This window comes from Tamandua tetradactyla, chromosome 24, assembly GCF_023851605.1.
Source record: "Tamandua tetradactyla isolate mTamTet1 chromosome 24, mTamTet1.pri, whole genome shotgun sequence".
In the NCBI taxonomy this organism is placed as follows: Eukaryota; Metazoa; Chordata; class Mammalia; order Pilosa; family Myrmecophagidae; genus Tamandua; species Tamandua tetradactyla.
Window position 1 is genome coordinate 26,269,782 of NC_135350.1, and position 64,721 is coordinate 26,334,502.

Below are 64,721 nucleotides of genomic sequence, written 5' to 3' on the forward strand. Positions count from 1 at the left end.
ACAGAGGATCAACAAAGAAATAGAGAATCTGAATATTACTATAAATGAACTAGACTTAATAGACATTTATAGGACATTACATCCCACAACAGCAGGATACACCTTTTTCTCAAGTGCTCATGGATCATTCTCAAAGATAGACCATATGCTGGGTCACAAAGCAAGTCTTAACAAATTTAAAAAGATTGAAATCTTACACAACACTTTCTCGGACCATAAAGGAATGATGTTGGAAATCAATAACAGGCAGAGTGCCAGAAAATTCACAAATACGTGGAGGCTCAACAACACACTCCTAAACAACCACCGGGTCAAAGAAGAAATTGCAAGAGAAATTAGCAAATACCTCGAGGCGAATGAAAATGAAAACACAACATATCAAAACTTATGGGACGCAGCAAAGGCAGTGCTAAGAGGGAAATTTATTGCTCTAAATGCCTATATCAGAAAAGAAGAAAAGGCAAAAATTCAGGAATTAACTATCCATTTGGAAGAACTGGAGAAAGAACAGCAAGCTAACCCCAAAGCAAGCAAAAGGAAAGAAATAACAAAGATTAGAGCAGAAATAAATGAAATTGAAAATGTGAAAACAATAGAGAAAATCAATAAGGCCAGAAGTTGGTTCTATGAGAAAATCAATAAGATTAATGGGCCCTTAGCAAGATTGACAAAAAGAAGAAGAGAGAGGATGCAAATAAATAAGATCAGAAATGGAAGAGGAGACATAACTACTGACCTCACAGAAATAAAGGAGGTAATAACAGGATACTATGAACAACTTTACGCTAATAAATACAACAATTTAGAGGAAATGGACGGGTTCCTGGAAAGACATGAACAACCAACTTTGACTCAAGAAGACATAGATGACCTCAACAAACCAATCACAAGTAAAGAAATTGAATTAGTCATTCAAAAGCTTCCTAAAAAGAAAAGTCCAGGACCAGATGGCTTCACATGTGAATTCTACCAAACGTTCCAGAAAGAATTAGTACCAATTCTCTTCAAACTCTTCAAAAAAATCGAAGTGGAGGGAAAACTACCTAATTCATTCTATGAAGCCAACATCACCCTCATACCAAAACCAGGCAAAGATATTACAAAAAAAGAAAACTACAGACCAATCTCTCTAATGAATACAGATGCAAAAATCCTCAATAAAATTCTAGCAAATCGTATCCAACAACACATTAAAAGAATTATACATCCTGACCAAGTAGGATTCATCCCAGGTATGCAAGGATGGTTCAACATAAGAAAATCAATTAATGTAATACACCATATCAACAAATCAAAGCAGAAAAATCACATGATCATCTCAATTGATGCAGAGAAGGCATTCGACAAGATTCAACATCCTTTCCTGTTGAAAACACTTCAAAAGATAGGAATACAAGGGAACTTCCTTAAAATGATACAGGGAATATATGAAAAACCCACAGCTAATATCATCCTCAATGGGGAAAAATTGAAAACTTTCCCCCTAAGATCAGGAACAAGACAAGGATGTCCACTATCACCACTATTATTCAACATTGTGTTGGAGGTTCTAGCCAGAGCAATTACACAAGAAAAAGAAATACAAGGCATCAAAATTGGAAAGGAAGAAGTAAAACTATCACTGTTTGCAGACGATATGATACTATACGTCGAAAACCCGGAAAAATCCACAACTAAACTACTAGAGCTAATAAATGAGTACAGCAAAGTAGCAGGTTACAAGATCAACATTCAAAAATCTGTAGCATTTCTATACACTAGTAATGAACAAGCTGAGGGGGAAATCAAGAAACGAATCCCATTTACAATTGCAACTAAAAGAATAAAATACCTAGGAATAAATTTAACTAACGAGACAAAAAATCTATATAAAGAAAACTACAAAAAACTGCTAAAAGAAATCACAGAAGACCTAAATAGATGGAAGGGCATACCGTGTTTATGGATTGGAAGACTAAATATAGTTAAGATGTCAATCCTACCTAAATTGATTTACAGGTTCAATGCAATACCAATCAAAATCCCAACAACTTATTTTTCAGAAATAGAAAAACCAATAAGCAAATTTATCTGGAAGGGCAGGGTGCCCCGAATTGCTAAAAACATCTTGAGGAAAAAAAACGAAGCTGGAGGTCTCGCGCTGCCTGACTTTAAGGCATATTATGAAGCCACAGTGGTCAAAACAGCATGGTATTGGCATAAAGATAGATATATCGACCAATGGAATCGAATAGAGTGCTCAGATATAGACCCTCTCATCTATGGACATTTGATCTTTGATAAGGCAGTCAAGCCAACTCACCTGGGACAGAGCAGTCTCTTCAATAAATGGTGCCTAGAGAACTGGATATGCATATGCAAAAGAATGAAAGAAGACCCATCTCTCACACCCTATACAAAAGTTAACTCAAAATGGATCAAAGATGTAAACATTAGGTCTAAGACCATAAAACAGTTAGAGGAAAATGTTGGGAGATATCTTATGGATCTTACAACTGGAGGCGGTTTTATGGACCTTAAACCTAAAGCAAGAGCACTGAAGAAGGAAATAAATAAATGGGAACTCCTCAAAATTAAGCACTTTTGTGCATCAAAGAACTTCATCAAGAAAGTAGAAAGACAGCCTTCACAATGGGAGACAATATTTGGAAATGATATATCAGATAAAGGTCTAGTATCCAGAATTTATAAAGAGATTGTTCATCTCAACAACAAAAAGACAGCCAACCCAATTACAAAATGGGAAAAAGACTTGAACAGACACCTCTCAGAAGAGGAAATACGAATGGCCAAGAGGCACATGAAGAGATGCTCAATGTCCCTGGCCATTAGAGAAATGCAAATCAAAACCACAATGAGATATCATCTCACACCCACCAGAATGGCCATTATCAACAAAACAGAAAATGACAAGTGCTGGAGAGGATGCGGAGAAAGAGGCACACTTATCCACTGTTGGTGGGAATGTCAAAGGGTGCAACCACTGTGGAAGGCAGTTTGGCGGTTCCTCAAAAAGCTGAATATAGAATTGCCATACGACCCAGCAATACCATTGCTAGGTATCTACTCAAAGGACTTAAGGGCAAAGACACAAACGGACATTTGCACACCAATGTTTATAGCAGCGTTATTTACAATTGCAAAGAGATGGAAACAGCCAAAATCTCCATCAACAGAAGAGTGGCTAAACAAACTGTGGTATATACATACGATGGAATATTATGCAGCTTTAAGACAAGATAAACTTATGAACCATGTAATAACATGGATGGACCTAGAGAATATTATGCTGAGTGAATCCAGCCAAAAACTAAAGGACAAATACTGTATGGTCCCACTGATGTGAACGGACATTCGAGAATAAACTTGAAATATGTCATTGGTAACAGAGTTCAGCAGGAGTTAGAAACAGGGTAAGACAATGGGTAATTGAAGCTGAAGGGATACAGACTGTGCAACAGGACTAGATACAAAAACTCAAAAATGGACAGCACAATAATACCTAATTGTAAAGTAATCATGTTAAAACACTGAATGAAGCTGCATCTGAGCTATAGGTTTTTGTTTTGTTTTGTTTTGTTTTGTTTTGATTTTACTATTATTACTTTTATTTTTTTCTCTATATTAACATTCTATATCTTTTTCGGTTATGTTGCTAGTTCTTCTAAACCAATGCAAATGTACTAAGAAATGATGTTCATGCATCTATGTGATGATGTTAAGAATTGATGATTGCATGTGTAGAATGGTATGATCTCTAAATGTTGGGTTAATTTCTTTTTTTCCGTTAATTAAAAAAAAAAGAGAAGGTATAATTGGAGATGAAGGGATACAGACTGTACAACGGGACTGGATATAAAAACTCAGAAATGGACAGCACAATACTACCCAATTGTAATGCAATTATGTTAAAACACTGAATGAAGCTGCATGTGAGGTATAGGTTTTTTGTTTTTGTTTTTTTTGTTTTTTTTCTTTCTATTATTGTTTTAATTCTTATTCTGTTGTCTTTTTATTTCTTTTTCTAAATCGATGCAAATGTACTAAGAAATGATGAATATGCAACTATGTGATGTTATTAAGAATTACTGATAGTACATGTAGATTGGAATGATTTCTAATTGTTTTGTTAATTCTTTTTTTAATTAATAAAAAAAAAAGAAATAAAAGGCATTCAAATCAGAAAGGAAGAAATTAAACTTTCATTATTTGCAGATGACATGATACTACACTTGGAAAAACCTGAGAAATCTACAAGGATGTTACTTGAGCTAATAAACAAATTCTTCAAGGTGGCAGGTATAAAATCGATGTGCAAAAAACAGTAACGTTTCTCTACACAAGCAATGACAAGGAAAAATCCATTCAAAATAGCAATGTAAGAATCAAGTACTTAGTAATGAACTTAACTAGGTATGTAAAGAACTTTTGCATAGAGAACTACATAACACTGCTAAAAGAAGTCAAAGAAGATCTAAATAGGTGGAAAGAAATTCCCTCCTCATGGATAGGAAGGTTAAATATAGTTAAGATGTCAATTCTACCCAAAGTGATTTACAGATTCAATGCAGAATTCTACAAATTCCAACAACCTACTTTGAAGACTTGGAAAAGCTAGTTACCAAATTCATCTGGAAAGGAAAGAGACTCCAAATAGCTAAAGAACATCCTAAAAAAGAAGAACGAAGTGGGAAGATTAATACTTCCTGACTTTAAAACTTATTATAAAGCCACAGTGGCCAAAATAGCATGGTACTGGCAAAAAGATAGAAGTATTGACCGAAGGAATTGAATGGAGAGTGTAGAAATGGACCACCATAGATCCATTAAACTGATCTTCAACAAGAGCCCCAAATCCATTGAATGGGGACAAAATAGTCTTTTCAATAAATGGGCACTGGAGAACTGGATATCAATAGCCAAAAGAATGAAAGAGGACCCTTACCTTACACCCCATACAAAAATAACTCAAATTGGATCAAACACCTAAATATAAGAACCAGTACCATAAAGCTCCTAGAAGAAAATGTAGGAAAACATCTTCAAGACATAGTAATAGGAAGTAGCTTCCTAAACTTTACACCCAAAGCATAAAAAACAAAAAAGAAACTAGATAAATGGGAACTCTTCAAAATCAAATGCTTCTACACCTCAAAAGATTTTGTCAAAAAGGTGAAGAGGCAGCCAACTCAATGGGAGAAAATATTTGGAAATCACACATTGGACAAAGATTTGATATCCTGTATACATAAAGAAATCATACAACTCAACAACAAAAGAACAAACAACCCTATTATAAAATTGGCTAAAATTATGAATAGGCATTTTTGTGAAAAGCAAATACAGATAGCTCAAAAGCACATGAAGAAATGTTCATATTCATTAGCTATAAGGGAAATTCTGATCAAGACTACAATGAGCTACCACCTCACATCTATAAGAATGGCTGCTATTAAACAAACAGGAAACTATAAATGTTGGAGAGGATGTGCAGAAACTGGGACACTTATGCACCACTAGTGGTAATGTATAATAATACAGCTGCTATGGAAGACAGTTTAGTGGCTCCTTAGGAAACTAAATATCAAGTTGCCCTATGACCCAGCAATAGCACTACTCAGTATATACCTCGAAGAGCTGAAAGCAGTGACACCAACAGACATTTGCACACTGATCTTTGTAGCAGCATTATTCAGAATCACCAAAAGATGGAAATAATCCAAATGTCCTTCAACAGACAGGTGGATTAACAAAATGTGGTATATACATGCAAAGGAATACTATGCAACAGTAAGATGAAATGACGTCCTGAAGCATATAACAAGATGGATGAGGCTTGAGGACATAATGCTGACACAAAAGAATAGATACTTTACGACTCCATTTTTATGACCGTGGTAAAGGTAAAATGAGAGGCTAATAATACAGAGTATAGGGGTCTTAGAGATACATAGATGCTAGAGATGGGTGAATGGTCAGCTAATGTGGTTGAACTCCCATGTAAGGGGATAGATAGACGTGAAGGTGGTTCTCTAGCAGGTCTATAAGTATTATTACCATATTGATAATGAACAAGATTGAAAGGGGTTGTATAGACCTACATGTCCAACTGATTAACACTAGAAATATAAATTATTTTTTGTAAGAACTATTTCAAAGGTATGATTCATGTACAAAGAGTGGTTAAGCCCAGGGTACAGGGGTGTTCTAGTTTGCTAGCTGCTGGAATGGAATATACTAGAAATGGAACAGCTTTTTAAAAGAGGAATTTAATAAGTTACAAGTTTACACCTCTAAGGTCGTGAAAATATCCCAACTAAAGAAAGTCTATAGAAATGTCCAACCTGAGGCATCCAGGGAAATATACCTTGATTCAAGACGACTGATAAAGTTCAGGATTTTTCTTTCAGCAAGTGCACATGGCAGAGACAGTCATGGTTTCTCTCTCATCCGGAAAGGCACATGGCAAACATGGCATCATCTGCTACCTTCCTCTCCAGGCTTCTTGCTTCATGAAGGTCTCCCAGGGGCATTCTCCTTCATCTCCAAAGGTGGTTTGCTGGTGGACTCTTCTTCTGTCGTCCTTATCTTCTCTCTCAGAATCTCCAAAGGTCACTGGCTGGTGGACTCTATGGTCCTCTCGTCCTCATGGCCCTGCTCGGCTCAGCTGTGGCTTTCTCATCGTTATCCAAAGGCACTCTCTCCAAAAAATGTTTCCTCTTTTGTAGGATCCCAGTAAAGTATTCAAGACCCACCTGGAATGTGTGGGGAGCATCACCACCTAATCAAGTTTAATACCCACACTTGATTTAAGTCACATATCCATGGAGATAATGTAAGTTTCCAATATACAGTACTGGACAGGGATTAGAAGAAATGGCTGTCTTTATAAAATGGGATTAGGAATAAAACACAGCTTTTCTAGGGTACATAAATTCTTCCAAACCAGCACAAGGGAGGAAACTATTATTGCATGCTATAGGCTATGTTTAACAGGAAAACATCAGCAGTACCACAGCAGGAGTAGAAAATGGGGGGAGGGACAAGAGTTAAGGGGAGGTTTAGATACCCTATTTGGTGAGGGTGTGTTTATATTTTATCTTTCTCTTCAGAACAATGAAATTACCTAAAGTTGAGAGTGTTGATGGACTGTGGACTTTGGGCATTATACCTGATGCCTAGTGAATGCAGGTGACTAAAGGATTCACTGACCGAGAAGTAGATTCGCAAACGATGGTGTATCCATATGATTGAATATTGTGTTGCTACAAAAAGGAATAAAGTTGTGAGTCATGCAATGATGTGAATGAACTTGTGGGACATTTGATGAGGCCAAATAAGCCAGAAACAAAAGAATTATTATCATATGGCCTCCTTGAGAAAATGCTTATAAGAAAACAGGGGCCTAGAATGTAAGTTTTTATTCCAGACACATTTAGTCCAGTGTGATAATTATTATTTCTGGAATTTGAAAGGCTGTTTTATATATATAACTTGGTATTTAGAGATAAGAATGAAGCCAATTAGGTCAGGATTAATTAATTCAGAACACAGGGGTAAGAAGGACATTGTCTATATTTTAGAACCACACCTACTCTTTGAGACCAAAGGAAGAAAAAACTTTTGTACAGCACATAATCTAACTCAGCATGTCTGGATAGCTCATCTAAACAATTGGAAAAAAAGGGAGCTCAGAATAAGAATGAGGGCCTTTAATCCTGTATAGCTTAATGTAATGCCTGGATACATCCTAGAATATATTAGGCAGACATCAAAAAGTATTGACAAAGTCCTTTGAGGGATGGGAGAAAATATATGGAACTGCTAAACTTTACCATTAGGGAATCCCCTCATACTGTGCCTAACATTGGGGACAACCAAATCAATAGGCCAAGCCCTTGATCTTGAGGCTAACTCTTGTGAAACTTATGTAGGTAGTGGAGAAGCTTAGCCTACCTATAGGTATGCCTAAGAGTTACTTCTGGAAGACCTCTTTTGCTGCCCAGATGTGGCCTCACTCTCTTTAAGCCCAATTCTGCAAGTGAAATCATAACACTCCCCGCTACATGAAACATGACTTGCAGGGGTGAAAGTCTCCCTGGCAGTGTGAGAGATGACTCTGAGGGATGAGTCTGGCCCTGGCACCATGGGATCAAAAATTCCATCTTGACCAAAATAGGGAAAAGAAGTGTAACCAATAAAATATCAGTGGCTGAGAGAGTTCAAATAGAGTCAATAGCTTCTCTGGAGGTAACTCTTATGCAAGTTTCAGATAGACCTTGCTACCTATCATAACTTGCCAAACCCCAATCAAAACCTTAAAGAACACCTAGGGCAATATATAAGATTCTAACAATGTTCCATGCACTAGGGTAACTTCCCAGAAACCTATAACCTCCAGATAGGTCCCTGGACCAGATAAGTCCTTAAATTTAGAGGGGCCAGCCCCTCCAGAATATCAGCTAGTTCCATCTCCCTACCCCAGATTACTGACAGTCCTTCCAACATGAAAAAAATTAAAATAGCCATAGTCCAAATACCTTTAAGGAGTCGATAGAAAGATCAAAGGTGATGGTGAAGTTACACAGAGAAAGTAGGGTTGAACAAATGAATATGATTGTTGAATCATTAAATTGATATTTCTTTTAGTGCCCAGTATCTTAGAGCAGCTAGAAGTAAAAACCTAAAATTGTGGAATTGTAACCTATACCAAACTCTGAAATCTGTTCTACAACCAACTGTTTTGCTGTGCTTTGAAATAAATTGTTATTTTACATATATATGTTATTTTTCACAAAAAAAGAAAGTCGATGGTGATGATAAAAAAATATTTACTCCTTCTAGCCTATGTTCTGAAACAGCTGCAAGGAAAAATCTTAGATGATGGCATGGTAGCCCATGAAAAACTCTGGGATCTGTCCTCTTACTACTTGTTGAAGAGTGCTTTGAAAACGCGCTTTTTTCTTTCTTTGCCCTGCCTATATGTTATGTTACACAATAAAAAAGTTTAAATATATATATTTGCCCAAGGTTCTTTGTTCATGCTGTTGGATTCATATATTTCATTTCCAACTCATGTTTTAGACAATTCTTTAAAAAAAATCTTACTTTCTTTCAAGTCTTCCCTGAGTGAAAGTAGAAGTGGTTCCTTCAATTTTTCTCAACAAATATGTAAGCACTCACAGGGTGCCTGACTTGAAGTCACACGTCAAGAAAGCGCAAATGAAAATACACACTGGTGTCATCCTCCTCTGAACTCCACTTTGGACTCTCCTGGCACTGACCAATTCAGTCCTCAGAGGAGAGTACTCTGTCCTGTCTACATGTTCTCTGCTGACCCACTGCTAATCTTAAGGCCCCTAACAAGAAGGAACTGGATCCTATTCATTATAAGATTCCTGGGTATTTCTGTGCTAAGGTAAATAAGCACATATTCAACAATCCTTAAACACCTTTTGTATACATGGTGTTCTGGTTTGCTGACTGCCAGAATGCAATATACCAGGAATGGAATGGCTTTTAAAAGGGGAATTTAATAAATTGCTAGCTTTTAGTTCTAAGGTTGAGAAAATGTCCCAATTAAAACAAGTCTATAGAAATGTTCACTCTAAGACATCCAGGGAAAGATACCTTAGTTCAAGAAGGCTGCTGAAGTTCAGGGTTTCTCTCTCAAGTGAGAAGGCACATGGCAAACACTGTCAGAGTTTCTCTCTCATTTGGAAAGGCATGTGGCAAACACGGTGTCATCTGCTAGCTTTCTCTCCTGGCTTTCTTTCATGAAGCTCCCAGGAGGCTTTTTCCCTCTTCATCTCCAAAGGTCACTTGCTGGTAGACTCTCTGCTAAGAAATCTCTAGCTTTCTCCAAAATGTTTCCTCTTTTATAGGATTCCCATAAACTAATCAAAGCCCATCCAAATGGGTGGAGACATGTCATCATCTAATCTAGCTTAACAATTACTCTTGACTGAGTCACATCTCCAGGGAGATGATCTAACTGAAGTTTCAATAATACAATACTGAATAGGGATTAGAAGAAACAGCTGCCTTTACAAAATGGGATTAGGATCAAAACATGGCTTTTCTAGGGCACATACATCTTTTCAAACTGGCACACATGGCATTGTAGTAGATGCAATTGAGACGATAAATGAAAATAAGAAGGCCTCTGATCAGAAATTTCTAGTAGAGTTTGAGAGATTGATCTCTACACTAACACAGAAAGCAACAGAAGGGGGAATGGGTCCCAGTACCACAGGAGGGATGCCTGAGCTAAAGGGATGCAGGGAGAGAAGAGTGACTGTCTCATGGAGCAACCATAACTCCATGAGGGGGGCCTTGATCTGGGTCTCAGTTTGGGTTGGAGTTGATGGAGCCAGGAGATGGAAGAGGAGAAGAGACCTGGTGAGAGAGGGCTTGAGTGAAGAAGTGGCTTAAATTTAGAAAATAATAGAGATAAAGATTTTTTAAATCATGAATACTAGGGATGAGCCTAGTAATACCTCTCTACTTGGAAAATGCTTTCCAGCCTTGGTGTGACTCTGAATGAATACATCAAAAAGCACTACTCCCTCTGCCATAAACCAGTCATGAAATTCTTCCCTGGGCAATTCTAGAGAGATATATCATTTATGTTATAACATCATGTGAAAATTACATCTAATAAAACAATGACATGCATAATGGATTACAGGACTACCATGTATGGGAAAAGAAAACTCAAATTCCTGCACTCCCTGCACATATCAGTTACAATGAATCAAAGACAACAGAAATGACAAAGTGAAAAGTTTTATCTCTATTTACCAAGGTGAATTAAAGTCAAGTTCAAATGTCTGCTCCTCTAAAAAGCCTCCTTTCTAGAATTAGAGTAGAAATTTTATTCTCAGGAGAGTATCTCTCCTCCCATTCTCGTTTCCAAAGCACCACCTTATTCCAGATACACAGTACTTCCCAGACAGGGTGATGTGTACAAGACTAGGTTGCCTGTCTGTCCCAATTCCCCATCAATTGTAACATTCTTTCATGAATAATAATTATAGCCTACATTTATTGAGGCTTTCCTTATTTACAGTGCTTCATGAGTGCTTTATGGATTTTCTCATTTGTTCACCAAACTGCCATATGAGGTGGGTACAATTATTCTTGCTTGTTTTACAAATAAGGAAATTAAGGCAAAGAAAAGTTAAATAATGTCTTCATGCTCACACAACTAGTCAGAGGAAGGGTTTATGCAGACCTAATGACCATAACTGTCCCATACTGGCTCCTGGTCTAAGTAGAGGCCATCTCTTACTCAACTTTGCCATCCACATGGTACCTCGAACAGCCTGACACAAGGTGACACTCTGTCGACAACATTAATTGGTATTGAATGGGGCAGAAACTATCAGGGACAGTGAGCACCTTCTGTGAACTTTTAAAATGCCTCATTTTTCTGCTCTGAAGAGGAGGGTGCAAAATCAAACACATTCTTTTGGCCCCTATCTCTCTCTTTTTTACCTCATCTGTTCTGCTTCTTTACTCCTTCTTCTGAGCTACAACAAATAGATTGGAAGTTGGAGGTTATCACAGACAAAGAGAAAATAGAACTCTGTACTAATTCTGTGGGATTGGGGGGGTGATAAATATGAAATATAAATTCATATATATGAAATTTTCATATTTATAAATATGAAATGGCAAAAAAAGAAGGGGTTGATTAACATTTATGTGTAGGGAAATGTGTAACATTATGTGTAGGGAAGCCTAAGAAAATCAAAATATCTGAATCTGACATGCTGGCGAAGAAAATTGGATTTTCAATACTCTTCAGTCAGTGTCCTTTCCTGACTGATTTCATGTTGTCTGAAAAATGTAGGTGTGGCTTAAAGATCCCTGATCAAATGTGTAGAATTGGGTGTTACTCAAGCAAATGAAATATCTGGCAATATATCTACGTTGTGTCCTCAAACAGGCAAGAAGTCCACAGGAATTTACCAGTGTCTGAGCCTGCAGAAAAGACAGATGCAACATGAGCACAGCAGGAAAAGTAAGCAAAAAGAATTTTACTTTAGAAATATTTTTTCATTATAGATAAATAAATATTAATTTATTATATTTATTGTATAATAAATAAAGGAATATAGTTTTATTGGATAATGAATTTTCATACCTAATTGGAAACAATGCATACTGAAATACAATATACAATTGTGCTACAATACGCAATGTATCCTAGCCCTCAGTCCCATTTCCATTTATCTTTAACAGAATAGATATCATCTATGTTTGCTAAGTTTTCTCTTCTTCCATTAAATACATATGCACTAGTTAGAGTGATATTTTATCAAGTCTATCATGACTAATTTGAAAACTTAAATTAGAAATATTTTAATCATAAATTATCACATATTCAAAAACCATAATTTAAATGTGTTATGTGGTAGCGAAAGGTAACTAGGGACGCACTTTATTTCTTTGGACAGCCAATTTGTGACTTTGGGAAAACTAATCAGTGAATTTTAGCCTCAATATTTGCATCTGTAAATAAGGTCAGAATCCAATAGCTCCCACCTGGTAGCATCCCTGTAAGGGTTAAAGATCAAGTATGGAAAGCCCCTTGGACAGGACAAGGTAAGCCTGTCAATCACAGGCAACACTCAGAACCCACTGCCATCAGAGGACACTTTATAAGTACTCTTGTATTTATTGTGGCATTGGCCACAGCAAAAAGCCTAAAAATAGGAAGGATTTGAAAACTATGTAATACGTAATGGAAATGAATTTCAAAGCAAAAAATTTCAATGTAATTGTCTTTACCATATTGTCAGAGTATGTCTAATCTCTACTTTAAAAGCACAGTTATTGCACAAACTTTGTAGCCTTGAAAACAGGATTTAAGGATCTTTTCAAACATTGGAAATATATGTTTATCTCTTATTTTGAAGAACATCTAGGGTGAAGTTATAGAAATTCAAGCACAAGCACAATTCTCTTGATTTTAAATTACATATGTGTTCATGAGGGAGTGTGTGTTTGTATTTTTCATTCTCTAGCTTTAACATGTGCGTTTTTTATTCCAATGTATTCTGGAAGGAGTTGCTATGCATAAATTAAATAATAAAACAGATATTCAAAAGCAATGTTCCAAATGAGTATTATAAACAAGAAACACACAGAAGTGGTAGAAAGGCAAAAGTCAAAGAAAGAGGCAAGCAGGGCAACTATGAAACAAAGAATAGATTCCCTGGGCAGAAGGCAAATAGTACCTGTTCTCATAAATTAAGATTGTTTTGGCTTGGGCAAAAAACTGAGCAAGTAGGCAGTAGGTTTTCACATGAGTAGACAGTCTTTCTGCTAATGTCAATGAAATAATAGTGACAGGTGTCTTCATGTACAAGCCAAGAGGAGGAGGTCAAAAATCCTTTGCAGGACAGCATTAAAATTCATCAAGGATAAATCTCCTTTGAGAAACAAAGACATGCAAAAATGACCTAGAAAAATATATTTACTTCAGTGTCACCCAATTACTTTTTCTGCTTCTATTTCCTTGTTACTTATATATATATAAATAATTTTATTCTTTTGCCAACCAGGTGTTGCTCATATCTATACAGTAGTTGTTCATACTAGAGATGAGGTTAATATTAAACATACAAAAAAGAAAAGACCAGGTCCCTGACTTGAAAATTGAGGGAAAACAAGTATTATTCTGTGTTTGATTTTTCAGGTAATAAAATGCAAAGCAGCTGTGCTTTGGGAGCTAAAGAAACCCTTTTCCACTGAGGAGGTGGAGGTTGCACCCCCCAAGGCCTATGAAGTTCGCATTCAGGTAAAAATTTTTCTGCCCCTATTAAAATAGGCTTATGGAAATGAGAGAATATTAAAAAGTGGAAAAAACAAATATTCATTAAGCGAAGATTTTTATATAATTTGTGATAATCAGGACAATAGAATTACATTGGCTGTTACAGAAAAATATAAATGGCATATATTGTTAAATTTTTTTAATGACCAAAGTAATCCCAGTAAAATACAAAAAGAATTTATGTGCTTGTATAGAAATACAGTGCAAATTTATATATAATAAGATTTCAAAATCAGTCAGCCTTACATGGTAGACTATAAAATAGTTCCCTTGGGCTATTATGCAATTTCTACTTTGGAAAACATGCATTATTGTATATAAGTCTTACATATTACTGAAACAATAATTTAGTAGATTATTTCAAATTGTCTAATACAGGAAAGGAAAGTGCAGGATGATTTTAGATTGCATAATCACCGGGCAAACTGAATTTTTTTGGGGGGGATGAGTAGGTTTTAGCAAAAACTTTGAAAACTCTTTAGAAGCCCAATGGAGAGAATTCAGTAAAATAGGCCAATTTGGGGACATAATTCTCTCTGAATCTAATCCCTCTCCCTTTCCCTCACAGATGGTGGCCACAGGAATCTGTGGCACAGATGACTTTGTGATTTGTGGGTACTTTTTCACACCACTTCCTGTGGTCTTAGGCCACGAGGGAGCCGGCATCGTGGAGAGCATTGGTGAGGGGGTGACTGCAGTCAAACCAGGTACAGGATTCACTCAGGGGATGTGTCTGCATTCAGGCCTCCCAAGGTCAAGCAGCCTGGAGGAGGAAACTGAGGCAGTGAGACATGAAAGACCTGCACAGGTCCCCGCAGCAGCCAATGGTGGAACTGGAACTAGACAGGGGTGTCCTTGTTTCCTTTCTCCCTGCCTGACTTCCTTCATGTGTCCAGGCAGGTCCCTGGGACAGACCTCATGATTCTCCCCTTCAGCAGTGACTCATGGAGCCCCTCCTGGATATCAGGCACCAGGTTAGATCCCGGGACACTGGAAGACCAAGGAGACAGAGTGACTGCCGCCCTGGGGTTCACACTCTAAGAACTTCCATTTTAGAATTTTGAACACTGTCTTCTTTCGGGGCACAAAATAAAACTACACTTGGAAAAGGGAAAAATTCCTGAGTTGAGGAGAAAAGATATGTCTATGTCCCAAGACTCTGGGTTAGTAAATAGCAATTGTGATTCACTGAGTTAACAGGATGATGCTCTGCAGCTATGGCTGAATCAACATGATACCGTTTATGTCCGGCAGTGGAGACTGTTCACATTTTTCTCTTCCTATGTGGCCTCCCTTCTTGAACATGGCACAAATGAAACAGACCAGATGGAGGAGGCTTGGCAGAACAATGTCTACTTTATTACCTTTAACCAAACCCAAAAAAAGTCTGGTTATAAATTATCAACTAAATATTTTAATTTTAATATTTATTTTCTCTTCACTTTACTGTGTAATAACATAGATGAATTTAGAGGTAAGGGGTGAATATACTAGAAAATTCCCATGCTATCATTTCCATATAAATTGTACCACATGAAATGTAATAGTCCAGCTATTAGTTTGATCATGTAGAAAGAGTAGCATGGATGATTAAAGATTAAATTATGTTTAATTTTAACAAAATTATTCCATATTTAATATAATTATTCCAAAAAAAAATTCTCTTTAGTCAGTAGACCCTTAACAAATATTTTATTGACCGATGACCAGAAAAAATAAGTGGTCTGGATTGTGCTTGAAATTTTACTATAATCTTTTAAAGAACATAGAAATAATAAATTAGCATGCTTACTTTTCATTCATGCTCCCTCCACTCTAGGAGAAAAATAGACAATTCATAAATTAACTTAACCAGTAGAATCCATTTAAATCAGGATAAATTTTGATTTGCCAAAAGTCCCTACCTCAAGAATGCTTGAAGTATTAAGAGAAATTTCTCAAATTCCTCCTCTTTGAGCCATTATTATTAGCTTTCCTTGAAAATAATTAAAAATGATCAAAATAATAAACAAAAAATAAGCATTCGCTTCATAGTAAAGATAACACAGTCTTTCTTAAAGGCCAAGAGATTTTGTAAATCATGGGTATAAAAACATTCATATAGGGATGCAACGGTAGTTCAGTGGCAGAATTCTCACCTGCCCTGCAGGAGACCTGGTTCGATTCCCGGTCCATGTACTTCCCAAAAAACAAACAAACAAGTAAAACAAACAAACAAATTCAACAAATGGTGCTGCAATAATGGGATACTCACTTGTAAAAATAATAAAATGTGATCCCACCATATAGCATACAAAACAAACAAACACGCTCATATTATTGTAACACAAACTATTATATAATATCAGATCTTCATTATGATGCTCTGTTTGGCAATTAAATTATATATTAATATTTACTATGAGAATACTTAAGATTTAATTAACTAAGGATTGAATAAGACAAAGTTTATACAGCCCCAGAAGAAATCTAGATGCAATTAAAGGTAAGTATGCATAGTATAAATAACACAAATTTATGTTATTTTCCACATTCACACATTTTTGTTTGGGACTCTCAGGTCCATAAAAATCAGGCTGTGTCCCCCTCCCTGCCATAGGTCATCTTGTTAGAGCTATTTTTACCTATGTCTTTATTCTTCTTAATCATTAAACCACTTAATTTATATCATGTCTGTCTCTAAGGACCTAAAAGTACTTTATGTGGTTTTAAATTAATCTTAAGATCTGAGTAAGATGACTAAAAAATCTGTTTCCCCATATTCAGTTATGGAAATAAGTGCATAATAGATGTGAATTGTTGGAGTTCAATACCCCTACTTTCCAATTCACTAGGTGTGACTGCTGAAATATTGAAGAAAATCTTAGCTGATAATTTTTGTTAGGGCAGTGAGAGCTTAAGGAGCCCAAGTGCTTTGGGAAAAGGTAGGGGCAGGGGTTAGTCTATAGGGGGAGACACATTGTCTAAGTGCTGACTAGCTGCATAGTTCAGGCAACTTTTCCAAAATGGAAAGGGAGGGATCACTTGGAAAGACGGCACTCTCATCAACTTCTGTTTGTCTTATGTCCTTCTCTAATGTTGTCTTGTACATCCTATGGTCCTTGTTAAACAGCTAGAGCATCTGACAGCTGGGTCAGGAAGGGTTAGGACTAATTACAAATTAATGTGGTTTGTAAAATGTAGTCTATTTCCCTAACTTTCTGTTTTTCCTAAGAAAAGAATAAATCTTTATTCAAATGCAAAAAAAAGAAATCAGGCTGATAAACAATAGTTACAGGCAATCACCAAAGACATTGAGGTGACTGCATGTATTTCTTGGGAGACTTTTCCAAGACATACACCTTTAATATATACACTTAAGCTTTAAGTTCTTGGTCTATTAATTCTTGGGCAGAAATTCAAAATGAATTTTGTTTTATTCTCTTCCAGGTGATAAAGTCATCCCACTGTTTAATTCCCAATGTGGAAAATGTGCCATTTGTAAACACCCAGAAGCCAACTTATGCTTGACAGAGAAGTATGTTTCTGACACTTTGCATGTAGAGTCAATGAGTTTGCACATCAGTTAAGCTCCCATCTCATACCCTTCTGTTTCTCTCTCTCTGTTACAATGACCAGACTGACCAGCCATCAGGAGACCATGCAGGATGGCATTACCAGGTTCACCTGCAAAGGGAAGCCCATCTACCACTTCATCCACACCAGTACCTTCTCTGAGTACACAGTGGTGGATGAGATCTCAGTGGTCAAGATTGATGCAGCAGCACCGCTTGAGAAAGTCTGCCTCATTGGCTGCAGATTTTCTACTGGTTATGGGTCTGCAGTCAAAGTGGCCAAAGTGAGAATGATAAGAGATGATAATACCAGTTATATTCAGACTGTCAGGAACAAAGAGGGAAAAATTTCCTTCCTAGACTCCCAGGAACTATCCCCATAAATTAAGTAATAACTTTCCACCTGCTACCATAATAGCATTGATATACATCATAGAATTTAGGGAAATGATTATAGGATAATATGATAAAGGAAATAAGCCTATAAAAATTCACCTGCTTATCACAAATTAACAAGGTGTTGATACTTATTTTAAAGAGTAAGATTTAGTTATCATTAGTTATTCTTCAATCATTGAATTTTGGGGATTTATTATATTTTAGAGCTGGGAGTTCATTTAATCACTTATTCTACACATACAGGGATCAGCTAAAGGAGGTTCTGTTAGGTTCTGAGGCAGTCAAGTTAAAGGAAATGTCTTTGGGGAACTTCTAATACATGGATCCCCTGGCCCCAGAATTAGAAGCAACAGTAGTTTCAAAGCCCTACTTGATATCCTCCAAACCAATGTCTTCAACACAATCATTCTGTGGCATTTTCCAGGATTGCTGGGAGGAAATTAATGAATCTTCAGTAGTGCATTTATACAGGATTTATACAGGATTTTACTCCTACATTTCATGCCTCTGCAATGAATACACATATACACTCTAATATACACACCCATTTCAGAAGTGATAGACTTTAAGATGAAAAATTTTAAAACCTTCTCCTCCAAAAAGGTTTCAGAACTACAATCTAAGAGTATCACTTCATTTTATTGATAATAAAATCAGAGGTCCAGAGACATAAATTAAAGCTGTATGTCCAAAGTTCACAACTAGTTTTCAAGAAAGCTAAGATTAAAATATATTTCTGAAAACTCCTCTGGTATCTTAAATCATAGTCCTTAATTTCCATCACTTTGAAATTACAACCACAAACCTTGTATATTTCTAAATAAGGTAGATAGTGGTGTAGTATCCCTATAGAATTTAGTAACATTTGACGAACTAATGAGTGAATAAACCCTCCTCAGAGGATCTTACAAAGAAATTACTTGGGACAGAGGAATATTTTACCCACACTAAGGCAGATCTTGGAAGATTAGATTTATGAAACAGTCCATAGCCAATTGCAGTATTTTAGAGAGCATGTCTTCTTCAGATTTCTGTGACTCCAGCACTAAATCCTTCCTCCAAGTACATCATCTAGGTACAAATGTGCCTACACACAAAGCAGGGGCTGAGGTCAATCATAATAATGAATATTATGTATTTTTAAAAGGTAGACCAACTTTTCATTGCATGTTTGCTCATTAGCATACTTTTTAAGCCTGGGGAAAAAACCCTAAAATCACATAGATCTCAAGTGGTATTATCTTAAATTACCTGTTGAAGATCCCCGGTTTTTAGATTTACTTCAAGCTAAGAATAAATCCACTATATTTAACAGTTCATTTCTGTTCACATTTTAATAGAACTGCCTACTGAAAGTTAATGAGCCAAAAAGTTTAGTTTTAAGGAACTGACTGGATTTCTTCAGTCTCCTAGAATATCCTTTTCACTCATTATTTCAATTGCCTATCTGTACATATGGTAAAATGAAGCTGAATATCACTGGATTTGAGCTACTGAGAGCCTCCCCAAGATTGGAACTGGTCATTCAGAGCTCAAAGATCATCCATTCCATTGATTCCAAACTGGGCTGCCTACCTGCAAAGATATGAATTTAACTAGTATGTATTATGGCATGCATATTTGGGATTTGTAAAGTTCCCTAGGTGAGACTACTTTGCAGCAAAGTTCAGGAATTCAGGTTTAGTTCAGCCTACTCAACTTAAACTTGAAGCACCAGAAAAAAAAAAAAAGACATTTTCACAGCAGGTTGGATGAAAGAGTACAAGTAATTCCTGATAAAGGTCAATAGTTGGCACAGCACAGACTGTGGCTACCAATCATTACTTTATCCATTTTTGTCGTTTCTGAAAACGCAGGTCACCCCGGGTTCCACCTGTGCTGTTTGGTCTTGGAGGAGTCGGGTTGTCTGCCATCACTGCCTGTAAGGCAGCTGGAGCAGCCAGGATCATTGGGGTGGATATCAACAAGGGCAAATTTGCAAAAGCCAAAGAGCTGGGGGCCACTGAATGCATCAGCCCTCACGACTTCCAGAAACCCATCCATGAGGTGCTGAAGGAAATAAGCAGGGGTGGTGTGGACTTTTCCTTCGAAGTCATTGGTCGGTTGGATACCATGGTATGTACGCTGACATGCTCTGATTCATGCTTCTTTAAAAGAGGGTATGTTTTTAAACAAAAGAATATAAATATAATGTATAAGTGCTACTTTTATCATTTTAAATTGAAGTGCTATATTTCTTGTTTCTCACTTACCTTTACTTTATTCATTATTATAAGGAATTTCTCATTCCATCAGCTAACCAAACATGTCTCAAGTCATAGTTTCCCTTTAGAGTTTGTTTTATATTAAGCCACTATAAACATATTTTATCAAATTTAGTAAAAATTTCAAAATATAACTACTACAAATTCTCTTTTCAAACTGGGAAATTTTAATTTTTCCACATTCTTAAAAAAATGTTTTAATTATTTTTATGTTTAATGAATTCAGATTTGTTTTAGGCCAAAAATCATTTTATTAATACAAATTTGCCCTAAAGAATGTTACTGCCTTAATGCATTACTAGATATCCCCACAGCAAGCAGAACAGTACCTGGCACTCAATAGATATCCAATATCTATGAGTTGAGCTGAAGCATAAAAAGGATGACAGATTTTACTACAAAAAAAATTTAAGACATAAGTATCTCATAGCATTGCATGCATTAAAATAGCATTAAAACAGCATACATATCTTACAAGATAAAATACGATTGCATACCATTACATGCATGATAAACACTGAGCATAGGTCTGCCTAGCTAAGGGTAAGCACTCAATAAATATTAGTTAGTGTTACTATAGTCAAATACTATTTCTAATCTTAAAGTGCTTACAACACCTTTGGAATATTCATGATATGCCTTTCAAATAAATATAAATATGATCGATTGTGATGGGTAACATATCTCCAGCCATTATCTTCCTAACCAGAACTCTCTTGAACCCACATGAGAAAGTCCCCAGAGATCAATCAATTCCCATTGTTGAGATTCCCCAGTAAATTCAGGCAGTGTTAGTCCAATGGAGCAGCACCCTGAGAGTAATAATCTTTGCAGCCTTGATCTGGGACAATATGTTCCAAGAAAATCCAACATTTTGCCAGATGACAGTTTTTCTCCTTAGGTTCTTTTATAATGTTTTTCTCCTATTTTTCCATGGACAGCATTGTTAGTCTATTTCATAATACCAAATATCTGCCAGCCACTGTGGATAGGTGGTCTTCCAAACATCATACTCAAAACCCAAAGGATCAACAATTATATATAGCCCTGGTGAATCCTAAACTATTTTCTTACTACAATATGTGTTTAAAAACATAACTGGAAGGAGGAGGCTCTCTCTAGTCTTTTGAGATTCAAGAATAATAGGTGTGGGGCGGGTCACAGTGGCTCAGTGGCAGAGTTCTCGCCTGCCATGCCAGAGACCCAGGATTAATTCCCTGTGTCTGCCCATGTAAAAAAAAAAAAAGAAGAATAGGTGTAGTTTAAAGTAAAACCAATACAAATTATGGGGTGTCAAATGTAAGATTTACAACATAACCATTTTAGAGCTGGACAGTAAAATAGGGATCCATTAAAAATGGAGGGAATCATGGGAACACAAATTTTGATGATGTAATCAACATTACATCTTGCTCAAAATGCCTAGTTCCAAATAGAGGTTCAAATTGCCTCCTAAATAAATAAATGAAAAATGATTAACCAATTAAACATTTGATTAGCCAAATGATAATGCCAACTTAGAAGGCCTACGATTCATATGGTGAAGACGTATAACCATTGCTGGACGAGAAAACTTTATATACATTCACAATGATGTTTATTTACCTTTTTAATATTGATAAGCAAATATTATGCATGCAAAAATTTGTTCAATCACTCAGCCAAACTAATTTTCTGGGCATTCACTAAAGTCATAGCACTAGCCTACGTGTGACAAGGAAAAAAGAAGCAAATGACAAAATCTTTATCCTCCACGTACTCACAGTCTAGCTGTTATTACGTGAACGCTTACCATGTATCATGAGTGGGAACTATCAGAGGACCTATTTTACAATGCTGAATGTTAACTTCATTCCAGGTGGAGGCCCTGTTGTGCTGTCATGAGTCATATGGCATAAGCGTCATTGTAGGGGTGCCTCCAGGATCCCAAAACCTCTCCATGAACCCTATGTTGCTATTGACTGGATGCACCTGGAAAGGGGCAGTTTTTGGTGGTATGTAATTAGGCTTAACGGCTGAATTCTTACTAACCTCAGAATTTGTCCCATTTTATAAGTGACAAGTCAACTTTTGAAAAGCAATGTGGTCAAAGACGAATTAAAAATCCTGGTATATCTTTAGGCTCCAAATCAACTATATGTGGAACTAAGGCAGACTGAAGTTCCCAAGACATAATATCTGATGTCCCAGCTAGGAACTATAAACAAAACCTCTTTTGATACTGGTAGGTGAATAGGGAACTAAAATCCCAACAGGACCCAGAAAACCCATAACAATTGTTAATATCTGCACTCATTGCTCAAATTTAGGCAACTCCTAAATTCAATCCGTAAATTTGGACATAATCATCTGTACCATAATTTCTCTATGAGACAGCTGAATAATGAAGTGTCTTAATTGACTGGGGATGGGTAAACAACAAGTTAAAAAAGTCTAATTGTTGCAAAAGGATATTAAAGCCCACTATATTTTATAAACCCCAGTAGTAGCAGTTAATGGAATGTGGCTCACTTTATATGCTTTGATTTTAATTCACTTGAAAAGTTTCCTCTTCAATTCTCCTACTCACCCCTGTCTGAATCTATCAAAAATATTTCTCTCTTTTCAGGCTTTAAGAGTAAAGATTCCATCCCCAAACTTGTGGCTAATTTTATAGCCAGCAGGTATCCTTTAGATCCATTAATAACCAATGTTTTACCATTTGAAAAAATCAGTGAAGTATTTGACCTGCTGCACTCTGGAAAGAGGTAAATCATTTCCTTCTCGCTTTATGAGGTGGGGTAGGCTTACAGAGAAAATTTTATTGGTTCAGAGATTTGACATATCCATAGGACTGTAGAAGGATGAGAAAAACAGTGGAGTGGAGGGGTTGGTTTTCCCTTACCAGTTCATTTGCATGTAGAACATTTTATATTTAATGGTGAGAAACCAAGAACAGCTGCTTTGCATTTCAATTCTGGTAAAGCCAAATTTTGAGGCTTGCCACAAACCTAAATGATCAGAGCAATTCAGCCTTTTGACAGTAGGACACTTACCCTTGTAAGGAAAGAGGATCAGAGTCATATAGTCATCATCAGAAGATGCAGCCCCCACAGCCTCTTCCTGGCCCCTTAATACAGGATGACTACTGATGGATAGAAATTTATTATATAATCAGGATGTCCCAAACTTTCATTATAGGTGTAGGTGGAGCTACATTGGGGTTGTTTCCTATACAAATCGCAGTAGTTTCCTCATAAAAACACTATTATTGGTATTAATTTTTGCCATTTTCAAAGATTTTTTTCACAAATAAAAGTTACTGTAAAAGGGTGAGATATGAAAAGTTGTTTAAATATAAGTTAGGAATATAAGCCAATACCATTTAAATCTTAAACATTCAACTTATACCATAACTTAATAAGATGCATTTTGTCACCTGCATTTATAGGGGGCAAAACCTGTAACAGTCAGTTATATTCAACCTTCAACTTCTAGCTCTACAGTTCCTACTTTTCTGTAGCCTCACTCTTCTTCTCACGAGATTTTCAAATTAAATAGTGTTTCTTATGCCACCACACACATATAATATTATACTAGACACTGTACCTGACAGAAATATTCCTATGTATATCCTGAAGAAACTAGCATTCACAAAGCATCAGCTACTTCACTAAATGTCTATCTTTCTTATTGCATGTAAATTACAATGAATGTTGATATGCTAGTCTAAATTTCACCATTTTATACTACAGAAAACTGAGACTGAGAGTGGACATATGGTTAGTAAGCAGAAGCAGAATTCAAAGTTAGACCTATTACTTAGCAAAGCTTCTTTTTTTGGCTTTTAAAAAGGGGAATTTATTAAGTTGCATGTTTACAGTTCTAAGTCTGTGAAAATGTCCAAACTAGGTATCAAGGGAAAGATACCTTAATGCCAAAGAAAGGACTGATGAAGTCCAGAATTCTTCTTTAAGCTGGGAGGGCACATGCTGACATCTGTTAGCTTTCTCTTCTCATTTCATAACGCTTCCTCAGGGGCGTTTTCCTTCTGCTCTAAGGATTTCTGGCTGCATGGGCTCTATTGGTTCCTGTGGCTCTTGGCAAAGTCTATTTATTTTTCATTACCTTACACTGACTGACAAGAGCTCATACATTCATATATTTATATTATACACATTCATAAACATATATATAAATAATGTGGAAAACAGTGGTCAAGAAATCTTAGTCATTGTCTCTTGGCTTCTTCGTTTAGATTGAAGTTCAAAAGAGATAATGCATGAAAAGCATCTACAAAGTGCATGGCAGATAGCAAGAATTTATTACATATTATAAGCCATTGTTGGTTTATATTCATTAATATGCCAGACATTTCAGAATTCCAAAAACGGTATTCTGAAGATGCTAATATAGAATGAATTCTGAAAAGAAGTCATAATAGGATGTGATGAATGGGCTTAAGTCTTAAGAGAATATGAGAGAGAACTAGTAAAAGATGAATTTCCTTTTTATTCATTTCCACTTGAATATATAAAGATGGGAATGAAGTGGCTACAATGCAACCAGGCTCATACAATGAGACACATCAAATCCTCCTCGGACCCTCTTAAGAAAGAGTATCAAATATCTGATGTTAAAATAAAATATTTCATGTTTTATTTCAGTATCCATACCATCCTGACATTTTGAGGCCATGCAGACACCTTCGCTTGCACCTGACTTCTGGCTGTCCCATGCCCCTCATGATCTAGAACACAAGACAAAAACAGCATTGATTCTGCCCTTCCGAGATGCTATCAATAAATGCATATGGGAGCATTCCAAAAGAAACATAAATTTCTTGGAGAACTTTTTTTTGAGTTTTTAAAATATGACATGCTTCTTAGAGCACTTCAGTTTACAAAAAATGGCACAGAAAGTACTCTCCATGTACTCACTTTCCCCTACACCTACAGGAAATTTCTCCTTTTACATTTTGCATTAGTGTGATACATTTGTAAAAATTCCTGGCCCAATATGGATGCATATTATTCTTATTAATTAAATACATGGATTACTTTAGGTTAACTCTTTGTGTTATACACTTCTATGGGTTTTTCACAAATGCATCATTTCATGTATCCATCATTACAACAACATACAAAATCGTTTCACTGCCCCAAAAGTGCCCTGTGCTTCCTGAAATCACTTCTCAAGCAAATGTTTGAAATCAAAGTGAGAGAGAAATGAAATGTTGAATATCAACTGGGTAATTGAGGCCACTAAACTTTTCTTCCTGATCATTCTACATACATTGTGTTTCCCACTGAGAAGAGGTATTTCTTGTGATTTCATAACCTTCTTGTTCCTTTGCTTCCCTTAGTCACTGAAGCCAAATGAAGGGAATGTTCATTCTCTTTGCTTGAAAGCATACATAATGGTTTATTATGCTTGAAGCCAACAACTTCTACATCTATTTCCACTATCTGTATTTCCCTTCTTGTGAAGGGAAAGATCCTGGGGTAAAAACTGCAGCATGAGACAGTATAGGCTCAGATTTATAAGTGACGTGATTCCAAACCTTCTAAATCCACAGAAATTCTTAGTAATTCAAGGGAAATGCTAGCCATTTCCATAAAATAATGGGAATAGTTTTTAAGTGTTTAGACTGTTTGCATGCAATGAAGATAGAATTCTGTTCTTAAATAAAAGCAGGCTTCCTGCTACATGCGATAAATGAGTCTTGATATTAGCAGGAAAAAGAATTATTCTTATAAACATATTCAAATTATCTGTAATTTTTACTCCTTTACAGATAAATTATTTTAACTAATAAAGTGCTTTTTTAGTTAAATAGCCTTTCTGATTAGAATTGACTAAGAAGCCACGTATAAGGTAATTAAAAAGTAACAGGGTTCACCATGTAGTCTGGGTTACTATGAAATGGCACAAGCTTCCAAAGCATGTAGAAATAAATGCAAATACAGATATGTATTTTTACAAAATTATTTTCAGTCTATTAACTATCAAGTCTTGAATCATTCTATAATCCTGGAATTACTTGAATAATGTGAATATATAAAACCTATGCTACTTGTTTGACATTGATGTCCTACTCTCAGATGAAGATTTTCATTTTCAGTTTTTTCTTTAAAATGTCATGAAAACTTTCCTTATATATTTATTTCCAAATGTGCTATTTGTTGCTATTTCTACTGTCTATTTGATATTGTGGAGATGATTCCAGACTTAGAGAAAATGATCTGTTCTTACTGTGGTATCTTACCAGCCATCCTCTCTTTTATCCTGTTTTTTTAAAAATTACACCACCAACCAATTACATTTTTATGAGGATTACAGAGGTGATGCTAGTGGAAGGGTTGTGTAACTGCAAAGCTTCATGTGAAGTAGGTAATTGTGAAGGAGATATTTAAGGTCAAGGCAGCCTTCAGGATGTCTCCGAAATAAATAATGGGACACTTCTTGTTGCTGAGTTCTCCATGATTTTTGTGTTGATAGTGATGACATGGGATCCAAAGAAGGGAGAAATTGTTGTAAATGCACATGACAGAAGAGTGGACATAAAATCTTTCAGTTGCACAGAGGCCTCCATTGGCCTCCATCAGTCTTCTCTCCCAGTTCGTGGAGGGTATAGGAGAAGGGGGAATAGGGAGGCTCTGTCAGTGTTCTCACAGAATGTTATGGCCTCCATATGATGTGGAGGGTGGGGGGTAAATGTGCCTTCTGCACCTAAACTGGTTCTCTGTTGTCATTAACATCGTTGGGGAAGGAGGCAGGTTAAAGTAAAGTAAAAGGAGAACCCCAGAATACTCTTATCCAGATGGGTCTGTAAAAGAATATGTGGTCAGGGTGTCCTAATGATTGCCAGAAGCTTTATTTTTATTTTAGAATTTTATTTCATTCTAGAATCAAGAATTCAGAGCAAGGAGAATTTGGTTAAATTTGAAAGATGAGGGATTGTTGATCAGATTTCCACATTGCCAATCACATTCTTCCAGCACTGGGTATGTATACTAAAGGTGAGGAGAGGAACAGAGAGAATGATGAAGCTTTAGCTATGTATAGGCAAAAGGGAATTGAGCCTGAACTGGAGCAATGTTGATGGGGAAGAAGAGCATCAGCTCTACCATACATTCTTCAGTGCACACAAAACATGTTCCTGCATCAAGATTACGTGAGCGTGGTGCTCAAAGTGGAGATGGGGGAAAAAAAACTGTTTTCAATACATTTGTCCTGATCACTGGGTGTGGATGTCAGTCCCACCAACTTGGGCTCTAAACACCATCACATGGTTCTTGGTGGTTATGTTAATTTTGGCATTGAGCCTGGCAAGTTTGAAAAGACTCTAAGATGTTCAAATGAGTCATCAAGAAGTATCTTTTGAGCAACTTAGATAGATTTTGGGTCAATTCTCATTTTGATAGTGTGGCATAGTGTAAATCCCCTTTTCCTAGCATTGAATTAATAAAAAAAAAAACACAGGGTACATAAGTGTGATTTACATTCTTAATTCTTAATAAAATACACTCTTGAGAGACCGTGATCCAGAACTGTTTTTGCCAGGAAGAGACTAGATGTGGAGCACCGATTCTTCTTGGATAGATAACAACAAAGGCAGGAAGATCTGGAGTCAGTAGGTGTCCTTGAAGCTCTCTCGTTGGCAGCCTACTCATCAGTTAAGAGCACAGTTCCCATGGCAATCTGGGTGCTGAATTTTTTTCTTGAAATCTCAGCTTAGAATCTGTTTTATTGTCTCTTTTTGTGGAAGTTACATATATCTCTCTCAGTAAATGCCTTTTAAGTAAATCAACTTGGAAGAATCTGTTGTCTCTAATAATGAACTTTGACAATGATAAGCTGAATCCCTGGGCATAGATAAAACTGCTCAGGGAAAGAAATTAGAATGTTAGGGGAAGAATTCAGAAATGGGTCCTCGAGGACAATAGTAGTTATAGTAAATCCTATGAATAAAAGACACTGCAAAAGTGACTAAGGAAATACAAATAATATGAAAAGTATAATGATAGCCAAGAGAGATTATTGTCAAGGAAAAATAACTTCCACGTTTTCACCAGGGGCAAGCATAGAAAAAAAGAAAAATGGGTACAAAGCAGTATCCAGTGAGTTTGGCAAGTACGTGATATTAAATGATACCAGCAAAAACAATTAGCTAACAACACTTTAATATCAAAACTTGGTAAAGATGCTACAAGAAAGGAAAACTCCAGACCAATCTCCCTAATGAACACAGAAGCAAAAATTCTCAACAAAATACTAGTAAATTGAATCCAACAGCATATTAAAAGAATTACACACCATGACCAAATGGGGTTTATACCAGGAATGCAAGGATGACTCAAAACAAGAAAATCAGTTAATGTAATACAGCACATTAACAATTCGAAATGGAAAAAATCATACGATCATCTCAATTGACAGCACATAAAGAATTCGAAATGGAAAAAATCATATGATCATCTTGATTGATGCTGAAAAAGGATTTGACAAAATTCAACATTCTTTTCTGATAAAAACACTTCAAAAGGTAGGAATCAAAGGTAACTACCTCAATATGATAAAAGGCATATATGCGAAACCCATAGCCAGCATCACACTCTATGGTGAGAGGCTGAAAGCTTTACCCCTAAGATCAGGAACAAGACAAGTATGCCTTCCATCACCACTATTATTCAATATTGTACTAGAAGTTCTAGCAAGAGCAATCAGGCAAGACAAAGAAATAAAAAGCATCCAAATTGGAAAAGAAAAAATAAAACCTTCATTATTTGCAGATGACATGATACTATACTTGGAAAATCCTAAGAAATTTACAACACAATTACTTGAGCTAATAAACAAATTCTTCAAAGTGGCAGGATATAAAATTAATGTGCAAAATTCAGTAATGTTTCTACACACATGCAATGACCTAATCAAGAGGTCAATTAAGGAAAAAATTTCATTCAAAATAGCAACTAAAAGAATCAAGTATTTAGGAATGAATGTAACTAAGGATGTAAAGGACTTGTACACAGAGAACTACATAGCAGTGCTAAAAGAAATCAAAGAAGATTTAAATAGGTGGGGAGCAGGGTAGAAAGGTTAAGTGTAGTTAAAATGACAATTCTAGCTCTTTCTCCACCGGCGGTGCTCCCGCCGCCATCTGGCCCTCCTCTTCCTCTTTCTCCACCGGCAGTGCTTCTGCCGCCATCTGGCCCTCCTCTTCCTATTTTCTGCCGGCGGCGCTCCCACCGCCATCCAGCCCTCCTCCTTCCCCTTCTCCGTCGGCGCTCCCGCCGCCATCTAGCCCTCCTCTTGGTCTTTCTCCACTGGCGGCGCTTCCGCCGCCATCTAGCCCTCCTCTTCCCCCTTCTCCGCCGGCGCACCCGCCGCCATCTAGCCCTCCTCTTCCTCTTTTTCCACAGGGAGCGCTCGCGCCGCCATCTTGCCCTTCTCTTTCCCCTTCTGCTCCAGCGGCGCTCCATCCGCCATCTTATCCTTCCCTTTCTCCTACTACAGCGGCTCTCCAACCACCACCGTGCCCTCTTCCGCCTTCACCAGCTCCTCCGCCACCGTCCTCGACAGTCTTGCCATCCTCACCTTTCCTTCTCCAGAACAGCTACTAGGGGAGTAGAAACAATACAGAACAGCTCCCGGAGCCATGACAGAGATAAAAAAGACAGCATACCCCATCTTGGAACGGCTGACTGGCTGGGAGAACCTGCTCCAGTGAGATTGATGAGGGGCGCGGGCTTCCTGGGCGGGGCGACGAGTGGCCGGAGTCCCTCCCCTCCTCCTTCCTGGGCCAGCTGGCAGAATTGGGTAGGCGGCCCCCTCAAGCCGCAGCGGATGGCGCCCCCACCACGCGCGGCCACCTGGACCAACTGAGAGAATTGGATCAGAAATCCCCAGGACACGGAGAACAGTGACCGGGGGGGTCCCTTCCAAGCACGTGACTTCCTGGTCCGGCTGGGAACAGTGCACTCTCCCGAGCCACGGCGGCTGGCGCCCTCCCATCACGCTGGGCGCCCCAGGTCAACTAGGAAATTTGGACGGGCGCTCCCCCGGGCTGCGGTGGCCAGCGACCCTCCCTGCGTTCGGACCCCCAGGCTGGCTGGCACTCTTCCAAGCCGCTTTGGATGGCGAACCTCCCCCACGGCGAGAGTTTTCCAAAGTTAAAGGACCCAAAGCACCTTTTACTGGTGGAACCCACAGACAAACGTGTGCCACAAGCGCCACCTACTGGGCAGGATAAGAAAAACAGAACCCAGAGATTTCACAGAAAAATCTTTCAACCTGTTCGGTCAAACACCCAGGGAAATCTGACTAAATGCCCAGACGCCAGCAGAAGATAACAGATCACGCTCAGAAAATTGAAAATATGGCCCAGTCAAAGGAACAAACCAATAGTTCAAATGAGATACAGGAGCTGAGACAACTAATGCTGAATATATGAACAGAAATGGAAAACGTCTTCAAAAACGAAATCGATAAATTGAGGGAGGACATGAAGAAGACATGGGCTGAACAAAAAGAAGAAATAGAAAAACTGAAAAACAAATCACAGAACTTATGGAAGTGAAGGATAAAGTAGAAAAGATGGAAAAAACAATGGATACCTACAACGATAGATTTAAAGAGACAAAAGATAGAATTAGTGATTTGGAGGATGGAACATCTGAATTCCAAAAAGAAACAGAAACTATCTGGAAAAGAATGGAAAAATTTGAACAAGGGATCAGGGAACTGAAGGACAATATGAACCACACAAATATACGTGTTGTGGGTGTCCCAGAACGAGAATAGAAGGGAAAAGGAGGAGAAAAACTAATGGAAGAAATTATCACTGAAAATTTCCCAACTCTTATGAAAGACCTAAAGTTACAGACCCAAGAAGTGCAGCGCACCCCAAAGAGATTAGACCCAAATAGGTATTCTCCAAGACACTTACTAGTTAGAATGTCAGAGGTCAAAGAGAAAGAGAGGCTCTTGAAAGCAGCAAGAGAAAAACAATCCATCACATACAAGGGAAACCCAATAAGACTATGTGTAGATTTCTCAGCAGAAACCATGGAAGCTAGAAGACAGTGGGATGATATATTTAAATTACTAAAAGAGAAAAACTGCCAACGAAGACTCCTATATCCAGCAAAATTGTCCTTCAAAAATGAGGGAAAAATTAAAACATTCTCAGACAAAAAGTCACTGAGAGAATTTGTGACCAAGAGACCAGCTCTGCAAGAAATACTAAAGGGAGCACTAGAGTCAGATACAAAAAGACAGAAGAGAGAGGTATGGAGAAGAGTGTAGAAAGAAGGAAAGTCAGATATGATATATATAATGCAAAAGGCAAAATGGTAGAGGAAAATATTATCCAAACAGCAATAACACTAAATGTTAATGGACTGAATTCCCCAATCGAAAGACATAGACTGGCAGAATGGATTAAAAAACAGGATCCTTCTATATGCTGTCTACAGGAAACACATTTTAGACCCAAAGATAAACATAGGTTGAAAGTGAAACGTTGGGAAAACATATTTCATGCAAATAACAACCATAAAAGAGCAGGAGTGGCTATACTAATATCCAATAAGTTAGACTTCAAATGTAAAACAGTTAAAAGAGACAAAGAAGGACACTATATACTAATAAAAGGAACAATTAAACAAGAAGACATAACAATCATAAATATTTATGCATCGAACCAGAATGCCCCCAAATACGTGAGGAATACACTGCAAACACTGAAAAGGGAAATAGACGCATATACCATAATAGTTGGAGACTTCAATTCACCACTCTCATCAATGGACAGAACATCTAGACAGAGGATCAATAAAGAAATAGAGAATCTGAATATTGCTATAAATGAGCTAGACTTAACAGACATTTATAGGACATTACATCCCACAACAGCAGGATACACCTTTTTCTCAAGTGCTCATGGATCATTCTCAAAGATAGACCATATGCTGGGTCACAAAGCAACTCTTAACAAATTTAAAAAGATTGAAATCATACACAACACTTTCTCGTATCATAAAGGAATGAATTTGGAAATCAATAATAGGCGGAGTGCCAGAAAATTCACAGTTACATGGAGGCTCAACAACACACTCTTAAACAACGAGTGGGTCAAAGAAGAAATTGCTAGAGAAATTAGTAAATACCTCGAGGCGAATGAAAATGAAAACACAACATATCAAAACTTATGGGATGCAGCAAAGGCAGTGCTAAGAGGGAAATTTATTGCCCTAAATGCCTGTATCAGAAAAGAAGAAAAGGCAAAAATGCAGGAATTAACTTTCCACTTGGAAGAACTGGAGAAAGAACAGCAAACTAATCCCAAAGCAAGCAAAAGGAAAGAAATAACAAAGATTAGAGCAGAAATAAATGAAATTGAAAACATGAAAACAATAGAGAAAATCAATAAGGCCAGAAGTTGGTTCTATGAGAAAATCAATAAGATTGATGGGCCCTTAGCAAGACTGACAAAAAGAAGAAGAGAGAGGATGCAAATAAATAAGATCAGAAATGGAAGAGGAGACATAACTACTGACCTCACAGAAATAAAGGAGGTAATAACAGGATAATATGAACAACTTTATGCTATAAATACAACAATTTAGATGAAATGGACGGGTTCCTGGAAAGACATGAACAACCAACTCTGACTCAAGAAGAAATAGATGACCTCAACAAACCAATCACAAGTAAAGAAATTGAATTAGTCATTCAAAAGCTTCCTAAAAAGAAAAGTCCAGGAACAGACAGCTTCACATGTGAATTCTATCAAACATTCCAGAAAGAATTAGTACCAACTCTCCTCAAACTCTTCAAAAAAATAGAAGTGGAGGGAAAACTACCTAATTCATTCTATGAAGCCAACATCACCCTCATACCAAAACCAGGCAAAGATATTACAAAAAAAGAAAACTACAGACCAATCTCTCTAATGAATATAGATGCAAAAATCCTCAATAAAATTCTAGCAAATCGTATCCAACAACACATTAAAAGAATTATACATCATGACCAAGTAGGATTCATCCTAGGTATGCAAGGATGGTTCAACAGAAGAAAATCAATTAATGTAATACACCATTTCAACAAATCAAAGCAGAAAAATCACATGATCATCTCAATTGATGCAGAGAAGGCATTTGACAAGATTCAACATCCTTCCCTGTTGAAAACACTTCAAAAGATACGAATACAAGGGAACTTCCTTAAAATGATAGAGGGAATATATGAAAAACCCACAGCTAATATCATCCTCAATGGGGAAAAATTGAAAACTTTCCCCCTAAGATCAGGAACAAGACAAGGATGTCCACTATCACCACTATTATTCAACATTGTGTTGGAGGTTCTAGCCAGAGCAATTAGGCAAGAAAAAGAAATACAAGGCATCAAAATTGGAAAGGAAGAAGTAAAACTATCACTGTTTGCAGACGATATGATACTATACGTCGAAAACCCGGAAAAATCCACAACAAAACTACTAGAGCTAATAAATGAGTACGGCAAAGTAGCAGGTTACAAGATCAACATTCAAAAATCTGTAGCATTTCTATACACTAGTAATGAACAAGCTGAGGGGGAAATCAAACGAATCCCATTTACAATTGCAACTAAAAGAATAAAATACCTAGGAATAAATTTAACTAAAGAGACAAAAAACCTATATAAAGAAAACTACAAAAAACTGTTAAAAGAAATCACAGAAGACCTAAATAGATGGAAGGGCATACCGTGTTCATGGATTGGAAGGCTAAATATAGTTAAGATGTCAATCCTACCTAAATTGATTTACAGATTCAATGCAATACCAATCAAAATTCCAACAACTTATTTTTCAGAAATAGAAAAACCAATAAGTAAATTTATCTGGAAGGGCAGGGTGCCCCGAATTGCTAAAAACATCTTGAGGAAAAAAAACGAAGCTGGAGGTCTCGTGCTGCCTGACTTTAAGGCATATTATGAAGCCACAGTGGTCAAAACAGCATGGTATTGGCATAAAGATAGATATATCGACCAATGGAATTGAATAGAGTGCTCAGATATAGACCCTCTCATCTATGGACATTTGATCTTTGATAAGGCAGTCAAGCCAACTCACCTGGGACAGAGCATTCTCTTCAATAAATGGTGCCTAGAGATCTGGATATCCATATGCAAAAGAATGAAAGAAGACCCATATCTCACACCCTATACAAAAGTTAACTCAAAATGGATCAAAGATCTAAACATTAGGTCTAAGATGATAAAACAGTTAGAGGAAAATGTTGGGAGATATCTTATGAAACTTACAATTGGAGGTGGTTTTATGGACCTTAAACCTAAAGCAAGAGCACTGAAGAAGGAAATAAATAAATGGGAGCTCCTCAAAATCAAACACTTTTGTGCATCAAAGAACTTCATCAAAGAAGTAGAAAGGCAGCCTACACAATGGGAGACAATATTTGGAAATGACATATCAGATAAAGGTCTAGTATCCAGAATTTATAAAGAGATTGTTCATCTCAACAACAAAAAGACAGCCAACCCAATTACAAAATGGGAAAAAGACTTGAACAGATACCTACCAGAAGAGGAAATACAAATGGCCAAAAGGCACATGAAGAGATGCTCAATGTCCCTGGCCATTAGAGAAATGCAAATCAAAACCACAATGAGATATCATCTCACACCCACCAGAATGGCCATTATCAACAAAACAGAAAATGACAAGTGCTGGAGAAGATGGGGAGAAAGAGGCACACTTATCCACTGTTGGTGGGAATGTCAAATGGTGCAACCACTGTGGAAGGCAGTTTGGCGATTCCTCAAAAAGCTGAATATAGAATTGCCATACGACCCAGCAATACCATTACTGGGTATCTACTCAAAGGACTTAAGGGCAAAGACACAAATGGACATTTGCACACCAATGTCTATGGCAGCGTTATTTACATTTGCAAAGAGATGGAAACAGCCAAAATGTCCATCAACAGAAGAGTGGCTAAACAAACTGTGGTATATACATACGATGGAATATTATGCAGCTTTAAGACAGGATAAACTTATGAAGCATGTAATAACATGGATGGACCTAGAGAACATGATGCTGAGTGAGTCTAGCCAAAAACTAAAGGACAAATACTGTATGGTCCCACTGATGTGAACCGACATTCAAGAATAAACTTGGAATATGTCATTGGTAACAGAGTCCAGCAGGATTTAGAAACAGGGTAAGATAATGGGTAATTGGAGCTGAGGGGATACAGACTGTGCAACAGGACTACATACAAAAACTCAAAAATGGACAGCACAATAATACCTAATTGTAAAGTAATCATGTTAAAACACTGAATGAAGCTGCATCTGAGCTATAAGTTTTTGTGTTTTTTTTACTATTATTATTACTTTTATTTTTTTCTCTATATTAACATTCTATATCTTTTTCTGTTGTGTTGCTAGTTCTTCTAAACCGATGCAAATGTACCAAGAAATGATGATCATGCATCTATGTGATGATGTTAAGAATTACTGATTGCATATGTAGAATGGTATGATTTCTAAATGTTGGGTTAATTCCTTCTTTTCCATTAATTAATAATAAAAAAAAGAATTACTGATTGCATATGTTGAATGGGAAAAAAAAATGACAATTCTACCAAAACTGATCTACCAATCAAAATTCCAACAACCAACTTTGAAGACTTGGGAAAGCTAGTTACCAAATTCATCTGGAAGAGAAAGAGACCCTGAATAGCTAAAAAGCATCCTTAAAAAGAAGAATGAAGTGGGAAGTTTAACACTCCCTGATTTCAAAACTTATAATAAAGCCACAGTGGTCAAAACAGCATGGCACTGGCATGAAGCTAGGAGTATTGACCAATGGAATAGAATCTAGGGTGCAAAAGTAGACCACCAAATCTATGGTAAACTGATTTATGATAAGGCCTCCAAATCCACTGAACTGGAACAAAATAGTCTTTTCAATAAATGGTCATTAGAAAATTGGATCTCATTAGCCAGAAAAATGAAAGTCACATATCGGACAAAGGTTTGAGATCCTGTATACACAAAGAAATCATACCACTCAATAACAAAAGAACAAAGAACCCCTTATAAAATGTGCTAAAGGTATGAATACGCATTTTTCTGAAGAACAAATACAGATGGCTCAAAAGCACATGAAGAGATGCTCATTTTCATTACTATAAAGGAAATACAGATCAAGACTACAATAAGATACTGCCTCACACCTATAAGTATTGCTGCTATTAAGTTACAAATTGCAAATGTTGGAGAAGATGTGGAGAAATTGGGACACTTATAATGGTACAGCTGCTATGGAAAACAGTATGGCAGTTCCTGAGAATATATAAATATCAAGTTGCCCTATGACCCAGCAATACCACTACTCAGTATATACCCAGAACAGCTGAAAGCAGTGACACAAATAGACATTAGCACACTGATGTTCACAGCAGTATTACTCACAATCATCAAAAGATAGAAACAATCCAAGTGCCCATCAACAGATGAGTGGATTAACAAAATGTGGTATATGCAGAACAGTATGCAGCAGAAAGACAAAATGATGTCCTAAACCATGTGACAAGATGGATGGACCTTGAGGACATAATGCTGAGTGAAATTAGCCAGACAGTGAAGATAGTTCACTAGTGGGTCTATAAGTAATATTACCATATTGAAGGTGAACATGATAGAAAGGGGTTGTATAGACCTATGTGTCCCACTGATTAACCTTACAAATATAAATAAGTTCTTGCATGAACTATTGCTCAGGTATGAATTTTGTATAAAGAGTGTATAATTTCAGGGCATGGGGGAAAACTGCTATTGCATGATGTAGACTGTGTTTAACAGGAAAACAGCAACAGTACCACAGCAATACCAGGGGCAAATAATGGTGGGAGGGACAAGAGTTAAGAGGAGCTTTGGATTTTCTATTTTTCTATTTAGTGAGTGTGTGTTACCCTTGGGAACAATGAAATTATCTAAAATTGAGAGGGTTGATGGACTGTTGACTTTGGACATTATACATGATGTCCAATGTATGGAGGTGGCTGAAGGATGCACTGACAAAAGTAGAATGGCAAACAATGGTATAAACATATCAAATATTGTGCTGCTACAAAAAAGAACAAAGTTGTGAGACACGCAACATTGTGAATGAACCTGTGGGATATTTGAGGCAAAATAAGCCAAAAATTAAGAAGCAAATATTGTATGGTTTCCTTTAGAAACTACTTATAAGAAAATTGGGGCCTAGATTGTAAGGTCTTATACTAGCCACATTTCATCTAGAATGGTCAATGTTATTTCTAGATTTTGAGAGGCTGTGTTATATAAGTATAACCTGATATTTAGAGATAAGAATGAAGCCAATCAGTTGAGATTAAGATAATTCAGAGTACAGGGAGTAAGGAAGACAATGTCTGTATTTTAGAACTTTGCTTATTCTAAGGAACTAAAAGTTTATTTCATCCAGAACCTAAATTTTCTGTAGCACATAATCTAACTTGTCTGGATCAATCATTTGACAACCCAAATACAGGGTGACCAGAATAATAATGAGGGCCTTTAATCCTGTGTGGCTTAATGTAATGTCTGGATACATCCCAGAGTATATTAAGCAGATAATTTAAAAGTATTAGCAAAGTCCCTTGAGGGATGGGAGAAAATATATTGAACTATTAAACTTTACCACCAATGAAACCTCTGAAACTGTGTCAAACATTAGGAATACCCAAATCTATCAGCCAACCACTTGATCTTGAGGCTTGCTCTTGTGAAACTTACATATGTAGCATAGAAGCTTAGCCTACCTGTAGGTATGCCTAAGAGCTACTTCTGGAAGACCTCTTTTGCCACTCAGATGTGGCAGCTCTCTCTCTCTCAGCCCAACTCTACAAATGAAATCATCAACATGACATCCAGGGTTGAAAGTCTCCCTGGAAGTGTAGAAGATAACTCCCAGATATGAGCCTAGCCCTGGCACCATGGGATCAACAATTCCATCCTGACCAAAAGAGGGAAAAGAAGTGTAACTAATAAAGTATTAGTGGCTGAGAAAGTTCAAACAGAGTTGATAGGCTACTCTGGAGGTTGTGCTCATGCAACCTTCAGTTAGACATTGCTGCCTGTCAAAGCCAGTCAAATCCCAACCAGGACCATTCCAGCCAATCCTAAAGAACAACTAGGGTAATATATAAAGGGGTCCATGCACTAGAGTAACTTTCCAGAAATCTTCAACCTCCAGATGGGTCCCTGAACCAAAATAGTCCTGAAACCTAGAGGGCCCAACCTCTCCAGAACTAAAACCCAAAGCGAATAGAAGAGAAATAACAAAGATTACAGCAGAGTTAAATGAATGGGAGAACAAAAGAACAATAGAAATAATTGATAAACCAAAAGTTGGTTCTTTGAGAAAATCAATAAAATTGATGGGCTACTAACAAGACTGACAAGGTAAAAAGAGAGAAATGCAAATAAACAAAATCAGAAATGAGGAGTGTGTTACCACAGACCCTGAAGAAATAAAAGAGGGAAATGGAACTGTTTGATGTTCTGCAGAGGCTAGGCCCTCTAGGTTTCAGGACTTATCTGGTCCAGGGACCCATCTGAAGGTTGTAGGTTTCTGGAAAATTACTCTAGCACAGGGAACCCTTGCGGAATCTTATATATTGACCTAGGTGTTCTTTAGGATTGGCTGGAGTGGTCCTGGTTAGGGTTTGGCAGTTATGATAGGTAGCAAGGTCTAACTGAAGCTTGCATAAGAGCAACCTCCAGAGTGGCCTCTTGACTCTATTTGTACTCTCTCTGCTGCTGATATTTTATTACTTAACTTCCTTTCCCCCTTTTGGTCAGGATGGAATTATTGATCCCACAATATCAAGGTTGGATTCATCCCTGGGAGTCATCTCCCACATCACCAGGGAGTTCCATCTCCCTACCCCATATTGGTGACAGACCCTGAAGGGATGTGGCAAAGGCTGTGCTGAGAGGGAAATTAGTTGCCATATATGCCTATATTAAAAAACAAGAAAGCAAAAATTGAGGACTTAACTGCTCACCCAGAGGAACTTCAGAAAGAACAACAAACTAAAACCCAAAGCAAACAGAAGAGAAATAACAAACATTACAGCAGAGTTAAATGAATGGGAGAACAAAAGAACAATAGAAATAATTAATAAACCAAAAGTTGGTTCTTTGAGAAAATCAATAAAATTGATGGGTCACTAGCAAGACTGACAAGGAAAAAAAGAGAGAGATGCAAATAAACAAAATCAGAAATGAGAAGGAGTGTGTTACCACAGACCCTGAAGAAATAAATGTGTAAAAAAACAGTAATGCATATATATACAAGCAATAACGTCAGGAGTCAGTTAAGGAAAAAATTCTGTTCAAAATACCAGCTAAAACAATCAAGTACTTAGGGATGAACTTAACTAGGGATGTAAAAGACTAGTATACAGAAAATTACACAACATTGCTAAAGTAAATCAAAGAAGATCTAAATAGGTAGGGAGATATTCCCTGCTCATGGATAGGAAGGCTAAATATAGTTAAGATGTCAATTCTACCCAAATTGATCTATAGATTCAATGTAGTACCAATCAAAATTCCAACAACATACTTTGGAGCCTTGGAAAAGCTAGTTATTTTATAAATTCATCTGGAAGGGAAAGAAACCCTGAATAGCTAAAAGCATACTAAAAAGGAAGAACGAAGTGGGGGAATTAACACTCCCTAACTTTAAAACCTATTATAAAACCACGGTGGCAAAACAGCATTGATACTGGCACTAAGATAGAACATTGACGAATGAAATCAAATTGAGAGTGCAGAAATAGACCACCAAATCTATGGTCAACATATTTTTGACAAGCCCTCAAATCCTCTGAAATGGGACAAAATTGTCTTTCCAATAATTGGGCATGGAAGAATTGGATATCAATAGCCAAAAGAATGAAAGAGGACCCCGATCTTACACCCTACATAAAAACTAACTCAAAGTGGGTCAAACACCTAAATATAAAAACCAGTAACATAAAGTTCGCAGAAGAAAAGGTAGGGAAACATCTTAAGACCTAGTAATAGGAGGTAGCTTCCTAAACTTTACACCCAAAGCACAAGCAACAAGAGAAAAAATAGATAAACAGGAACTCCTCAAAATCAAATGCTTCTGCATCTCAAAAGACTTTGTCAAAAAGGTGAAGAGGCAGCCAACTCAATGGGAGAAAATACTTGGAAATCACATATTGGACAAAAGTTTGATTTCCGGTATATACAAAGAAATCATAAAATTCAACAGCAAAAGAACAAACAACCCAATTATAAAGTGGGCTAAAGATATGAATAGGCATTTTTCTGAAGAGCAAATACAAATGGCTCAAAAGCACATGAAGAGATGCTCATTTTCATTAGCTATAAGGGAAATGCAGATCAAGACTACAATGAGCTACCACCTCACAACAATGGTTGGTATTAAACAAACAAGAAACTACAGATGTTGGAGAGGATGTGGAGAAATTGGGACACTTATGCACTGCTAGTGGGAGTATATAATGGTGCAGCCACTATGGAAGACTGCTTGGCAGTTCCTTAGGAAATGAAACATCATGTTGCCCTATGACCCAGAAATAGTACCCCTTGGTATATACCCAGAAGAGATTAAAGCAGTGGCACAAACAGACATTTTCACATTGATGTTCATAGCAGCATTATTCACAATCACCAAAAGATGGAAATAATCCAAATGCCCATCAATAGATGAGTGGATCAACAAAATGTGCTATATACATACTATGGAATATTATGCAGCAGTAAGATGAAATGATGTCCTGGAGCACATGACAAGATGGATGAGCCTTGAGGACATAATGGTGAGTGAAATAAGCCAGACACCAAAGGATAGATACTGTATGACTCCACTTTTATGACCATGGTAAAGGTAAAATTAGAGACTTATAATATAGAATATAGGGGACTTAGAGATCCATAGAAGCTAGAGATGGGTGAATGGTTATTTAATATGGCTGAACTCAAATGTAAGGGAATAGATAGAAGTGAAGGCAGTTTTCTAGTGAGTCCATAAGTGATATCACCATATTGAAGGTGAACAAGATTGAAAGGGGTTGTATAGACCTATGTGTCCCACTGATTAACACTAGAAATATAAATAATTTCTTATAAGAACTACTTTAAAGGTATGATTCATGTACAAAGAGTATTTAAGTCCAGGGTACAGGCGAAGAACTGCTATTCATGCTATGGGATATGGTTAATAGGAAAACATCAGCAGTATCACATCAACAGCAGGGGTAAGTAACGGGGGGGAGGGACAAGAGTTAAGGGGAGGTTTAGATTTCGTGAATGTGTGTTTATTAGTTATCTTTCTCTTGGGAACAATGAAATTATCTAAAATTGAGAGTGCTGATGGACTGTGTGGGCTTTGGGCATTATCCATGATGCCTAATAAATGCAGGTGGCTGAATGATGCACTGATTGAGAAGTAGATTGCAAATGATAATGTACATATATGATCGAATATTGTACTGCTATAAAAAGGAATGAAGTTGTGAGGCATGTGATGATGCAAATGAACCTGTGGGACATTTGGTGAGGCAACATAAGCCAGAAACGAAAGAACAAATACTGTATGGTCTCCTTGAGAAGACGCTTATAAGAAAACAGGGGCCTAGATTGTAATCTCTTAAAGCAGACACATTTAGTCTAGAGTGGTAATTACTGTTTCTGGATCTTGAGAGGTTGTTTTATGTTAAGTATAACCTGGTATTTAGAGATAAGAATGAAGCCAGTCAGGTTGGAATTAAGGTAATTCAGAATGCAGGAGTCAGAAAGACATTGTATTTATTTTAGAACTGCATCTACTCTTTATGACCAAAGGAAGAAAGGTTTATTTTGTCTGAAACCTACATTTTCTATAGCACATAATCTAACTCAACCTGTCTGGACAGCTCATTTCAACAACTGAAATATAGGGAGCCCAGAATAAGAATGAGGGCCTTTAATCCTGTATGGCTTAATGTAATGCCTGGATACATCTTAGAATATATTAAGCAGAGAATCAAAAAGTATTGGCAAAGTCCCTTGAGGGATGGGAGAAAAAATATGGAACTATTAAACTTTACCATCAGAGAATCCCCTGATACTGTGTCAAATATTAAGGACACCCAAATCAATAGGCCAAGCCCTTGATCTTGAAGCTTACTCTTCTGAAGCTTATGTAGGTAGCTGAGAAGCTTAGACTACCTAAAGGTATGCCTAAGAGTTACTTCTGGAGGAACTCTTTTGTTGCTCAGATGTGGCCTCAGTCTCTTTAAACCCAATTCTAAAATTGAAATCATTGCCGTGCCCCCTATATGGGACATGACATCCAGGGGAGGAAGTCTCTCTGGTGGCATGGGAGATGACTCCCAAGGTTGAATCCAGCCCTGGCACCATGGGATCAACAAGTCCATCCTGACCAAAAGGGGGAAAAGACGTGTAACTAATAAAGTATCTGTGGCTAAGAGAGTTCAAATAGAGTCGAGAGGCTACTCTGGAGGTCACCCTTATGCAAGCTTTAGTTAGACATTGCTATCTATCATAACTTGCCAAACTCCAACCAAAACCTTTCTAGCCAGTCCTAAAGAACACCTAGGGCAATATATAAGTTTTTACAAAGAGTTCATGCATTAGGGTAACTTTCTAGGAACCTACAATCTCCAGATGAGTCCCTGGACCAGATAAGTCCTTAAACTTAGAGGGCCCAGCCTCTTCATAATCATAATATCAGCTAGTTTCATCTTCCTACCCCATAAATGACAGACCTTTCCAACATGAAAAAGTTAGAATGGCTATAGCCTAAATACCCCTGAAGAGTGGGATAGAAAGATCAAAGGTGATAGTGGTGTTATACAGAGGAGGTAGGATTTAACAAACAAATATGACTGTTGAATCGATAAACTGATATTTATTTTAGTCTCCAGTATCTTAGAGCAGCTACAAGTAAAAAGCTCAAATTTTGGAATTGTAACCGATACCAAACTCTGAAATCTGTCCTAAAAGTAATTGATGTGCAGTGCTTTGAAATTTATTGCTTTTTTTGTATATATGTTATTTTTCACAAAAAAAGAAAAAAGAAAGTCTATAGTAATGATAAAATGATATTTATTCCTTCTAGCTTGCTACATTCTGGAGCAGCTGGAAGGAAAAATCTGAGATGATGGTATGGTAACCCATGACAAACTCTGGGATTTGCCCTGTAACTACTTGTTGAATAGTAGTTTGAAAACTATTGCTTTTTTTTCTTTCTTTGCTTTGTATATATGCTATCTTATACAATTTTAAAAGATAAAAAAAAAGAATATTATGTTAAGCTTATGTTACCATAGCCATCTCCATCTTTCCAAGAACGAAGGTTATTTCCAGAAGGTTCATTTTATTTTCATATTTCTTTGTTCACATTCTTTTCCCAAAAGTTCTCATTAGGTTCACTGTCATGGTAAAAGTTCTTCTTTTCCCAAAGTTATTTGACTCTTTCAAACCACATGCAAACACACACAAACACACACACACACAGCAAATGTGCTATTTCTAAACTATGAATTGCTTCCTTTCATGATTCCCAAGACCTTGGCTTTTATTATACATTAAATATATATTTACTGCTCCCAAGAGCAAGAGCCAAGGACCTCTGAAGATAAGGTCCAAGTGATCCCTGCTTTGAATTGATTCTCCTTAGGAGAATTACAGAGGTTACAGAGGTTACAGAGGTTACAGAGGTTACAGAGGTCTCCTTCAGGAGAATAGCCCTCTCCACAAGGTATATGGTTGAGACAGGCATTTTCCTAATGACTAAGACAAGTTAAGGGGACAGCCTTAGATTTCAAAGCCAACACCTCCAGCAGTTTCTTTGCATGACTTTTGTCTTATAGTGAGGTCTCATGTATAAAATCTGTCATTAATCTGTATGTATATATCCTTGCTGGAAAAGCAGAAAGCATGTCCCTAAACTGGTTTCTGATTATATAGCAAAGAAATTTAATCTAAATATACTAATTACCCATACTCTGTATCTCAATAATTCAATTAAGCATTCAAATTAATGAAAATGAGAAAATGTCAAGTTGTCTATATAATTTTTATGTCTGTATATTTAGGACCTAGAGAAAAGAAGTATAAGCGTCAGGGGAGGCAAAATAAGAGTAGCCATTGCTGGAGCAATCACATACAGACAGTTGAAGAAGGTTTTGGATATTTTTTAAGCATCTCTTTCCCCTCTCATTTTGTTTTATTCCCAGTTCATATATTATGTACTCTTGAAAACATTTAAGTGTTCATCTACCATTACCATTAGCATTTTTATTTCCAACTTGGCATTTCTAATGACACATTAACTAATGAAGTCAGCTCATAAAATTTTAACCTAATCTAGGTTAAGTACATGGTTGTTGTTGGCATTGCATTTCAAGAAGGAAAATATCCCTAGGATTCCAATTTCTGACACCGATCTAATGGCCAAAAAACAGAAAACAGTCATAAATGGGAAATGGCATTCCTTGGGATTAAGCCTGCTCATGTACTCCTTATTCTTGGAGCCTCATGTTATTTTGAAAAATCTTTTCACAATTGGAGAATTGAAGAATCTACCTATTCTTCAACTACTCTAAAGGGAAAGGAATCTAGCTTAATAGTCTACTGAATGAGAATTTGATATATCAAAACCCAAACGATGCTTTGGAAAGGCTTCAACTTTTTCTTCTTTTTTTTTCTTTTTTTTCCTACTAAAAAGTATCTGCTGTGTCCTGCAGCTTTAAGTACAATGTAATTTATACAAGATCTACAGCACAATTCACCAACCAAATTACATTCTAATTTTCATGACTTAGAAGAATTATCCACAAATACCATCTGTATTTTCTTGCCTTGATTCACTCAGCAGTGAACTCATATGTGGATTCTGCTCTTATCACCTTATCAAAATTGTTCTTATGTAACTTAATGTCACCTAGGGTCATACTCCTTTTTAGAGTTAAGTTGACTCCAACCACCCAATACCAAATTCCTTGGACCTCCAAAGTCACCCCAAGATGCTCTCATTTTCATAATCTTTGTCTTTTGGCCACATTTCCTTGTACATGGTGTCTCCCCTACACCATGTAGGCCTAGCCATGAGCTCTAGCAAAGATTCAGGGTTGAAGCAGGCCAGTGGAAGACAGGGGTCTTCATTACATCAATTCAAATAAATCCCAATTGAACATTAAGCATCTGATTCTTAAAATAGCTTACCCCAGGGAAAGTTCTACTGGTATTTCATCTTATATAACCCAGCCTAAAAACATCCCTTCAATATCTTCTTGGCACTCCCCTCTTCTCTCCTGGATTTTCAAAGGAACTTTCAATTGTTCTTCAATTGGGTAGGACAATTAGTTCTCAGCATTTCATATGACCTGGCATCATAAGTAAGCCATCTAGGGTTTCAGCAGGAAAAGAAAAGGGGGGGAGGGGGGAGAAGTCTTGTTATTTAACAGGATCCACATTTCCTAGGAGGTGGTTGTGCTATTAAATAACTAAACTGTTTTTTATTCCATTCTCCGCAGAAGGGCAAAAAATTGTGTAGTTCTTACTAATATGTCTCATACATACTTTCCAAAGAGTGGATGAGTGAAAGACAAGATCTAGTAATTTGTACATCTAATCCCTTCTATCCAGGCCTCCTCTGACTCTTTTACCAAACCCCTCCTGATTCACCTGGAACTCAGGTAGAAGTTAACAGCCCTCTTGGAATGTGACTTCCTTCCCTATTGCCTACATATAAAGGCTCTTACCAACTCTACCCCATACACACAACAGATGCTTCTTTCCTAAAATCTCTTCCATTCCAGCTAGGGGTCCTCTAAGTCTAGGGCCACTGGATCAGGCAGGGGTACCTCTACTTCAGAAGATCTTGAGAGATGAGGGAATGGAATACTATTTTTTACCTAAACCCAATAGCTTCATGATTTAAAATTTGCTAGGAAGGTGGGCTGCATCCCCAGACTCTCTCTCTCTTTCTTCATGGCTGTATTAGTTTTCTGGAGCTGCTGGAATGCAATATACCAGAAATGGAATGGCTTTAAAAAATGAATTTATTACACTACAAATTTATAGCTCAAAGGCCAATAAAATGTCCAAATTAAGACACCAACATGGAATTACCTTCAATCAAGAACGGCTGATGCCACCTGGAATACCTCTGTCAGCTGAGAAGGTACCTGGCTGGAATCTGTTGGTTCCTTGCTCCCAGGCTCCGTTACTTTCAGCCCCTGTTTTCTGTGGGGGTTCCTCACTTGGCTTCTCCAGGGCTGAGTTTCATCTCTTGGCTTTGCTTGACTCTTTCCAGATTCTGACTTATGGGAAGGCACATGGCGATGTCTGCTGGCTCTGCCCATCTAGGCATCTGCTCTCTCTGTTGGCACCCCAAGCATCTCCAAACACACATATCTCTGTCAACTCTGAAGCAACTATTCTCTAAGCGCCAGCATCTGAGGTTCCTCCAAAATGTTTCCCTTTTTAAAGGACTCTAGTAAACTAATCAAGCCCCACCTTGAATGGGCGGTATCATATCTCCACCTAATCAAAAGGCCACACCCATAATTGGGTGTGTCACATCTCCATGGAAATAATCTAACCAAAAGGTCACACCCACCACTGGATGTGTCAAATCTCCATGGCAACAAACCAAAAGTTCCCACTTTAAACAATAGATTGAATCAGGAGATGGAAACAGCCCAAGTGTCCATCAACAGAAGAGTGACTAAATAAGCTGTGGTATATACATAAAATGGAATATTACACTGCTGAGAAACAGAATAAAGTCATGAAGCATGTAACAACATGGGTGGATCTTGAAGACTTTATGCTGAGTGAAATTAGCCAGAAAAAAAGGACAAATACTGTATGGTCTCACTGATATGAACTAACATTAATGGGTGAACTTGGAGAATTTCAGTTAAGAACACAGGTTATCAGGAGATAGAAATAGGGTAGAGGTTGGATAATTGGTGATGAAAGAATAAAGATTGTGCAACATAACTGATTGCAAAAATTCAGAAATGGATAGTACAATACTACCTGATTGTAGCATAATAATGTAAGTATACTGAATGAAGCTGAATTTGAGTATGATAGAGGGTGAAGGGCTGGGGGCACATATGAAACCAGAAGGAAAGATAGATGATAAAGATTGAGACAATAAAATTTAGGAATGCCTAGAGTGAACAATGATGGTCATTAAATGTACGAATTAAAAATATTTTTGCAAGAGGAGGAACAAAGGAATGTCACTATTGCAGGGTGTTGAAAATAGACAGTATATGGGAAAAAGTATAATCAATGCAAGCTAGGGTCTATAGTCAACAGTGACATTGTAATATGTTTCCAATGAATGTAACAAAAGCATTATGTCAAAACTAAATGTCAACAGGTGAGGGATTGGGAAAAGGGTATGGATTCTTTGTGGAAGAAAAGGAAATGTTTCCAGATAGAGTATGGAGGCAAAGCCATGTCTATACACTTAGGCTGGATTGTATGATGCGTAAATAAAGCTATTTTAAAATGAAGAGAGAGAAACAAGTGCTAGAGAAAACGCAGAGAAAAAGATGTACCTATTCACCATTGGCAGGGAAACTGAGAGGCGTAGCCACTGGGAGGGCAGTGTGGTGGTTCCACAGGAGGCTAGGGGTGGGTTTGCCATATGATCCTGAAACCCCACTGCTCATATATACCTGGAGGAGGTGAGTGTAAGGACACAAATGGACATTTGCACTCTGGTGTCTCTGGTGGTAATGTTCATGATCCACAATGGATGGAGGTGGCCTAAGGATACAAGGAATGAGGAATGAAAGGGGGAACTATGCTGTATACATATAATGGACTACTGAGCAGCCACAAGAAGGAATGAAGTTGTGAGTCATGCCACTAGATGAATGAACCTCAAGAGCAGTATGTTAAAAGAAATGTGCAGAAACAAAAAGACAAATATTATCATGCCTCAATCATATGGACGAAGTATAATATAAAAATTTGGTTAACTAAAGTTGAGAGGATTGGATATCAGGTTGGGGCATATTGTAAAGGGTCTGTGCTGGTTTAAAAAGATGTGTGTCCCTTACAAAAGCCATATTTTAACCCTAATCCCATTTTGTAAAGACAGCTATTCCTTCTAATTCCTATTCAGCATTGTATGTTTGAAACTGTAATTAGATCATCTCCTTGGAGATGTGATTTAATCAAGAGTGGTTGTTAAACTGGATTAGGTGATGACATGTCTCCACCCATTTGGGTGGGTCTTGATAAATTTCCGGAGTCCTATACAAGAGGAAACATTTTCGAGAACAAAAGAGATTCGGAGAGAGCAGAGCAGAGCAACATTGCCACGAGAAGCAGAGTCCACAAGTCAGTGAGCTTTGGAGATGAAGAAGGAAAATGCCTCCCAGGGAGCTTCATGAAACAGGAAGCTAGGAGGAGAAGCTAGCAGATGACTTTGTTCTCCATGTGCCCTTCCAGATGAGAGAGGAACCCTGACCGTGTTCACCATGTGCCTTTCCAAATGAGAGAAAAACTCTGAATGTGTTTGCCATGTGCCCTTCCATTTGAGAGAGAAACCCTGAACTTCATTGACCTTCTTGAACCAAGGTATCTTTCCCTGGATGCCTTTGATTGGACATTTCTATAGACTTGTTTTAATTGGGAAATTTTCTCAGCCTTAGAACTGTAAACTAGCAACTCATTAAATTCCCCTTTATAAAAGCCATTCCGTTTCTGGTATATTGCATTCTGGCAGCTAGCAAACTAGAACAGGGTCCTAGATTGTAAATTCTTACAGCAGTCATATATATTCAGGAGGTGTAACTGTTAATTCTAAATTATCAGATACTGACATGTTTATATATAACACAGTCTTTCCCAGAAACTTCAGGTATATATGTGACACCGTAATACCCCACAAAGGAACTGTTGAAAAAGTTGGAAAAGTTGATCAGACATCTAGCAGAGATATGAAGAAAGCTGTTCTGGATAGGACTAAGGTATATCAGAAGACTGGGCAAAAGAGGATATCATCCATATTTTAAAACTTCAACTTCTGTGTAACACTAAAGGGAAAGATGCTCATTTGGTGCAAAATTTATATTTTGGGTAGTGAATTTCCTAATTTAACTTGTATAGTCACTTTAATTGAATATCATAAGTACATGGAATCTTGACTAGGTCATGAGATTTTGTTGGTTTGTCTGGGTTAATGTGATGCCCCGATAAACCTCAGAGTGATTTGGACAGTGAATAAAGAAGTATCTGCAAAGTCCCAAGGGGAGAATGGGGGAAATATTCAACTTTCCATTTGGATAATTTCTGATATTCTCATAAGCAGTGGAGACAATCAAATCAATAGGCTGAGCCCTCAGTCTTGCAGTTTTCCCCTATGAAACTTATCTCTGCAAAGGATAAGCTAAGCCTACTTAAAATTAGGCCTAACAGTCACCCCCAGAGAACCTATATTGTTGCTCAGATGTGGCCTCTCTCTCTCTCTAAGCCAACCTGGCAAGTGAACTCACTGCCCTCCCCTACTACATGGGACATAACTCCCAGGGGTATAAATCTCCCTGGCAATGTGAAACAGAAATCCTAGGATGAGCCAGGACCTGGCATCAAGGGATTGAGAAAACCTTCTCACCAAAAGGGGGAAGAGAGAAATGAGACAAAATAAAGTGTCAGTGGCTGAGAGATTTCAGAGTTCAGAGGTTATCCTGGAAGTTATTCTTACACATTACATAGATATCCCCTTTTTAGTTTATGGTATATTGGAGTGGCTAGAGGGAAGTACCTGAAATGTAGAGCTGTGTTCCAGTAACCATGTTTCTTGAACCATGATTTTATAATGATACAGCTTTTACAATGTGACTGTGTGATTGTGAAAACCTTGTGTCTGATGTTCCTTTTATCTAGGGTATGGACATGAGTAAAAAATATGGATAAAACATAATAGGAGGGAACATAAGTTAAAATAAATTGATTAGATTGAAATACTAGTGGTCAATGAGATGGAAGAGTAAGGGGTATGTATGAGATTTTTGTTTTTTCCTTTTTATTTCTTTTGCTGGAGTAATGCAAATGTTCAAATAAAATGATCATGGTGAAGAATACACAACTATGTGATGACACTGTGAGCCATTGATTGTACACCATGTATAGAATGTTTGAATGCCAAGAATGTTTGTATGTTTGTTTGTTAAGGTTTTACAATAAAAATATCTTTTTAAAAAAGATTGAATTAGGATTAAAAGATGGCTTTCGGGTGCATGGTTAGTTCAGTGGTTAGAATGCCCACCTTTCATGTGGGAGACCCGGGTTCGATTCCCTGACCATGCACCCAAAAAAAAAGAAAAAGATGGCTTTTCTGGGGTACATAATAGTTTCAAATTGGCACAATGGCTATCACAGATGTCAAGGAGCCCTCCTAACACAAAAATTCTTAATTTGAGAAGAAGCCTTATAAAGTGGGCATCCTGTCTTTCCCTTCATGATGTCTGCTTCCTGCAAATATAGGGGATAAGCACTGTGGTAGTTAGATTCAGGTGTCAACTTGGCCAGGTAAAGGTGCCTAGTTCTGTTGCTGTGGACATGAGCCAATGACAGATGAACCTCATCTGTTGCTGATTACATCTGCTGTCGGCTAGGAGGTGTACCTGCTGCAATGAATAATGTTTGACTTAATTGGCAAGTGTTTAAATGAGAGAGCTCAACGTAGCACAGCCAAGCAGCTCAGCAAACCTCATCTCACCACTCACAGCTCAGCCCAGGCCTTTGGAGATGCAGAAAGGAATCACCCCGGAGAAAGATGTTGGAACCCAGAGGCCTGCACAGAAGGCCAGCAGAGATCGCCCTGTGCCTTAAGAAAGAACCTCAGTTGAAAGTTATCTGCCTTTCCTCTGAAGAACTATACATTAACTAAATAAATCCCCTTTACTGAAAGCCAGTCTGTCTCTGGTGTGTTGCATTCTGGCAGCTAGCAAACTAGAACAAGCACTATCAAAAATATTCACCCTGGATTTGGAACGATTCAATTCCAAATTGCTTATCCCCTGTATTTGCAGGAAGCAGCCATCATGAAGGGAAATACAGGCTGCCCACTTTATAAGGCTTCTTCTCAAATTAAGAATTTGTGTGTTAGGAGGGCTCCTTGACATCTGTGATAGCCATTGTGCCAATTTGAAACTATTATGTACCCCAAGAATAGCCATCTTTTTTTGGGGGGGGGTGCATGGTCTGGGAATCGAACCCGGGTCTCCCACATGAAAGGTGGGCATTTATCATCCCATATCTCACTTGGAATTTCCATTCCCAACTCAGCTCTACTCTTCTGTTCCCTGAAAGCAGTTAAGGCATCCTCCCCCTCTGCCCCAAGAATTTGTAGGAGTCTTCAGGTTTTTGGAAGTCTGAGCTTCCCCAGAAATGTTTTGCTATAAATAGCTCCCACAGTCTTTGCTCCAATAAAGTCCAATTCTTTAAGCTACCAGTACTTGTGAAAAATTTTTGATCACATATCAACAGAAATGAGAAAAATCCTCTGCATTTATGATCATATTAAAGAGACTTGTGCAATGAACTATAACATAAAGAGCCATTCAAATAGCCTACAGAATTGGACTCTATTGGAACAATTGTGTTTAAGCTTTTAAGCATTAGATAACTAATACACTGGTGGTGAATAGGGTTATAATACCCCTTGGCATGCTGTTGCATCACAACTGTTCAAATTCTCACATGTAATGAATTGGAATGGAATACAGATTTCAAGACATACACTGTCTTACACAACATCTTATGCACTTGAGAGAAAAGATGGCAATGGTAATCATAAAGACTACGGATTCAGGCTTAAAAGATGACAGTCTTGACTCAGCCAACCACTAACTAAGAGCATGAGTGAAAGCCACAAGATCTCTATTACAGCATTTAAAATGTCCCTTATCTCCTACAACAAGAGGTTAGATTGAGCTGAAAATCATGCTTAGAACATGATTATAAGATTAGCCAAACCTATGAGAAGGTTTCATTTACAGCCTCCTCAAATATACTAAACTGAAATTGATATGAAAATGAGTGGGTCCTTGAAGCTAAAGTGAGAATATCTGGGTGGATAAATTTGAGAATTTTAAATCTTTAGATTCTCCTGAACCATCGAGGCCTAAAGAAGTGGCCCACTTCACCCTTGTTACAATGTAGCAACCTCCCTTTGCCTGGAAACCACACAGGCACCTTAACCAAGGGTGAATATCTCACAAACTGATATTACCTTCCTCACCTATTGCCTCTAACTTCCCTTATGGATTCTCAGCCAATAACTAAGGTTAAATGTCAGATTGGCTAAGGAAATAATGTACCAAAAAAAAAAAAAAAACCTACAGAACCTGGTTCACAAGTATCAGCAGGACTGGAAAAATCACTCTTGAGAGTATTGACCAAGGAAACAATATAAAGGAGAGGTTGTTCAAATGGGAGCAAGCTCCTGTCAACCTGATAAGGACACTTAGAGTCATTTCTGTGCTGCTGCAATGGCTCATTAAACTTAGGGAAAAAATAATAGTCTACAAAAATGAGGTAGAGATGCCAGAACTGCTTTGGGAAAATGTCAAGGAGTCAAGAGGCTCCGAGAGATAGGCATGATCAAATGGATCTGTCACAGAAGACCTGAAAAACCCACTGGATGCCTACGTTCCTCAGAAGAATTCAGAGGGGACACTCCTTTCATTAAAACAATAAGAAATACATTGGTGGGGGTGGGGGAAGTGCAAGAAATCACTGAGAAGGCTCAGTAGTATCTGAGCTTTGAAAGCCAAATAATAGTAGGGATGCTAATTCTGAAACAGCAGAGGCCAGAAGGCAGCACTTAATCTTAGGAGGAAAATGTGTACAATTATCCTAGTAGGCAAGAAAAGCTGAATGACAACTGGCCCTGAACTCTGACCTGCAGGGATCTATGGCAATGGTTAAAAAGGCATGACATTCTTATTGGTACATAAAAAATTACCCCTAAACTTAGTGGCCCCAAACAGCCAATAATTCAGGATCAGCTTATCTGGATGTTTTTAGCTTAGGAACCATAGGGTTACAGTAAACTTGTTAACAGGGGCCGTAGCCACCGGAAGGACTGACTGCAGCTGGAAGAGACTCTAGTTAAGGTGGCTCACTCATAAGATCAGGAAAGCAGACTGGCTTTTGGTGGGAGTCATCAGTTCCACCACTTGGGTTTGTTCATAGGGCTGCTTGCGTATACTCATGATATGGAAGCTGGTTTCTCCCAGAGTCAGTGCTCCAAAAGACAGTGGGTCAGAAGCCACAATGCCTTTTTTTTTATGGCCTAACCTTGGAAGTCATACTCCATAATTTCCACAATATCCTATTCACAGGTCAACCCTATTCAGTGTGGGAAAGGACTACACAAGGGCGTGAATACTGGGTGGCAAGGATCATTAGGAGCCGTTTTGGAGTCTGGCTACCACATGATCCCACCCCCTATCCCAGGTAATTGAGAACAGGGATAGAGTCAGTTTCATATTCACACAAACTGTGCCGGTTATATACAATAAGGACTGTTGAGTTTAACTGTGATGGATTATGTGAATGGCAGCGATAAATAAGGTTAAAAGGAAGAGAATAAAATCGGGGAAAGGGTATAATCAATGAAAATAGCCAATAGCTCAACAAGTGTACTTACTTGCCCAGGTTCAGAAATGCCCGAACCAGTTTCAACTAATTTATTGCCTCTCATGACATTAAACTTAACTCAAGCTTAAGTTTCAAATAAGCATTATTGGTAAAAGCATAAAACTTAACTAGCCAAAGATTTTGTGTTTGTCCTCTGCTAGGTATAACAATCAAGATTCACTGAGGAGAAAGAAACTATACCAGTTTTATGAGCAGAGGGAATGTAATAAAAAGAATTAAGTAGCAATAAAGTTGTTAAGTAGGGAACTGAAAAGGCAACAAAAGAACACTAAATTATCATAAAGGTAGCAATTGGAGCAAGTGCAACAACCCTTAGAGCTAAGAAAATAAAAAAGTAAAGGTTGGATTTATTAAAACTTAGAATGAGAGAGTCAGCCAAGCTGAAACTCAGACCTCTGAGGAGGGGGTTCTGGATGGCTAGTGGCTCTGAGGATGGAAAGGCTGCTTCTGCAAGGATTGGAAAAACTTCAAACTGGATTCAACTGTTTTTATGGAAAGAAACTGCTGGGGGTGAAAAAAAAATGATGCTGGATGATAATCACAGGAACTTCAAGTGCACGAGGAGGAAACAGGAAGCTCAAAGGGCAGTAAACAGTAAAGAACAAATCCTTCCATCTTCAGGCTTCCTCTTCACATAGCACTCCCTTTGAGCAGAGTCTAACATGAAGCCAGCTAGCAAAAAAGAATTGTGGTTTAGAGTTCCAGCATTACAACGCAGAGTAGAAGGGAGTTTGAATCTGAGAGACAACAGTTTAGTAACTGGCATACTGAGGGAGCAATGGAGAGTAGGACTGACAACAATGATGTCTACCACGTGCTATGTGCTTGTAATTCTTGTGCAAATTATATTGCCAGGAACATTCTAGTCACACATCTTTGGATTTAAAAAAAAAAACAGGTGGCTCTATTCTAACAGAGAAGGCTGATATTCAGGCATTAGCAGCTAGAAATTCAGCATATGAGAGGCCCTTGGAATTTCCAAAGTACCCTGCAGAAGCTAAAGATTCCACTTAAATAGAAGTGCTCATTTTAGAAAGAGAAGGTAAGGCAGGGAGGTGAAAGAATACAACCACCTTTAACTCCCTCCCCCCCCCCCCACACACACACTTTCATGTAGTAGGAACACAGGAAATCTTTCCAAATACAAAACTCTTTCCAAAAATATATGGCAAGGGCCCCAGAGCAAGAGGCTTAGATACTCAAAGTGTGCACAGTAGACCAGTGCCAATCCGAGAACACCTTGTTATCAGTCCAGGAGGAACGAAGTACCAAAACTGTGAATAAGAATTTGCAAACTTTTGTCGCAGATTGACAAAGTAATTTTACATCTGTTGAATGTAATAATAAAAATTTGGGACTTGTACTTTGTATTTCTTTGTCTTTTTATCATTTTATTTTTCTAGCAATTGATTTTAATATATTTAACAAAAAGTATCAGTCCATGATGGATTGGAAATCAGTGAAAACAAAACAAAACTCATCTTCCACAGCAGATAGTTTGAAAAGTATTGTTCTTAATCAGTCTTGCAGCAAATTGAATGGAACATACATGAACTGGCATGACTTAGGGAGAGTCAACTAGGATTCAATTTGTATGAAAGCTCAGGGAAGAAATAACTAGAAAAGTGGTTTCCACTGGACTGATACCAGGATCATGAAGCAATGCATCTCTGTCCAGGCAGTAAGCCAAGAGGAAAGAGCTCAACCTAAGGAAGGTAAGTTAAATTGTCCATGAGAACTGGCAGCACAAGATTCCAATAGCTCCACAGTGGAAAATCTTCCAAAGAGCTACCTGATATCTTCAAGTGTTCAACTGTTATTTCTCACGAGCACTCAACCTCAAGACTAGGGACTTTTGTTTTTGTACTTTAAAGCATGCCCTTTCTAGTATTCCAGCCTATACTCATGGTATCCTGAAAGATAGAGTGTTAGATATAGATCAAAAGATAGCTCAGATATTGAGAGAGGAAGAATTGAAGAATCTAAAGACCTGCTGTATTTATTAAAAGATGAGTCATACATGGTGTGCCAGTTTGAATATTATGCACCCCAGAAAAGCCATGTTTTTATCCTGAACCAGTCTTGTGGGGGCGGTCATTTCTTTTAATCCTGATTCAATACCATAGGGCAGAAACTTTTGATTAGATTACCTCCGTGGAGATGTGGCATGCCCAAGTGTGTGTATGACCTTCTGATTATATGGAAATGTGACTTGGCCCATTCAAGGTGGGTCATGATTAGTTTACTAGAGTACTTTAAAAGAGGAAACATCTTGGAGAAACATCAGATGCTTGGAGTCCCAACAGAGAGAGTAGTTGCAGATGCTGAAGCAACAACAGTTGCTTCAGAGCTGATGAAGCCAGCCTGCGACCCTGATGTTTGGAGAAGCAAGGCCCAGCAAACAATGCTATATTCCTTCCACGAGACACTAAGCAAGCCAAAACCCAAAGTTGTGTCCCAAAGGAGCTAAATGAAGACCCACAGATGCCAAGTGAGGAACCCCCACAAGAAATGGGCTGAAAGCAATGGAGGCCAGGAGCAAGGGCCCAGCAGATGCCAGCCATGTGCCTTCCTAGCTGACAGAGGTGTTTTCAGATGGCATCAGCCTTTCTTGAGTGAAAGTAACCTCTTGTTGGAGCCTTAGTTTGGACATTTTCTTGACGCTAGAGAACTGTAAACTTGTAACTTATTAAATTCCCTTTTTAAAAGCTGTTCCATTTCTGTTATATTGCTTTCCAGCAACATTAGCAAATTAATACACATAGCCACTTACCTGGTGGAGTTCTGTCCCACATTGCTGGGGAGATTTGCACCCCTGGGAGTCATGTCCCACGAGTGAGGAGGGCACCTGTCGAGTTGGCTTGGAGAGAGAGGCCACATCTGAGCAACAAAAGAGGTTCTCTGGGGGTTCTTCTTAGGCATTATTGTAAGTAAGCTTAGCTTCTTTTTTGCAGGAATGGGTTTATTAAGGGTGAGCCCGAAGGTTGAGGGCTCAGCCTATTGAGTTGGTTGTCCCTACTGCTTGCGAGAATATCAGGAATTCCTCAGACAGGGAGGTTGAATGTTTCCTTCTTTCTCCCCAGTACCACAAGGAGTCTTTGCAAATACATTTTTATTCACTGCCAAAATTACTCTGGGATATATCAGGTCATCCCACTGACCTGGACAGACCAGTAGGATCTCACATCCTATTCAGGATTCCATGCAATTATGGTGTTCAAGCAAACTGACCATACAAATTAAATAGGGTAATGTGCTACCCAAAGTATAAATTTTACAGCAAATGAACAGCTCTCCCTCAGGTCTCACTCAGAAGTTGAAGTTTTGAAATGTGGACCATGCCATGCTTTCCCCTATCTGCTGATTTGCCTTGGTCCTGTCCAGATCAGCTTCATTCATGTCTCTAATTGAAATCTGATCAATTTTTCTATTTTTTTAACACTTGCTGTGTGGGATAATGCTGACTTTTGTGGCTTCAGAGCTCTGGCTCTGAGTCTCAGGAGCCATACAGATGCCCAGAGCTTCTGGGAATGACCAGCTTATGCACAGACAACTCAGTATCTCAGAATTTAGAAATAACAGTTGCAGCTCCTGAATGTATGTGACTGCTATGAGAGCAGCAATAGGGCCCAACCTGATGGCCCATGCCCTCAACTTCATTTCACCAAGTTTCTATATTGTAGTTGGTCGTCTGAGTGAGGCATGATAATGTTTCTTTTTGTTTCTGTCATTTCATTCAGTGTATAGTCCTTGAGGTTCATTGACCTAGTTGCATACCTCACAGCTTCATTCCTTCTTGCAGCTGCTCAGTGGTCCACTGTTTATGTGTGTGTGCACTAGGGTTCCCCCTTCTGTTCCTCAGTCATTGTGCCCTTGGGCTACCTCCATCCATTGTGGATCATGAGCACTGCTGCCATGGGCACCAGTGTGCAAATGTCCATTCATGTCCCCACTCTCAGTTCCTCCAGGTGTATAACCTAGCAGAGGCAATGCAAGATCATGTGGCGGCCTCATCCTTGGCCTCCTGTGGAGATGCCACACTGCCCTCCAGGAAGCTGCACCTCTCAGTTTCCCTGCCAGCAGTGAGTTGGTTCATCTCTTCCTCTACATTTTCCCCAGCACTTGTTTCACTCTGTACATTTTTAAACAGATTTACTTGCACATCATACAATCCAACCTAAATAATTGGCCACGCCTTCACCACTATGGTCTATGTGAAGACATTCCCTTTTCCATATTTTCTTACAGTAATTTTGCATTTTAAATTTAGGTCTATGATACATTAGTTAATGTAGTTAATTTTTATATGCATTAAGAGGCATGGATCAAAGTTCATTTTTCTGCATGAGGACATCCAGTTGTTCTTGCACCCTTTTCTGAAAAGGCTGTCTTTTCTCCATTGAATTGCTTTTGTACATTTGTCAAAGATCAGTTTTCTATTCATGTGTGAGTCAATTTCTGGCCCATTTCTTCTGGGCCGTTAGTTTGTATGGTAGCCTCGAAATCACACAGCAGATGAACCTTGGGTAGTTCATCTTCCATTCTGTCCCCATTGCACTTTATGCTTGTTGTTCTCATATAGTCTATTTTTGCATAATGGTGCAAACATCACAATACATTGTTTTGTGATTTTTTTCAACAGCCACTTACCTTTTTAGAAGGTTGTCATAATAATAATGCCTTATCTGTTTATTTACTCACATTGTTTTCATTTCCACTGCTCTTCATTCCCTTATAGAGATAGAGATGCATGTGTCCTTTTGGTGACATTTTCTTTCTGCCTATTTTTTTTCTCTTTACTACAACACAAAATTTCCCAATTTACTCCTTTCAAATACAAAATTCAATGGTGTTAACTGCATTCATGATATTGTACTACCACCACCACTATCCATTACCAAAACTTTTCCATCACTCCAAACAGAAACTCTGTGCCCATTAAACACTAACTCCTCATTTCCTAGCCTTGCCCCTAGTGACCTACATTTTAATTAGTATGAACTTACATATTCTAGTTATTTCATATCAGTGAGATCATGTAATTTGTCCTTTTGTGTCTGGTTTATTTCATTCCACATGATGTCTTCAAGATCAGTCCATGTTATTATATGTATTCTTTTTTTTTTCAGTGAAATGTTGTCTATAACTATGAAAAAAATGTAAATAGTCAAAATGTCCAATAGAGGATTTAAAAAGTGGGCGGGCCGCGGTGGCTCAGCGGGCAAAGTGCTTGCCTGCTATGCGGGAGGACCTCGGTTCGATTCCCGGCCCCAGCCCATGTAACAAAAACAAAGAAACAAAATACAATAAAACAAGAAAATGTTTAAAGCTGTTTCCCTTTCTTCCTTCCTTCCTTCCTTCTATCCTTCCTTCCTTCTCTCTGTCTTTCCTTTAAAAAAAAAAAAAAAAAAAAAAAAAAGTTATGACTCAGGGTGGGCCATGTTGGCTCAGCAGGCAGAATTCTCGCCTGCCATGCCAGAGACCCAGGTTTGATTCCAGATGCCTGCCCATGCAAAAAATGACTCAGACATACAATAGAATAATAAATCAATAAAAATTATGCATAAGACTACAAAAAAAAAGAAAAGAAAGTGGCCTCATTTGGCCTTGCCAGTCTCCATATAACATGCCTATACTCCCAGTCTTGGCACTAATGGAGAATATAGATTGTCCAAGTTTTAGAGCTGTAAACAAAATCATGAAAGACATTTATTCCGTTGTACTTAATCCTTATACTCTATTAACAACTCACTGGAAGCTTCAAATGGTTCTCTGTATTAAACTTAAAGGATGCTTTCTTTTGCATAACTGTGGCTTTTGAATCCCAAGAAATATTTGCCTTTGAATGGGACAGACATTAAAGTTAGGGAGCAGTTTACATGGACTTTTTTACCACAAGGATTTAAGACTTCTCCAACACTCTTTAGAGAATGCTCAGCAAAAGATTTATATGATCTTCAAGGGGTCAAGATTTCCTTTGGCAATATGTAGATGATATTTTGATAGCCAGTGAGACTTTAGAAGATTCAACTGCAAATATTATTAAGACTCTGAACTTTCTAAATTCTAAGGTATATAAGGTATCTCAGAAAAAGGCTCAAATGACTAAGCCCTGTGTCAAGTTTTTAGAATATCTGCAATCCCAAGGCCAGAGGGACCTCCTGCCTGATAAGTGCCAAGCCTAAAGACTTAAGTCCCTAAGACAAAGAGGTAACTGCAGGGATTTCTAGAAATGGCCAGTTTCTACAGCATCTGGATCCCCAATTTTGGACTCATTGCTAAACCTTTGCATGCTGCTATGCAAGGCTCAGACAGAGAAGCCCTAGAATGGACTGCAGAATGTAATCAGGCCTTTCATTAAATTTCAGAAAGGCTTGGCACTGCTCCAGCTTTGGGATTGCCTAATGTTTGCAACATGTTTGATCCGTTTGTACAGAAAAAGCAGGGAATAAAGCCTAATGTTCTCACACAAAACTTTGGAAAGCATCAACAACCTGTGGCAAATTTTTCAAGGAAACCAGACTTAGTGACATGGGGATGACCACCTTGCCTTTGGGCTGTGGCTGCTACTTGTGATATTTTAAAGAAGCTATAAAACTTAGTATGGATCAGGAAATTATAGTGCACACTCCACACAGTGTGCTTTCTCTGCTTGAGCAAGAAAGGAGGCTGCTGGCTTACTGCCAGCAGGCTAGGAAAATTTCAAGCCTTACTATTAGATAACCCTAACATGTGCACCTCTTGAGTTCTGGTTTTAAATCCAGCTACATTGCTGTCTGACTCTTGAGGGACCTGCTTTGCATGACTGCATTCAGGTGAGTGAAGAAGTATTCTCTAGTCAACCAGATTTGGAGGACATCCCTCTAAAAGAATCGGACTTTAAATGTTCACGGATGGCAGCAGTTTTACGCAACATGGACATCACTGATCAGGATATGCCATAGTAAGCCTAACAGAGGTGCCAAAGACAAACCACTGAGGTCAGGTACATCAGCCCAGAAAGCTGAACTCATTGCCCTGACCCAAGCCCTGATCATCAGATGAGCTAAGAAAATAAATATTTATACAGACTCTCATTATGCCTTTCCTTAGTGCTTGCTCATGGCACAATCTAGAAGGAAAGAGGAACTTTCACCACCATTAATAAAGAGATTAGTCATCCAGAGACTATATTAATTTTATTAGAATCTGCACTGCTTTCACCAGAAGTTGCTGTGAGGCAGTGTTTGGGGCATCAGAAGTCAAATAGTTACCTAGCATGAGGGAATCATAAGGCAGATTTCACAGCAAAGGCAGTTGCTAGGATATTATTTAAAACCGAAAGTACCAAGGAACTATCCCTTATCCTGGCTGCAGACCTTTCATCATTCACCCCACTTTATGAAACAAAAGACTTAGAGCTAAGGAATGGGGATTTTAACAAAATAAATTTTAAAAAACCAAACAAAAAGAAAAAACAAACAAAACAACAACAAAAAAAAGAACAAGAATGGGGATTTAATCTTAAATCAGAGGAACAATGGTTACATTAGAAATCAGATCAAGTTTTGCAACCAGAAAAACTAGTAGAACCAGTGCTGTCATATTTGCACCAGGGAACTCATTATGGATAAGAGGACTTTGCAATATGGATCAGAGGGCACACTGCAGAACTAAAAATCCAAGCAACAATTCATAAAGTGATAAGCAAATGTGTTCTATGTCATAAAAATAACCCAAAGACTAGTGGACCCTATTTTACAGTAGGGGTGCAAGCTCATGGGTTTGCATCTGGGGAAGATTGGCAAATAGACTTTAAGATGATGACTCAAGAAGAAATGTCCACTATCTTCTAGTATTAGTTAACACATTTTCAAGGTGGGTAGAAGCTTTCCCTACCTGCACTGAAAGAGTAATTGAAGTCACAAAAGTATTAAAAGAAATAATACCTAGATTTGGAATGCCATTCACTGCTCAGAGCAATAATGTCAGTGACTTTGTTTCAAAAATAACTCAAGAATTTTCACAGGCACTTGGAATAAACTAGAAGTTACATGTCTTCTGGAGGCATGAGTTGACCAGAAAATGAATCATACTCTGAAAAAGATTATTACTAAGATATGTTAAGAAACTAACCTTACCTGGGACAAGGTATTGCCTATTGCCCTCCTCAGAATCCAGATTGCCCTTAGAAGTGGACTAATTTGAGTCTTTTTGAAATGATTTATAGGAGTCTCTTCCTCAAAAATGCAATTGAAAATATGTCTATGCAAACCATGTATGATAAATTGAAGAGAGATACGGTCATCTTCCTGGGGAGTACTGTAAAAATGATTTCTGAGTTTGCTGATATTCAACTTTCTTTTCCTACAGATAGATATTGCCTTAAACTCTCAAGAGCCAGGAGATCGAGTGTTATGAAAACATGGAAGAATAAGCACCCCTAAGATCAGCTTGCCTCTAAGTAAGAGACCTTATATTCTGTTGCTAATTACTCACTCTTTTCTAAAAGAGAAGTGTTGGATTTCCCATTCATGCATTAAGCCAGCCCTAGAGGAGAGAGAAGTAGGAAAAAAGATGCCTCCTACTTGAGTACTCTGGCTGCTGATTTAAAACTACCCTTCTGTAAATTGCCTAAAGCTGCATAATGATTAAGATTAAGTTACATACCTTTTTTTTTCTCTTATTCTATTTCGTGCAAGGTAATATCTTCCTAAATGGACTACAACAGTAGCAACTGTTCATCAGAAGAATAATTGCTAGGTACTTATTTACCTACTGCTGGAAGCACTAGTTTGCCCTGGGCCATCTTACCTTTCTCACTGTAAAACTGGTCTGATTGGTCAATCTTAGCTCTCACTCCTCTGTACACAGTGGGACCTTCCAAAACCTAGTCTAGGCCCTAACAGAAACCCTTGGGAAAGTCCTCAGTTTAACTTCATGGCAGCCCAGGGAAAGTACCTTCAGTCTAAATTGGAAGACTATTTCCAAACACCCTCCCTTATATATCTCACTCCGGGATGGGAAAGGATAGCCAACAAGCAGAAAATAGGCCTTTACCTGGTATTCTAGTTTGCTAGCTGTCGGAATGCAATATACCAGAAACAGAATGGCTTTTAAAAGGAGGAATTTATTAAGTTGCGTATTTACAGTTCTAAGGTCATGAAAATGCCCCCAATAAAAGCAAATCTATATAAATGTCCAAATTAAGGTACCAACAAGATGTTACCTTCACTCAAGAAAGACCAGTGAAGTTCAGGGTTTCTCTCTTAACCGGAAAGGCTGCTAGCTTTCTCTCCAGGCTTTTTGTTTCATGAAACTCCCCTGGGGCAAATTCCTTCTTCATCTTTGAAGGTCTCTGGCTCCATGAGCTTTCATAGTTCTCGTGGCTCTGTTGCTCATTCCAAAATGTTTCCTCTTTTAAAGAATTCCAGTAAACTAATCAAGACCCACCTGGAATGGGTGGAGATAATCTAACGAAGATACCAACCTAGAGTATAGAATAGGGATTAAAAGAAATTGCTGCCTTCACAAGATGTATCAGGATTAAAACATGGCTTTTCTAGGGTACATAATCCTTTCAAACCAGCACACATGGATATGCCCCATTTGTGTAGAACAACAAATTAACTCTGCCCTGCCTAGCCTTGTAGAAGACACACCTTATTCTAAGTGTGATAAAATCTTCTCCCCTTGGAAGATGAATGGCCCAGTATTAAACCATTAAATCCATGGAAGCTGATCCCACAGCTAGCTTCTGAAGGAAAAGAATCACCAGTCAATTTGCTTCCAGAAAATAGACTCAGTGAGTCTGTTTCAGTTTGCTAAAGCTGCCAGAATGCTAAATTCCAGAAATGGGTTGTCTTTTTCAATGGGAATCTATCAAATTACAAGTTACAATTCTAAGGCCAAGGAAATGTCCAAGGTATCAATATGAGGATACCTTCACTGCAGAAAGGCCATGGTACTCAGAGTTCCTCGATCACATAGGAAGGCAAATGGTGACATCTGCTGGTCCTTCTCTCCAAAATGTCTCTGGGCTTCTTTGGGTCCTTGTTTGTTTCTCCTCTGTCCTTACTTGCCTTATAATTGGATAGGAACAAGCACTATTGGATACCCTTTTTTTAGCCAGTGCAATGCTTAAAAATCTAAATGAAATACCAAGTAAGGGAAAAGCTTAGATGCTCATTTAAGTTTGAATTTAAAAGCCTAATACTTAAGCAGGACCTAGAGAGCCTTATGGTGGCAGCAATGGCCTTTAGCTATCTTCTTCCCAGGAAGGGGGACATTAGATGCCCTCTCTCTCAAGTTACTTTCCTAGCTAATGTCACAGCCCAGTTTATACAAGATATCAAACAAGGGCTCAGTTTATTAAATAAAAGAAGCAGCCCAGGTGAGAAAAGTTGTACTCCAAAATAGAATGACTTTAGACATACAGATTGCAGCTCAAGGAGGAACCTGTGCTCTAACTGGCATTAAGTGTGATAGATAGATAGATAGATAGATAGATAGATAGATAGATAGATAGATAGATAGATAGATAGATAGATAGATAGATACCAGATGAATATGACAATATCACTTCAATATTAGATCATTTGCAAAATGGCATTGATCATGTTAAAGATTACAGCAAACTAGACTCATTTTCTGAGTGGTGAATGAACTTACCTATGAAATGGAGAATAACTCTTATGAGCACAGCCTTTATTTTACTTGCCATATGTTTGTCTTGCTGCTGCCTGTATTGCATCTGCTGATTTATGTCCAGATCATCCTCCAGATGAACATAAAATTCTTTTCCCCATGCTCAACAGGAAGTAACTGTAGAAGATGAGACCTTTGCCCGATTTCCCTGTATTAAAAATGCTCATCAGATGCTGCTTCATAAGAATAAGAAGT

General features: G+C 37.9%; 1 non-coding gene and 1 pseudogene across 1 annotated transcript; both read left to right on the plus strand.

Annotated features, from left to right (window-relative positions):
* Positions 1 to 12,010: 12,010 nt before the first annotated feature.
* Positions 12,011 to 24,734, plus strand: LOC143668475 (alcohol dehydrogenase E chain-like; annotated as a pseudogene).
* Positions 24,735 to 50,408: 25,674 nt separating this feature from the next.
* TRNAE-UUC (transfer RNA glutamic acid (anticodon UUC)) lies at positions 50,409 to 50,480 on the plus strand. The gene has a single exon. It is a non-coding gene; the product is annotated as a tRNA-Glu (tRNA).
* The last annotated feature ends 14,241 nt before the right edge of the window (positions 50,481 to 64,721 follow it).